This window comes from Rana temporaria, chromosome 6 (assembly GCF_905171775.1).
Source record: "Rana temporaria chromosome 6, aRanTem1.1, whole genome shotgun sequence".
Taxonomy (NCBI): Eukaryota; Metazoa; Chordata; class Amphibia; order Anura; family Ranidae; genus Rana; species Rana temporaria.
The window spans coordinates 2,624,479-2,695,986 of NC_053494.1; the positions used below are offsets into that span (position 1 = coordinate 2,624,479).

Below are 71,508 nucleotides of genomic sequence, written 5' to 3' on the forward strand. Positions count from 1 at the left end.
AACGTAAAATACGATGGCTGTTCCCTGGTCCATACCTTTGCATGAGTTGCGCCTCATAGATGGGGAATAACTTTACATTGGGCGTACGACTTACGTAAACCGTGTATATTATGCACCGGGTGTAACTACGTTTGTGAATCGATGTATCTTCCTCATTTGCATATTAGCACTGAGGCGGCCAGCGTAAATATGCGCCCACGATACGCCGGCGTAGGAAAGTTACGTCGGTCTGTGGGCACGGCGCATAGATACGACGGCGCATATTTACACTTACGAGATACGTCGGCGTAAGTGCTTTGTGAATCCGGGCCAATGTGTTTATTGAAAGTAGGTCTCCTGCTATTGTCTGAAGGTGTTCTGTGTTTATACTTATGTTAATGTGTATTGTGCCTTCTGAGCTTGAAACCGACATGTCTGACCGGCAATGAGACTTTTGAGTCCTCCAGGTGGCTAATTATTGTAATGTTTATAGTATATGTTGGTTGTTGTGATTATATTCCTGTGTGCAGTTTGTATTGTTAAGGTAATATGATCAGGAGGGGGGATGCCCCCCTGTGTATAAATTCTCTGTAAGATTTCAAATAAATAGTTCTTATTCTGGTTTACTCCAAAACTGTTGTTGCCTAGTTCTTGGGGTATCTATAGCCAGATTCACAAATCTCGTGTTCCAGGTATTGGGAAGCAGCTTCTTGGTGGAAATACCCAGTCAAGGTGTCCAGAGTACGTCACAATAACTTTCCCTTAAGCCTAGTACACACTATGGCCCGGATTCAGAAAGGACTTACGACGGCGTATCTCCAGATACGCCGTCGTAAGTCCAAATGAGCGCCGTCGTATCTATGCGCTGATTCATAAAGGCAGTTACGCCTGAATTTGGCCAAGATACGACCGACGTAAGTCTCTTACGCCGTCGTATCTTGGGTGCATATTTACGCTGGGCGCTAGGGGCGCTTCCGTAGATTTACGCGTGGAATATGCAAATGACCTAGATACGCCGATTCAGAAACGTACTTGCGCCCGTCGTATTAAGCTACTCCGTTTACGTAAGGCGTATGTCCGGAGTAAGTTTACCCCTCATAAAGCAGGGGTAAGTCATGTTAAGGTATGGACGTCGGAAACGCCGGAACAGCATCGTATTTTAAGTCATTTGCGTAAGTCGTACATGAATGGGGCTGGGCGTAGGTTACGTTCACGTCGACAAAGCATTGAGCCAACGTATCTTAGGGAGTATTTGCGATGTGATTCTGAGCATGCGCGCGCATGCGCCGTTCGATCGGACATGCAGTTACATGGGGTCACGCTTCATTACAATACAACACGCCCACTGCCTTGCTACTTTGAATTACGCTGGCTTACGCCGGCCCATTTACGATACGCCGACGTAACTTTGGGAGCAAGTGCTTTCTGAATGCAGTACTTGCCTCTCAATGTTACGTCGGCGTAGCGCATAGGAGATGTTTTACGCCCACTCAAAGATACGACAATGTATCTGAATCGTGGCCTATGAGTTTTATTCCATTCAACCCAACCCCGATCTCCCCCACTGAACTGTTGTGTTCTGACAGGGGAACGCCCCCCCCCACCAGAACACTGCAACGTACGGAAGCCGGTTAGCTGCTGGTTTTCCAGCATGCTTGTTCTACAGAAGCCAGCAAAATGGATAGCTTCTGTCAGACCGGTTTCCATACACAGGGGCTGAACGTTGGACAGTTTTTATGGAACCGACCGATGTTCCCCGGCATGCAGCCTGTGTGTACGGGGCTTTATTGTAATCAAAATGGAAAAAAAATACACTTTTGTCTATAGTTCTACTTTATTGTGCAAATACAATTGTAGAGGGTTAAGGAACGCTGGTGAAAATAAACAAAAGCCAGAGACAACCTAAAGGGGTTGTAAGGCCTCTTTCACACGATCGGACCGTTCAGGTCCGTCTGTCAGTTTTGACGGCGGACCTAAACGGCCACTCCATGCAGTCCTATGGAGCGTCAGATGTCAGCGGAGACATGTCTGCTAAAATCCAACCCGATCCGATCCACCAAAAATTATCGGATTTAATCAAAATTGAAGGCATACTGAACCAGCATGGCTACCACAGCATCTTGCAGCGGCATGCTATTCCATCCGGTTTGCGTTTAGTTGGACCATCATTTATTTTTCATCAGGACAATGACCCCAAACACACCTCCAGGCTGTGTAAGGGCTATTTGACCAAGAAGGAGAGTGATGGGGTGCTGCGCCAGGTGACTACCTCTTGAAGCTCATCAAGAGAATGCCAAGAGTGTGCCAAGCAGTAATCAAAGCAAAAGGTGGCTACTTTGAAGAACCTAGAATATGAAATATATTTTCAGTTGTTTCACACTTTTTTGTTATGTATAATTCCACATGTGTTCCTTCATAGTTTTGATGCCTTCAGTGTGACTCTACAATTTTCATAGTCATGAAAATAAAGAAAACTCTTTGAATGAGAAAGTGTGTCCAAACTTTTGGTCTGTACTGTACTGCTGGAGTGAAAAATCTAAAATTGTATTATTTATGGTATTGAGGTAAGAACATGCACTACAGACCAGTGTTCATTTTGACGTCAAATTGTATTTTCTTTGAAACTAGCTAGAGCTTGCACAGTATGCACTGGAACTTGTAGCTATCCATAAAGCCAGTATGCTAAGAGGACCTCTATGGAGCAGGAGGTTTTGTTGATGAGGGGCAAATCCACCTATCACCTGACCATGTAAGCTGGCTCACTATCATTCAATTAGACCAGTCATGAACTACCAATTGTCATGAATCTGCAGTAATACATTCATGCCCTGTCTGTCTGCTTACCTCTGGTCTGTGTATCAACCTTAGGGCCCTACACTCTCACACCTGTAAGGTTAAATAATCTTCCCTCAGCGTAGCTCCACCCTAGCCTCCAACAGGAACCACTATTTAGCACTGTATTCTCCAAGCTTGTCATGCTAAGCAATATTGTGTGTTTGGTTTGCTGTGTGCTTCTTGCCGTGTGCTCTACGTCTGTTTCTGTTTACCAATCTTGGCTTGTTCTTTGACCATCCCTGCCTGCTTGATACCCTGACCTTTGGCATGTTCTTTGTCTATCCTCGTCTGCTAGTTGCCCGACCTTTGGCTTATCTCCTGATCTCTATACTGATCCCTTGTTATCCTGGACTGCTGCTTCCTCTATATCCTTCAGTAGCCTTCAGGAGCGTGAGCTGGGAGACCCTGGGGGTCATGACCTGGAGCCCGTTGCAGCACAGTCCATCCTTTCCACTAGATGCTCTAGTGAACACCAGCTGACTCTGCACCATGGGGAATCTTATGCTTTAGTTCCCAGTGGGATTCTGGTTGGTGTTCCAGTGGACCTGCCTTTGTGAACCACCCAGAGTTCCATCCTAACCATGTGGTGCTAGCTGGTCTGGGTATCTGCAGCAAATGAAGTGCTAGAGGAGTAACGGTCTGCAGCAAGAGTTGTGCTGGAGAGAAGACTGGAGTGTATATACAAGAGTGTATATAGTAGACCCAAGCAAGTTATGTTGAATCTTCCTGGGCATGCCATAATTTCCCATTCCTATCCAAGTTATATCCCTCAATAAAACAACAAAAACAAAGCTTATGGACTGTTCTGAGTGAGTAAGAGATGGATGTCTGGCTGAGCAGGGTGATGGGTGAACCACAACACTCGGCAACCCCTACGGGGGGAATAGCTACATACATACTATCAGGCAAACAGACTGGGTGGCCAAAAAGGCTGCGGGACAGCAAACACCCCCCCTCCTCCGGACCATACCAGGCCACATGCCCTCAACATTGGGAGGGTAAATTGCAAGGGGGATTGGGAAAGCCTCCCCTCTTGTAGACAGCTTTTTCTCAGTGTTCATGGGGGCAAGGGGTGGAGTAGTTTAAAGAAAAATATGTGAGGGCCTTTGAGGTCTGGTGTGAATTTTTAGAGGGCCCTATTAAAAAAAAAAGTGTGGACCCCAAAATGCTATTCCAGACCCTTTATGTCTGATATGGTTTTTAAGGGGGGAACCCCACATAAATATTATAGAAAAGCATTAGGTAGGTCCCTACCAAAAATCCACATCAGACCCCTACCTGAATTGCTTGGCTGCCCAGGAAAGAGGGGGATGAGTGTGCAACCCCTTCCTAAAACACACCAAGTCACATTTGCAAAACATGTGGAGTTCCTTGCCAGGGGGGACATCCCTGGGAAAGCACTTTGTCCCCATACTGATGTGGACAAGGGCCTCTTCCTCACAACCCTGGTCCGATTGTTGTGGGCTTATCTGAATCTGGTAGTCCTATTTAACAATATGGGGCCACCCAGACACTTCCACCCATGTGACTGAGTTACCCTACTCATTGAAAAATTAAAAAAATAAAGACAGTTTTAACACATCTTTTGATAAAAAATACATTTTTCAAAATGAATACCCATGGGAAAGAGAACAAAGGGCCAGATTCACAAAAGGGATACGACGGCGTTTCTCCTGATACGCCGTCGTATCTCTGTTTCTATCTATGCGGCTGGTTCATAGAACCAGTTACGCATAGATAGCCATAAGATCCGACAGGTGTAATTGTTTTACACTGTCGGATCTTAAGATGCAGTACCGCGGCCGCCGCTGGGGGGAGTTTGCGTCGAAACCAGTGTCGGGTATGCAAATTAGGAGTTACGGCGATTCCCGCGTTCGCTACGTCGCCGCTAGTTTCCCATTGCAAAATTAGGCGTTTTTTTTGGTGCCTTAACTTTACACAGCAATCATATTGCTGTATAAAGTATGGCCGTTGTTCCCGCGTCGAAATGTAAAAAATAACGTTGTTTGCGTAAGCCGTCCGGGAATACGGAATTACGCTACGTGCGTCGCTGTTCGAAAAAATGACGTCACTTCGCGCAAAGCACGGCGGGAGTTTGGAAACAGAGCATGCGCGGTAGGTCTGGCATGGGAGCGCGCCTAATTTAAATGGCACACGCCCATTTGAATTGGCCCGCCTTGCTCCGGAGGCCGCCTGCTTAGGTTTTCATCGCAAGTGCTTGGTGAATCAGGCACTTGCGATGAAAAATTGCGGCGGTGTAACGTATCTACGATACGTTACGCCGCCGCTCTTCTATGTGAATCTGGCCCACAGTTCCAGAGTATTTGCCAGCATGTTATACAATGTCAAAATAACACAAGATAACAAATCCTATCCAATGGATATGAACAATATACAGTGGAACCTCGGATTACGAGTATAATTTGTTCCAGGAGAATGCTCGTAATCCAAAGCACTCGCATATCAAAGCGAGTTTCCCCATAGAAGTCAATGGAAACGAAAATAATTTTTTCTGCATTGACGTCATGTGGCCAGAGGTGGGGGGGCGCCAGGAAAGCCTTGGAAATACTCGGAACGGCTCGGGGTCAGCTTGGCTGAACTCAGAAATCCTCTGGAAGGCCTCGGGAATGGAGTGTTTCCGAGTTTTTCCAAGTATTTACGAATGGCTCCGATCAGCTCCGCTCAGCTCTGGCACCCCCGCACCTCAGGCCAAATGCGGTACTGCACACCAATGTGGCTTGAATCCTTTTTGTTTTGCGAGACAACAAATCGAGTCAGGATTTTCAAAAAAGCAGTGCTCGTATTGCGAAATGCTCGTTAGTCGCGCTACTCGCAATCCGAGGTTTCACTGTATTCTCAAAATAGCATACAACCAGCAAGGTGAAAATACATTGAAACCTAGCTTAACATTAAATAACATAATAAATGATTAATATATCCTGGCTCATTAAACCAGATCAATGACAAATTTTATAAACAAAAGGGTGGGGTCTCCCAGGTGACATCATTGACTATATATGGACCTGACAAGGGCCAATGGTGTCAGAAATTTTTGTTTAAATAGGCCCCTTTTTTGTTTTTAATAGTCAACTGAGGAACTCATTTTTTTCTTAAATTTGCTTGAAAAAGGGGCGAGAAAATAAAATGATAAAATAAAACGTATAAAATAAAGTTATTTTTAAGACAACCCTGCAAAAATACGAAAGAAAACGTGGACAGCCGCACTCCAAAAAAGTTCTTTTCATTAAAATCGATCACAAAGTAAACATGTCAAAGCAAAAAAATTGGAACAAAAGCTAACGTTTCACACTGTAGCTTCAGTGCTTAGTCATAGCTAGTACCATAGCAACCCTGCCAATAAGAAAGCCTTGCTTGTCCCTCACTAGGGATGAGCTTTGAGTTCGTCTCGAACATTGCCTGTTCGGCGAACAACGAACAATTAGGGGTGTTCGCGGCAAATTCGAAAAGCCGCGGAACACCCTGTTAAAGTCTATGGGAGAAATCTAAAGTTTTAATTTTTTTTTTATTAATAAAAGATTTTTTTTTACGGTGTCTGTGTTTTTTTTTTAAACTATTTACACTTCCTTTGTGAAATGGTAGAGGTACAGTGTACCCCATTACCAATTCACATAGGGGGGGCCAGGATCTGGGGGTCCCCTTTGTTAAAGGGGTCTTTCAGATTCTGATAAGCCCCCCGCCCGCAGACCCTCACAACCACCAGGCAAGGGTTGTGGGGATGAGGCCCTTGTCCCCATCAACATGGGGACATCCTCCCCATGTTGAGGGCATGTGGCCTGGTGCGGTTCAGGAGAGGGGGCCGCACTCTGTCCCCCCCTCTTTTCTGCGGCCGGCCAGGTTAATGTGCTCGGATAAGGGTCTGGTGTGGATCTTTGGGGGAACTCCACGCTATTTTTTTTTTTAATTTGGGGTGGAGTTCCCCTTAAAATCCACACCAGACCTGAAGGGTCTGGTATGGATATTTGGGGGGAACCCCACGTCATGTTTTTTTTAAATTGACGGCGGGGTTCCCCTTAATATCCATATCAGACCTGAAGGGCCTGTTAATGGAATTTGGGGGGACCCCCAGCTTTTTTATTTTTATTTTTTATGAATGAATCATCTCTGTAATTGCCAGAGCCGACAATTCATTAGAGCCGCAAAGCCGGTTTTAAATGCCTTTTTTTCTTTCTTTCAGAAATGACACTTTGTGCAGGGACAGTTCTATGTACGGGAAACATGCGCTTTTTCACATGCTGACTTTACACCCCCTCTAGGTACGAAATTTAAAGTAATATTACACTTTTATTATTTCACTTTTAGCATTATTAAATTCACTGCTCCTGAAAAAACTGACATTTTTAAAACTTTTTTTGCATTGATACATGTTTCCTGGGACAGGACTCGGGTCCCCAAACACTTTTTAGGACAATAACTTGCATATTAGCCTTTAAAATTAACACTTTAGATTTCAAATGTTCGAGTCCCATAGACTTTAACGGGGTTCTAAAGTTCACACGAACATTTGGTGTGTTCGCAAGTTCTGATGCGAACCGAACAGGGGGGTGTTCGGCTCATCCTTATCCCTCACTGATATACTATGGTCATAATAGTCATAGTGCTGAGCCTACATAATGATCCTTAAGGCACAAAACAGTCACCAGTCCTGAAGTAGTTAAGTACTTTGGTATAAGAGGAATGAAGATTGTATTACACGGGAAGTTCTGTACTTTACATGTCGGCATTAAAATGAAATCCATCCCGGTTATGCAAAGTCACTCATGAGACGGATGTCTGAAGGCTTTTTCCATAATTCCCACTCTAATTCTATCATTTTCTGTCTGCTATCACTGGACGTGTCCCGTCATCTCTGTCCAGAGATCACACCAAACCTCAACATGTTGTCTCCACGCTCCATCTCTTTTTTAGTCTGTTCAGTCTTGGGACTGGTCTTGGCAATCCCTTCTAACACTTGTATTGTGATGGGTAATCTGGACATCATCAGAAAGAAAGGGAAGTTGAGTCCCTCCGATGTGATCTTTCTGGGGAAGGGAATTGTGAATATTCTCCTCCAGGGTTTGATCAGTCTACAGGGAATGTTCTTTGCCTTGTGTATGGAAGTCTGTTTTGTTACAGAAGTGCGTGGGTTTATGAACATGGCAGTTTATTTCCTGACATATTACAGCTTCTGGTTGACCTTCTGGCTCTCGGCTCATTACTGTACCAGCATCACCAATCTCAGCTATGGGTTCTTCATCTGGATAAAGAGAATTGTGTCCAATTTCCTGAGTCACCTTCTATTCCTGACAGCACTTGGGATGTTCATTGTGAGTGTCCCGTGGTTCTGGGCTGTGCATGGAGGAAGTCCTCTCCAGTCACTGAAGAACAGTACAAGAGCCTTTGTTATTAGGTACGGTATTCGTCTCTCCTATTTTATGCCTGGGATCTTCCTAGGTGTCATTCTTCCATTCTGCCTTAGTCTTCTGTGTCTGGTCCTGACTTTCTCCTTTCTGCTCAGACACGTCTGGAGAGTGAAGAATAACGAAGAATAACGACTCGGGATCAACACGTCCAAATCTTCAGGCTCATGTCACGGCACTGAGAACAATCTTCTTCTTCCTTCTCGTTTTCACATTCTTCTGCATAACTAGAGTTCTTATGTTTATTCAAAGTACCCAAGAGATCACAGAAATACTGTCTGCTGTCAATTGGTGTCTACGAATATTATGCCCATCGGTGGAGGCCGCCGTCATCTTCCAGGCCAGCAACAAGCTAAGAAGCATCATTCTGAGAAGATTCTGGACCAGAAGCCGGAGGAACACAGAGACTTAAAATGTAGAGGTTTTTTGAACATCTAAAATTTTAGTTGTCACTAGAGCAGGAGAGAAGAGGAGAAATTGTCCAACGGGGACACCCGTTCTAGTGGCAACTTTCTATTAGGGGATTTTCCTCACTTAGCAAAGATTTCTTCTTATTTCATAATATGTGTTGTCACAATTAAAAAATAAGTTAGGAATAACAACTGTAGCTCAGTTATACGAAAGCGGTATAGTTAAAAAAAAAATTTAATTGTATGTGTATTGTAAATTTTCAACAAAACAAGAAAAGGCGAACACAATACAGAAAAGTATCACTCTCATCTTATACAGAAAAATAGAAGCATCTCTAAGTAAATGATATCATAATCAGAAGAAAAAGGAAAAAAGAAAATCAGGTGGGGAAGGTACACCATGGATCTTGACGCAACATATATATAGTAATAGTATATATAGTAATAATAGTATTCAGGCTAATTATTCGAACATGCAGGAACTAGTTGCCTAAGGGACCTTTGATAGTAGTTCAGGATAGCGATTCAGGATTGAAGGAGGAGTTGTCCCAAGCATCCCATATCTTTGAGAATTGAGGCAGAGAGTCGTGAATCACCGCTGTCATATGTTCCATTCTACGTATCTGTGCTATAGCCAAGATTGTGTAGGAGGGTTGGGGGATAACCAATGGGTAGGTATTACTTTCTTGGCGGCTAAGAAAATATATGAGGCTAAGAAAATATATGACATCAATTTTTTGGCATGTTTAAATATTCCAGGGACTGGGAGGCCTAACAAGTACTGGGCCGGGTCTTTTGGGAAGTCCATCGCTATCACAGACTGGAGCACTGATTGGACCGAGGACCAAAGTGGTAAAATTAACGGGCACTCCCAGAAGATATGGTAGTGCGTTCCTATATCTCGTAAGCATCTCCAGCATGTCTGGGATATAGAGGGATCATATTTATGGATAACCTCTGGGGTCCTATACCAGAACATGAGGACCTTATAAGCTGTCTCTCTCTGCTCCACGCATCTGGAAGCTTTAGATATGGAGGTCCAAATCTCCTGCCATTGAGGGAGGGATATAGGGATTGGAAGCACCTTGGCCCATCTCTGCATGTATACATGAGAGTCTAGCGTGACATATTAGAGTCATGGAGGATCTTATATATAGAAGATATGAGACCAGGTTGGTAGGGGCCGTAGGCACATAAAGCTTCAAAGGCATTGGGTTTTTCTAAGGCCGGGTACAGACGAGCAAACATGTAGGATGAAATCTGTCCGTCGGACCGTTTTCACCGTACATGTCTGCCCGGGGATTTCTGTATGGTGGCTGTACTCACCATCATACAGAAATCCGCGCGTAAACAATACGTGGGGCGTGTCCGCGCCATCGCCCCGACGATGACGCTGCGACGTGGGCGGCCCTGCCAGTTCAATGCTTCCACGCATGCGTCAAAGTCATTCAACGCATGCGAGGGATGGCGGGCGCTCGGACATGTACGGTAGGTCTGTACAGACGACCGAACATGTCCGAGCGGGCAGGATTTCAGCGGGCTGTTTTAAAACAAGTCCAGAAATATTTGCCCGCTGGGAAAAGGCCCGGCGGGCAAATGTATGCTGGAATCCTGTCCGCTCGGGCCTACACACGACCGAACATGTCTGCTGAAACTGGTCCGCGGACCAGTTTCAGCAGACATGTTTGGTCGTGTGTACGGCCCATAAGGCTAAGGCAGGCAATATAGAATAGAAGTAATGTTTAAATTGAAGATAAGAAAAAAAAGCTTTTTGGGTATATCAAATTTGTTTGGAGATCTTGGAAGGAGAATAATTTGCGAGTTACAGGATTTACTAGGTAGTGGAGCTGAAAAATGCCCGCCCGAGACCATGGATACATGGTATTGTAGGATAGGCTATCCGGAATATCCGGGAAACTTAAATTCTTTGAGGATCTAAGGGGAGAGTTCTCGTTACAATCAAACTGGTTCTATCAATTCCTCCAACTAAAGCCCTGTACACACGGACGGTTTTCCCCTCGGAAAAAAAAATTGGTTTTCCCGACGGGATTCCTGCCAAGCTTGTCTTGCGTACAGACAAAATCCTGCCGGTCCAAAGCATGGGGACGTACAACACATACGACGGCACTATAAAGGGGAAGTTTGATTTCAATGGTGCCACCCTTTGGGCTGCTTTTGTGTTTTCACATGTTAGTAAAAGTTTGGTGAGTGACGATTCGTGCTTTCAGTCTTCGTGCTTTCAGATTGTTTTCTGCTGTTCAAAATGCTGACGAATGTGATATCTCCATTACGAACCCTAGTTTTACCAGAAATATATTCATTTATTTTCTATTATAGTTATTATTTTTATTGAATACCTATAAGCGCACTCACCCATTTTTTAAATCCATGTAAAAAAAATGTAACCACTTTAAAATCTTTTTTTTAGCTAGAAAATTACTTATATATTTTTTTTCTAACACCATAGGGAATAAAATGGCGATAATTGCAATACTTTTTGTCACATCATATTTGCGCAGCGGTCTTTCAAGTGCACTTTTTTTTATTTTTATTTATTTACTTTTTTTAATTAAAAAAATAAGACAACAGTAAAGTTAGCCCATTTTTTTTTTATGTTGTGAAAGATAATATTACACCAAGTAAATGAATTACAATAAGTATTCCCGCTCTACGCGCACTAAACAATGTAAGATGTTTGGTTGCAGCACACAACGTCCGGGTCAACCACCACCCAACAAATATAATACAAAGAAAACCAGTACAGTAAAAACTAGGACTGCGGGCATAATTAGTTCCAGAAACATGCTTGTAATCCAAAGCACTTGTTTATCAAAGCAAATTTCCCCATAAGAAATAATGGAAACTCAGATGATTTGTTCCACAACCATTTATTCATAGGTCCTTCAGTTTATAGTCCATATAAAAAGATTATAGTGATGTGATTGGTTGTGTGACCACAAAAAGTTCAACCACCAATGGAAGCCTCCACAAGGGGATTAGACTTTCCGCGGACATGTCCGACCGTGTGTAGGGCCTAGCGGACAGTTTTCCGGCCGAGCAGACAGGTTTCCAGCGGACAAAAGTTTCTTAGCATGCTGAGAAACTTGCCAGCTGGAAAGCTGTCCGTCGGACATGTCCGATGGTTAGTATGACTCATCGGACATGTCCGCTGGTTATGACGTCTAACCAGCGGACCGAAATCCCGCGCATGCGTCGAATTGATTCGACACATGCGTGGAAGCATTGTACTTCCGTGTTAGAGAATGTCGGTGTCGTATACGTCACCGTGTTCTCTGTCCGCGGGGATTTTGGTCTGATGGTGTGTACACACATCAGACCAAATGCTCCCAGCAGACATGTCCAATGAAAACGGTCCGCGGACCGTTTTCATTGGACATGTCTGGTCGTGTGTACAAGGCCTTAGAAGCAAAATCCAGAAGGAGCTCCAGAGTATAAAAGAGTATAATGCCGGGTACACACGATCGGAAATTCTGACAAGTAAAGTTCGATGTGAGCTTTTGGTCGGATGTGTAGGCTCCATCGGTGCATCGGACTTTTACTGTCGGAATTTCCGACAGCAAAAATTTGAGAGCTGGTTCTCAATTTTTCCGACAAGAAAAGTTCTTGTCGGAAATTGCAATCGTTTGTATGCAGTTCCGATGCGCAAAAAAAAAACATGCTCGGAATCAAGCAGAAGAGCCGCGCACTGCTTATTGAACTTAATTTTTCTCGGCTTGTCGTTGTGCTGTACGTCACCGTGTTCTTGACTGTCGGAATTTCAGACAACATTTGTGCGACCGTGTGTAGGCAACACAAGTTTGAGCCAAGATTTTGTCTGAAAAAAATCCACGGTTTTGTTGTCGGAATTTCCGATCGTGTGTACGCGGCATAAGTGTAGCAATATGTTGCTGAATGTTGTACCTTCAGTAAATGTAACCATATTGCTACACTTAGAGGTGTATACTTCTCTTTTATACTCGGTCGTGACGTGACGCTACTTGTATATCAAGACATTGCTTGTATATCATGTCAAAATGCATTAAAACAATGCTCTCAAACCAAGTTACTCTCAAACCAAGGTTTTGCTGTACTCAAGTGCAAAAATGATAACTACACCCTGTTCCAAATGATTATGCCAATGATATTTTTCTCATTTACCTAAATAATTGATGTAAACAACAGTCAGCATAATTCTCATGTTATCAACTATTAAGAGTAAATTTCAAATTGTATTGAACAAACCTCCTAATGATTTTTTTTTTCAAAAGAAAAAACATACAACGCACTGTACCAAATTATTACGCACTTGAGGCCAGATCCAGAGAGAGAGTACGCCGGCGTATCTACTGATACGCCGGCATACTTTCAAATTTCCCGCGTCATATCTTTAGTTTGAATCCTCAAACCAAGATACGACGGCATCTGGGTTCGATCCGACAGGCGTATGGCTTTGTACGCCTTCGGATCGTAGGTGCAATACTTCGGCGCCCGCTGGGTGGAGTTTGCGTAGTTTTCCGCCTTGGGTATGCTAATTAGCTATTTCCGACGATCCACGAACGTACGCGCGGCCGTCGCATTCTCTTACGTCGTCTCTAGTCGGCTTTTTCCGGCGTATAGTTAAAGCTGCTATTTTGCGGCGTATAGATAGACTTGCCATGTTAAGTATGGACGTCGTTCCCGCGTCGAAATTTGAATTTTTTTGGCGTAAGTCGTCCGTGAATAGGGATGGACGGAATTCACGTCTAAGTTAAAAAAGTTACGTTGTTGCGACGTCATTTAGCGCAATGCACAGCGGGAAATTTCTAAACGGAGCATGCGCAGTACATTCGGCGCGGGGACGCGCTTCATTTAAATGAATCACGCCCCCCTAATTTGAATTATGCGCCGAGTGATACACTACGCCGCCGTAACTTACGGCGCGAATTCTTTGTGGATTCAAAGAATGAAAAAGTAAGTTACAGCGGCGTAGCGTATCTCTGATACGCTGCACCTATCTAAATGTATGTGAATCTGGCCCAGTAAGTTTTAAAACACCTTATATGTTGTAAAGAACTGAAAACTGTCATTTGTTGTGTTTGCAGCAGATTTACTGAAATCTAAAGCTATTTCAATCAAACTTTGAACAACATTTTTTTAACTTTTTAAACATTTTAACAGGTCACGTTCCATTATAACATAGGACTCCTTATTTGATATCAGCTTTTGTTTGCAAGATGTCAGAATCGCCTCCCAGAGCTGCTGTTTGGATGTAAACTGCCCCCCACCCTCATAGATCTTTTGCTTGAGGATGCTCCAAAGGTTCTCAATAGGATTGAGGTCAGGGGAGGATGAAGGTCACATCCATCATTAACAGGTGAGTCACTGTGGAGAGATAGGAGCCGGCAATTAGCCCACAGCTGAGCGGCCAGCTCAGATAAGGAAGGGCTGAGCCAATCCCTGAGACCCCTTTCACACTGGGTCGGTTTGCAGGTGCTACAGCGCTAAAAATAGCGCCTGAAAACCGACCTGAAACATCCGCTGCTGTGTCTCCACACTGGAGCAGTGCGCTATCAGGACAGTAAAAAAAGTATTTGGAGCGGTAAAAGAGCGGTGCGCTCCTCCACCACTCCTTCCCATTGAAATCAATAGGACACCGCGACTATACCGCTGGCTATATCTGCAGAGGCGCTTTGCAGTGTTTTTTAACACTTTCTCAACCGCTAGTGGCCGAATAACGCAGCAAAATTGGTGGTAAAGTGCCCCTAAAAATAGTGGCGCTTTACCACCGACGCCGCCCCCGCCCCAATGTGAAAGAGGTCTGACAGTATATCAGATGCAGCCAACGTGCATTGCAGTGGTGGTGAGGAGTATATAACATGCAGCCCAGTATACCGAGTGCGGTGGTAAGGAGTATATAAGATGCAGCCAACATACAGAGTGCAGTGGTGAGCTGAAGTGGTTAAATCTCATTGACATTAAACCCAATAAATAAACCTTACTATTAAAATTTTATTTTCAAGGCTGGATCCCAATTCCAGATTTTCTCTTTGGCCTCGTACACACGACGGGACATGTCCGATGAAAACGGTCCGCTGGACTATTTTCATCGGACATGTCCACTGCCGGATTTTGGTCTGATGGTTGTACACACCATCAAACCAAAATGCCTGCGTACAGGATACGCGGTGACGTGGCCGCGCCGTCGCCGCGACGATGACTCGGCGACGTGCGCGACCCTGAAAGGTCAATGCTTCCACGCATGCGTCGAATCACTTTGACGCATGCAAGGGCTTTCGGCCGAGCGGACATGTCCGGTAAGTCGTACAGATGACCGAACATGTCCGACGGACAGGCTTCCAGCGGACATGTTTCTTAGTATGCTAAGAAACATTTGTCCGCCGGAAACCTGTCCGATCTGCCAGAAAATTGTCCGGTCGGACGTACAGACGACCGAACATGTCCGCTGAAACTGGTCTGCGGACCACTTTCAGCAGACATGTTCGGTCGTGTGTACGAGGCCTTTGAGTCATCTCTTTTACATCTGTCACATGCTGATCATTTCTAGACGTCAATCTTACTCTCCAATTTTTGCATTTGAATGTCAATCTTGGTAACTGAGAAGTTATTTGCATCTTCTCAAATGCGAGCCATCGATCCCGCACACGACATTCTCCTTTAGTCACTCATCCTCGCTGGAAGACACAGGCTGGATCCAGGGAAATGTTGTCTCCTGAGTGGATTGTTATCATAGTCTTCACTCTTCTGGAAACTTTGATGGCATTTATATTAAACATCGGGATTGTCCTGGCAGACAGTAAGAGCTGGAGACAAGGACAGAAATGGAACCCTTCTGATCTCATCCATCTCATCATAGGACTGGTAAATATCGTTCTACAATCCTCGCTGACTGGGCAGGGTATTGTCTTTGTGTTTTTTCTTCCTGCCTTCGTTCTTAAGGAAGTCTACTTACCAGCAATATTTCTTACAATGTCTTTGATATATTGTAGCTATTGGCTTTCCGCCTGGCTCTGTGTGTACTATTGTATCAGCATCACCAACCTCCCTCACCAAGTCTTTGTTTGGTTAAAGAAGACGTTCTCGAGTTATCTTCCTCATCTCCTGTTGCTATCAATGGTTGCGTCCATCCTCATAACTCTTCCAACTATCTGGACTGTTGAGGTTAAAGTGATAAAAGAATCTCTTGGAAATGGTTCCCATGATTCTGCAACGATCAGCGCAGCATTTTCCTTCAGTTTCGCCTACATCCAGACGGCCAACGTTTTGGGTTGCTTCTTACCATTTCTATTGATCTTGGTCTCCATAGTGGTGACCGTGTCCTCTCTTCTAAAGCACATGTGGAAGGTGAAGCAGAACGACTCTGGTTTTGGTGGATCGAAGTTCCGGGCTCACATCAATGCTATAAAAACAATGATCCTCTTCCTTATACTTTTCATAATCTTCTTTATTGATGTCAATGTGTTCTTTATGATGGGAATCAACACTAACAACCCGGTGACCATTGCCGCCTGGGTGATATTCATATCCTTCCCACTAGCTGAGTCCATCATCATTATCCAGGCCAGTGCCAAGCTGAGGAAGTTTTTGTTTGGAAAAATTCTCAATGGAAACCGATGGGGCACCCACAATTGATTAGACAGGAAGCAGGTAGAGACAAAAAAAAAATAACATGAGTAAAATATGGTCCCCAATATCCCCCCCCCTGTTTTCGCGGCTGCGGTGCTTTGGGAACGCACATTCATGTATTTTGGGATTGTACAGTAGCAGAATATGTTTGGAAGGAAATTATACTTTTACTTTCTAAAATATTTAAAATATCTATTGCTCCTTCCCCCAATGCCCCAATTTGTCTCAATCCTAGCCTTTCCCACTTCTATAAGCTATTGGATCCCTTCGCATTGGTCGAAGTATGGCATCAAACTTGTCTCGCACATTGTTTCACAGAACACATTGATACCATTTGCGGAGCTATCTTCCACATTTAACTTGCCCCACCATTATCACTTCAGATACCACCAGCTGTTGCATGCTTTCACAGCACAGTTCCCGCTGTCGTCTTGCATCGTGGCCCAGTCGTCGTTGGAGAGAACACTTAGGTTTTACTGTGAAGTAAAACCTACCTCGCATTTGTACTCATACCTTCTCTTTGTGTCTCTTCCCCCCTCTTGACAGGCTGCGTTCCAGATGGCAAGGTGACATCCCTACATTAGACGCGGACGACTGGGATGACGTCTGGGTTCTCCCTTTTCGCTCACTTGTCTCCATTCGAGACAGGTTGGTACAATATAAGATAGTTAACAGGGCATACTTTACCCCGCACATGCTTTACAAGATGAACCCCGCACATTCCCCGGAGTGTTGGAGGTGTGGCGCCTTCCCCATGGCGACTTCTCCCATTTTCTGGCGGTGCCCTGAGGTGACACAGTACTGGGAGTTGGTGCTGAATACGATTAATAAAGTTGCAGTGATCCAGCTGCCACTGGAGATGGAGGTGTGCCTCTTGGGAATAATTGAGAACATTGTCCCGAATTCCGCAAAACGCACTTTGATCAGCTTATTGCTTTTTTATGCACGCAAAAATATTGCTATGCCCTGGAAGAAACCCACACCCCCCTCTCTGGTGCAGTGGAGGCGCTTGGTAAACACCAGCCTTCCCCCTGTACAGAGACACATATGTCAACCGTGGCTGCCCACTGAAGTACGACAAGGTTTGGTGTGCTTGGCTGGCGGAATCAGAGACTGCTGGCTGAAATGGAATGTTTAGAGAGGCTGAACTGGTCCCTGTGAGCGGTATTGGCTGAGCTGCTGTATGAGCCCATTTGGGTTATAGCTAGAATGAGATTAGATGCACCCTCACCCCAACCTACCGTCTTTCATTATTACATGTTGCCATGGCTTACTGTACCGGATATTTCGCTGTGTGTACTGTATGCAATTGAGCTATATGTGCTTTGTTTTATATGTGCCTTGTTTTATTTGTTTTGTTTTTTGTATTATGAGAAATACCTTAATAAAAACAACTTTTAAAAAAATATATATATATCTATTGCTTCTGATCCAACTACAGCACTTTTAAATTTAAAACCAGCTCTATTTCCAATGCTCAATTTAAACTCCTGTTACAGATCACCACTGCCGCAACAGACCATCAGGGCCGCCATCAGGGGGGTACGGGCATTACACCTGTAAGGGGCCTGATGGTCCACAGCCCCCCCCCCTTACAGCGCCGGCTGGGCCCCCTCCTGATTTTTTTAAATTAATAAGATTTTTTTTTGCATTACACCTGTAAGGGGCCCAAGGGTCCACAGGGTCCCCTTACAAGCCCGGCCGGCCCCCCTCCCGTTTCTTTTTTTCTTTTTCATTTTTTGCATTACACTACACCACCTGTAAGGGGCCCGATGGTCCCCAGGACCCCCCCAATTATTATCTTGCGTCAGGAGAGAAGAGATCATACTTTGCTTTCTTTTTATCTATAGATACCCCGGAGAGTCTGCCCTTTTTATTTAGATTTTATTTTTATTTTTTTTACCATCTGACTTATTTTTGTTTTTATCCTGTATCTAGAAATTTTTAAACGTCATCTATAAGAGATTTTTGAGGGTCAAAGTCTGTCGCCATTCCACGGGCGGGCGTAATTTTAAAGCGTGACATGTTGGGTATCAATTTACTCGGCGCAACATTATCTTTCACAATATGAAAAAAAATTGGGCTATCTTTACTGTTGTCTTATTTTTTTATTAAAAAGTTTATTTTTCCCCCAAAAAATTGCACTTGTAAGAGCGTTGCGTATATATGGCGACCGCTATTTAATTCTCTTGGGTGTCTGAAAAAATATATAATGTTTGGGGGTTCCGAATAATTTTCGAGCAAATAAAAATGATTTAACAAGTCTGAAAAATAGGCCTGGTCCTTAAATAGAACTCCATCCAAAGGGGGAAGCTCCAGATGTTTGCACCCTCCCCTCCTCCACTGCCACATTTGCCACTTTTTTTTTTGGGGGGGGATAGGTACCTGGTTTTGACAGATGCCAACTCCCACTTCCTGGCAAGATCGCTGTGGCGATCTCCAAGTATTTTCGGCCCCTCCTCCTTTTGCCGCTGCCTTCTGGGTCACACACAGGTCCCAGAAGATGGCAGGACCATTCAGAAAAAATGCAGCATGACTGATGCATGCTCAGTAGAGGTGCACCAGATTTTGAACTCTCCAGTTTTAGTAAATCAACCCCCAAGGTGTTTTAGACTGACTCCACACCTACTGTATGGTGGTATATTTTAATGTGTGTTGATTTGTATTGCATGTGCATTTTGAGAGACTTTGGGGCAGATCCTCAAAGAAATTACGCCGGCATATCTCTTCATACGCCGCGTAATTTCAAATTTTGCGTGTCATATCTTTGTTTTGTATCCACAAAACAAGATACGACGGCATCTGTGTTAGATCCGACAGGCGTACGCCTTAGTACGTCATCGGATATAAGATGCAATTTTCCGGCGGCCGCTGGGTGGCGTTCACGTCGTAATCCACGTTGAGTATGCAAATTAGCTTTTTCCGACGATCCACGAACGTACGAGCGGCCGTCGCATTCTTTTACGTCGTTTCCGTTCGGCTTTAAAGCTGCTATCTGGTGGCGTACTCAATGTTAAGTATGGCCGTCGTTCCCGCGTATAATTTTGAAAATTTTACGTTGTTTGCGTAAGTCGTCCGTGAATGGGGCTGGACGCCATTTACGTTCACGACGAAAACAATGACGTCCTTGCAACGTCATTTGGAGCAATGCACCCTGGGAGTTTTGACGGACGGAGCATGCGCAGTTCGTTTGGCGCGGGGACGCGCTTAATTTAAATGAAACACGCCCCCTACTCGCCACATTTGAATTCCGTGCCGTTACGCCGCGAGAAATACACTACGCCGCCGTAACTTACAGAGCAAATTCTTTCTGGATTCAAACCAAAGCCAGGTAAGTTACGGCGGCGTAGCGTATCTCAGATACGCTGCGCCGGTGCAGATCTTTGAGGATCTGCCCCTTTCTTTCTATTGATCCTCAAAGACAATTTGCCCAAAAAATAAAAAAAGAGCCGCTTGCAGAACAGCTGTCGTCGTTATAATTTGGCGGGTTGGCACGCCTGCGCAAATTGCTGTAGGTGTATGTTGGCGGCTGTTATGCCCCATACACATGAGTGGAATTTCTGCCTGCAAAAGTCTGATGTGAGCTTTTCATCAGAAATTCTGACCATGTGTAGGCTCCATCAGACTTTTGCTGTCGGAATTTCCTCCAGCAAATGTTTGAGAGATGGTTCTCATTTTTTCGTTGTCTGTATGCAACTCTAACAGGAAAAAAAATCACGCATGCTCGGAAACAATTCGCCGCATGCTCGGAAGCATTGAACTGAATTTTCTCGGCTAGTCGTGGTGTTGTACGTCACCGCGTTCTTGACGCTCGAAAGTTCTGAGAACTTTTGTGTGACCGTGTGCATGCAAGCCAAGCTTGAGCGGAATTCTGTTGGAAAAAAACATCCAACTTCCACTCGTGTCTACAGGGCATAAGAGTTGCGCGGTGCGACGTCGGAGTCGGTGCGCGTGGCCGGCGGCCGCGATGTCTGCCGGCCAGCCGTAATCACACCTCAGGGAGCCAGAACGGGGATCTGTCAATGTGAACAAGCAGATCTCCATTCCCAGGGAACACATTTAACCCCTATAGTTAACCCCTTCCCTGCCAGTGACATTTATACAGTAATCAGTGGCTACTTTCAGCACTGATCGCTGTATAAATGTCACTGGTCCCAAAAAGGTGTGTTTCATTATATTTATTTATATTTATTTTACTTTGTTTCTTTGGTAATAATCTCCATAACAACAATATTAATTATTGTATATTATATCTGTGTGACGTGTGATAAAAAAAAAAAAGAACAAAAAATTTGTAAAACAAAATTAAGAAGAAAACAACACATAAAAAAAAAAGATAAAGTATAGAATGTAAGTAAAACAAAGTTATGGTAATACATTGATTGCAGTAGCTCAGGTGAATTTGTTGGCTTGATGTGCTTCTTTATATTTATTTTATTAGTTTTCTTGGTAATAATTTCCATGACAACAATATTAGCTATCATACATTGGGGTAGATCCACGTACAGCGGCGCATTTATCCGCCGGGCGTAGCGTATCTAAGATACACTACGCCGCCGTAACTTACTTTTTTTTTTCAAATACACAAAGAATCCGCATTCATATCTCTGTGATGGGGGCGTGTTTTATGTAAATACGTTGTGACCCGAAGTAAACAACGTTTTTTTTTTAACTGCCCATGCGCCGTCCGTGGGGGTATCCCAGTGCGCATGCTCAAAATTAACCCGGAACAAGCCAATGCTCACGACGGTGACGTCATTGTACGCAAATCCCTTTACGCGAACGACTTACGCAAACAACGTAAAAAATTCAAAATGCGAGGTGGGAACGACGGCCATACTTTACATTGAGTACGCCTCATAACAGTAGCTTTAACTATACGCGGAAAAAGCCGAACGCAAAAAAAATGCGCCGGCCGGACGTACGTTCGTGGATCACCGTAACTAGCTAATTTGCATACTCGACGCGGAATTCGACGGAAACGACACCTAGCGGCCGCCAAAAAATTACAGCTTAGATCCGATGGCGTACTAGGACGTACGCCTGTCGGATCTAGCCGAGATGCCGTCGTATCTTGTTTTGAAGATACAAAACAAAGATACGATGCGCAAAATTTGAAATTACGCCGGCGTATCAAGAGATACGCCGGCGTAATACTTTTGTGGATCTGCCCCTAGGTGTTTCAGACTTACTCCACAGCTATGGTTGGGTATTTTAATATATGTTGATTTGCATGTTGCATTTCTATTGGGCCCCAAACACAATGTGACAAACAAAAAGTTTAGAAAAATTATAAAAAAAGATAAATATAAGTAAAAAAAGTTATGGTAATGCAATAATTACAGTAACTCAACATACAGCATGATAATTTGTTTACTTTGTGTGTTTTTTTATATTTATTTTACTTAGTTTACTTGGTTTACTTGGTAATAATCTCCATAACAACAATATTAATTATTATATAGTATTATTGTTGTTGGAGGCTGTGTGTTGATATGCATTTTGGGAGATATCATTAATATTGGACCTCAAAGAATGTGTGGGAAAAAAAACAATGAGTAAAAAAAAAAAAATAAGAAGAAAACAACAAATAAAAAAAAATAAAGTACAGAATAAAAGTAAAACAAATATATACTGGGCAAGATTCAGGTAGCTGTTACGGCGGCGTATCTCCAGATACGCCGCCGTAATTTCAAATCTGCGCCGGCGTATCGTTCCGCCGATTCTCAAAGGCAGATACGTTAAAAAAAAAAGGTTTCCTCCGCCAACGTAACTTGAATACGGCGGCGTATAATTGTCTGCAATATTACGCTGGCCGCTAGGGGCGATTCCGTTGTTTTCAGCGTAGAAAATGCAAATGACCTAGATACGCCGATTCACAAACGTACGTACGCCCGGCGCAATTTATTTACGTTGTTTACGTTAGGCTTTTTCGGCGTAACATTGCTCCTGCTATTAGGTGGCGCAGCCAATGTTAAGTATGGACGTTGTTCCCGCTTTGAAATTTGAATTTATTACGTCGTTTGCGTAAGTCGTTCGTGAATAGGGCTGGACGTAATTTACATTCACGTTGAAAGCAATGACGATTTGCGCCGGAATTTCAAGCATGCGCACTTGGATGCGCCGTTCGTAAAAAACGTAAAATACGCGGGGTCAACCTTAATTTAAATAAAACACGCCCCCTCATCATCATTTGAATGACGCGCGCTTACACCGTCCCCATTTACGCTATGCCGCCGTAAGTTAGGAGGCAAGTGCTTTGTGAATACAGCACTTGCCTCTCAAACTTACGGTGGCGCAGCGTAAATACGATACACTGCGCCGCAGTAATACTGGGCGCATCTACATGAATCTAGCCCATTGTACATTATATATGTGTGACATATGTGACAAAAAAAGTACAAAAAATAAAGCAAAAATTTGAAAAAAAAGAAATAAGACGAAAACAACAAATTAAAAAAAAATATATAAAGTATAGAATATAAGTAAAACAAAGTATTGATAATACATTGATTGCAGTAGCTCAGGTGAATTTGTTGGCTTGATGTGCTTCTTTATATTTATTTTAATTAGTTTCCTTGGTAATATTTTCCATGACAACAATATTACGTATCATACATTGTGTTTCAGACTTACTCCACAGCTACTGTGTGGTTGTGTATTTTGTTGATTTGCAACGTTGCATTTCTTTTGGGCCCCAAACACAATTTGACAAAAAGAGGATCAAAAACACAATATTTGAAAAAAGGTAGATAAAGAAATAAATAAATAAAACATAGACATAAAAGTAAAAGTAAACGCAAGGCCAATGCATTGAGTGTAGAACAACATACAAAAGGCAACATTTTTTTTTACTTTATGTGCTTTTTAAATTAGTTTCCTTGGTATTTGTAGATAATGTCTGAATCCTTTGGGCCAGATTCACAGAAGAAATACGCCGGCGTATCTACTGATACGCCGGCGTATTTTCAAATTTTCCGCGTCATATCTTTAGTTTGAATCCTCAAAACAAGATACGACGGCATCTGGGTTCGATCCGACAGGCGTACGGCGTCGTACGCCTTCGGATTGTAGGTGCAATACTTGGGCGCCCGCTGGGTGGAGTTAGCGTTGTTTTCCGCGTCGGGTATGCTAATTAGCTTTTTCCGGCGATCCACGAAGGTACGCGCGGCCGTCGCATTCTCTTACGTCGTCGCTAGTCGGCTTTTCCCGGCGTATAGTTAAAGCTGCTATTTCTTGGCCTATATTTAGACTAGCCATGTTAAAGTATGGCCGTCGTTCCCGCGTCGAATTTTAATTTATTTATTTTTTTGCGTAAGTCGTCCGTGAATAGGAAAGGACGTAACTCACATCGAAGTTCAAAAAATTACGTCGGTGCGACGTCATTTCACGCAAAGCGCGGCGGGAAATTTCAAAACGGAGCATGCGCAGTACGTTCGGCGCGGGAACGCACCTAATTTAAATGATCCACGCCCCATTTGAATTAGGAGGGCTTGCGCCGGAGGGATTTACGCTACGCCGCCGCAACTTTACAGGCAAGTGCTTTGTGAATCAAGCACTTGCCCGTAAAACTTGCGGCGGTGTAACATAAATGCGATACGTTACGCCGCCGCACATGTCTGTGAATCTGGCCCTTTGATTTTAGAAGTTGATACAAATCTATATATATGTGTTTAGTTGTAGGAAACTGATATGAACTGCATGTGTGTATTTTGTGTGTATTTTGTGTGTATTTTGTGTGTATTTTGTGTGTATTTTGAAAACTTTTAATAAAGAGACAAGAAGGAAACGCTGTGCTATGTTTTTTTTTTTTTTATAATATTTTTACTGAAATTTTCAAATAAATAAATGTTTACAAAGTTTACTTTTACAATATTACAGTTCTTATGTAGCAACAATACAGATGGACAACAAGAATTATAAAAAAAAATTAAAATGTATGGTTAAATGTAAAAATTAAGGGTAACAAATGGGGGAGGGGTGGGTCCAAGATGTGGAAAAATTAAAACCAAAACGTAATTGAAGATTTTAAATCCAGGGGTCCCAAAAAAAATCCAACTCGATTAATTTTTCATTGTATTCTCTCTGCTTTTTTGGGTCCCTCGTAATCACGGGCAATGGCAGCCCAGAGGATTTGTAAGGCATAGCTCACATTTATGCCCAGAACCCTCTTCCCCTCTATACCATATCCCAGTATCATATTTTTCTTTTGGCAAAGGCCCCCAGAACTACACATCCCAAGAGCGGTAAAGCATGGTGTCATCCCCCTCCCCCAATATTTTTTTCCCCATATATATCCCAGTCACCAGGCAGGCTACTTTAATGCCGCGTACAGACGGTCGTTTTTTGTGATGAAAAAAAACAACGTTTTAAAAAACGTCATTTAAAATGATCGTGTGTGGGCAAAACGTTGTTTTATGTCTTCAAAAAAACGACCAAAAAAAAATTCGAACATGCTCGAATTTTTTGTGTCGTTTTTCAAAACGTCGTTTTTTGTTTCACAGAAATTGACCGTGTGTACCAAAAAACGACGTTTAAAACGACGTTTTTAAACCCGCGCATGCCCAGAAGCTAGTTATGAAGTGAGCTTCAATGGAAAAAAGTGGTGAAACGTAACCTCGCTTTGCTAGAGCATTGTGAAAAAACGATGGTGTGTAGGCAACATCGTTTTTGAAAATGATGTTTCAAAAACGTCGTTTTATTTCATGATTTAAAACATCGTTTTTTTTCATCACAAAAAACGACCGTCTGTATGCGGCATTAGGCCGGCGGCACACTGTCATGGTGTTCACCCCAAGCCGACCCCTGTAAATGATGCAGTCAGCACCAGCATGCGGGTCATAAATGAGGGTGACACCAGCGCGGCCGGAAATAGGGCGATCTTTAATAGTGATTGGTCCCTGCCAAAACATTTTCTTGGGCCCACCCACCAAAGTAATTTTGCACTTCCCCACAACATTCAAAAAAGAAAACACACACATAGACCTATCTCAAATAACTTAAAAAAATGTAAAAAGGAAAAAACTGGTCCGCACAAACCAATTAGTTCAGGCTCACTGATTGGTCGCTAGAGGTTACTGCATATCATTGCCACTCACCCATTGGCTGCTAGAGGTTACTGTACATCATTACCGCTCACTTATTGGTTGCTAGAGGTTACTACACATCATTACTACACATCATTATCACTGACTGAATGGTTGCTAGAGGTTACTGCACATAATTACCTCTCATTCATTGGCTGCTAGAGGTTACTGCTCATCATTACCGCTCACTTATTGGTTGCCAGAGGTTACTGCGCATCATTATCACTGACTGATTGCTTTCTAGAGGTTACTGCACATCATTACCACTCATTCATCGGCTGCTAGAGGTTATTGAACATCATTACCACTAGAAAAGAAAAAACAAAAGACAAAAGAGGGAGGGCGCACCGAGTGCATTATTATAAGAGATTTTTATTTTAGTAAAAACAAGTGATTTATACTTACAAACGAGAGTTTGAATACAGCTTTGTCAATTAATCAGACCAGTCTTCTTGGTCCCTTCCAGCAAGACTTGATGATACCGAGGATTCAATGGTACCCTTTAGCGGCGGAACGGCTAACGTTTCTGGGGCGCACCCCTTTCCTCAGAGCCTGAGAGGTCTGTTATCATTCACATCATTACCACTCACTGATTGGTTGCTAGAGGTTACTGCACATCATTAACACTCACTTATTGGTTGCTAGAGGTTACTATACATCATTATCCCTCACTGATTGGTTGCTAGAGGTTACTGAAAAATCATTGCTGCTCGTGGATTGGTTGCTAAAGGTTACTTCACATCATTACCACTCACCAATTGGTTTCTAGAGGTTACTACACATCATTACTGTTCACCCATTGGTTGCTAGAGGTTACTGCACACTATTACTGCTTACCCATTGGTTGCAAGATGTTACTACACATCATTACTGCTCACCAATTGGTTGCTAGAGGTTACTGCATATTATTACTGCTTACTTATTGCCTGCAACTCAATGTCCCCCTCTGCAAACTGTTCGGTCCTGCTGCTGCTGCTGCTTTAGTAACCCCTCCTCCATTGTTGACAGGTGAAGGGTGAGTTCGAAGAATCCACACTCAGCCCCCTCTGTGTGTCTCTGATCTCCTTGCTGCTGAGAAGTTTCTTGAGATTTCAGTGCAGCAGAGTTGGAGGGGTTGATTGACTAAAGGCAAATAGACTTTTCATTTTGCAAGGGGATTTCCCCCAGAGCTTAGTGAATGAGGTGATGCCCTGCTGACTTCCATCGTCCAATCAGGTAAAGGATTTTTTTTCCTTACATGTTAGGCCTCGTACACACGACGGGACATGTCCGATGAAAACGGTCCGCGGACCGTTTTCATCGGACATGTCCGCTGCCGGATTTTGGTCTGATGGCTGTACACACCATCAGACCAAATTTCCCGCGGACAGCGAACGCGGTGACGTGGCCGCGCCGTCGCCGCGACGATGACGCGGCGACGTGCGTGACCCTGAAAGGTCAATGCTTCCACGCATGCGTCGAATCACTTTGACGCATGCGAGGGCTTTCGGCCGAGCGGACATGTCCGGTGAGTCGTACAGACGACCGAACATGTCTGACGGACAGGCTTCCAGCGGACATGTTTCTTAGCATGCTAAGAAAAATTTGTCTGCTGGAAACCTGTCCGATCCGCCGGAAAATTGTCCGGTCGGCCATACACACGACCGAATATGTCCGTGGAAACTGGTCCGACGGGCCAGTTTCAGCAGACATGTTCGGTCGTGTGTACGAGGCCTTAGGCCCCTTTCACATTGAGGCGTTTTTCATGCGGTACAGCGCTAAAAATAGCGCTGCTATACCGCATGAAAAAACCTGCCCTGTAGTGTTCAATGTGAAAGCCCGAAGGCTTTCACATTAAAGCGGTGCGCTAGCAGGAGCGCTCCAAAAGTCCTGCTAGTCGCATATTTACCGCGATATAGGAGCGGTGTGTTCACCGCTCCTATACCGCGCCTTCCCATTGAAATCAATGGGAAAGCGCGGTATTAACCCTTTTTCGCCCACTAGCGGGGGTTAAAACCTCACCAGTAGCGCCCGAATATCGCAGTAAATACGACGGTATAGCCGCGCTACAAATAGCACGGCTATACCGTCACCGCGGCTGCACGCCTCAATGTGAAACCAGCCTTAGAGTATTCTTTACAAAGTGAATTGTCTCCTCATTACTACTTCCTTAACAACGGATGAGCCATCAGCTATCAGTTGGCTCCTTTGTTGACAGCTGAATGAAGAAGAATAGAATATTAGCCAGAAAAAGAAAAAAAATGCATGGGATTCACCCCCCCCCCCCCACAATCCATACCAGGCCCTTTGGATCTGTTACTGATTCAAAATTAAGAAAAATGAATGGTGTGGGGCCTCAAAATCTATACCAGACCCTTATTCGAGCATGCAGTCTGGTGCATTCTGGGTCGGTGACATATCAAGGGGGGGCCTGCCAGGTTGTGTGCTCGAATAAGGGTCTGGTAAGGATTTTGGGGGGTCCTCTTAAAATCCCCTATTTTGGCATGGAGTTCCCCTATTTCTAAGGCTTTGGTGGGTAAATAATGTGGTAGGGGGAGCACTGGTAAGATAAGTATCAGTAACAGAGGGGGGGGATCACTATTAGATTTCCCTTCATTGGAAACTTATGGGGTTTGACTTTCCACATTTATAGCCTTTCTTTGAGCTTTTTCCAAATTTCCATTCATAGTCAGATCAAGATAATTACAAAGACTAGTCACAAATATTAATCAGTATTTGAGACTAGTCCTTATAATCAGGGCCTCCATCAGGAATTTTGGGGCCCCTTACACATCTTCAGCCATGGCCCCCCTGGAACAGAGAACCGGAGGTGTGAGGCTTGCGGTGTGCCGCGAAAATGTACAATGTCATCTCACCTCCTCTCCCTTCTTCTCATGCAGCTAGTTGAGAACCGTGGGGGGGGGGAGGGGTGCTGCCGCAAGATTAAAATGGCATCTCACCTCCTCTTCTCCCCTTCCTTCTTCTCATGCAGCGAATTGAGAAGGGGGATTGCTGCCGTGAAAGTAAAGTGAAAATTACATATTTTCTGCAGCACCGCCGCAAGCTGAGAAGGGGGGGTGCCGCCGTGATAGTAAAGTGACATATTTCCTTTCCAGCATCACCAAAACCAGACAGAGAGAACCGGGGGGGGGGGTGCCGCTGTGAAAGTGAAATATTTTCATCTCTTCTCTCTAGCCGGGCCTCTGGGGAGCTTTGGGCCCCTTACTTGTGTGATGCCTGTACCCCCTGATGGCGGCCCTGCTTGTTCTATTGATCTGACTATAAATGGAAATTAGGAAGATGCCATTCCCATGGACCATCTCCATACAATAATCAGATAAACAATGCATACAATATAATGGAGGATTCAGTCAGCTGGCCCTACTGATGCGGAATGTATCTAAGAGTGAATAACTGTCTCCAGGCTTCTCGGAGTTTGGGATTGCCAATCATCAAAAGAACGGACTGGACTAAAGCAAAAGAGAAGAGGATTATCATGCACACCCAGTACCCCCAACTCATATTAGGGAATATTTCCATCCCATGAATGATCAACACCAGGTAAATGACTGCATAGAGGATGACCAGACGGACCATAGTCTGCACAGCGCTCTGATAATCTCTAACCTTGGTGGAGCCGAATGTCCCAGCACTTCTCTGCACCTTTAGGAACCACACACTGGAAAACGTTGACATTATCCCAACCAGGAAAGCCAAAGAGTGCATTATGAGGGATGTACGAAACAGTATCTCCGTTTGCTCAAAGTTCACATCGAAGACGTACTTGGTCGAGTTTTTAGGCAATTCTTGACCAGAAACAAGTAATGATAAGAACCCACCAGACACAGAGAGGAACACTGCAGTTACTATCAGCCAAGGGACTATTTTATCAATCTTCATCTTCACCCAGGCAAGGATTCCGGGCTGAAATTGTTGGATTTTTATAAAGTAGAAGAAGCACAAGCTGGCGGTAAGCCAAGAGCTGGAGGTCATTCCACATAAGGTCATGTAATAGAGGATATAAAATGCATTGGAGGTCCTGAGCAATGACGGCCAAACATAGCTAATCAGCAAGTTTGTAGATGTGATAATGGTGCAGCACACATTGGATACACTGAGCGATATCAGGATACAGTCACAGGATGCCAAATGTCTCTCCTTGATGCTGGTAAGAATGAGGGAGAATATGTTAAAAGAATTAGAACATAAGCCACTGATGGCCTCAAGAGCTATGACTATAATACAGGTCTGTGTATTTGGGTCGATCATTTCGGAAACGGACGAATCACAACTTCAAAGGACCTGGTGCTGGATTTTCTCTACGGGAGGCAGGAGAGATCAATGTCTTTCTACAAGTCCCATCTGAAGGTTTCCACTTCTATAGGAGATAATTATTCGCACTCCAGAATCACTTTCACGCCTTGTAAGCTCCTCCCTTTAATGCAAACACGGACGTAGGAGTTTACAAATAATACAGGTAATGGAGCCGCATGCAAAATTTGAATGTTACATGACTACATGCAAATGCACAATGCAAACTCCATAGGCAGATGTATGACAATTGCACCCCGCATAGAAAATATTTTCAAAGTTCCTTTTTTGTTTGACTCACAATAAATGCTTAGGGGCCCCCATCCAGGCTAACAAGACTTTATGAAATTGATGACGTTAACTAGCGAGGGTGCAAGCTGAGGAAAGCTTGTCCATCCCCAAAGCACGCTATAGAAATAGGAAGAGATACCCCGGCCATTGCACACCTCGCCTGGCTCGAGTGGTTATCAGATAAACTCATGTCGGGTGCATGGCTTAGATCAAGGGTCTCCAAACTTTCTAAACAAAGGGCCAGGTTTCTGTCCTTTATACTTTAGGGGGGCCACAGAGCGAGGCCAATGGAAGTAGAAAATGTCCCAGCATCAGTATGAGTAAACAATGTCCCATATTTGATATTAGGGGTATTATTAGTGCCCCATCATTGATGTCAGTGGAAGGACTAGTTCTGTATTAGTGGAAAGAACAGTGCCCCCACAGTGTCTGTGGGAGGAATTGTCCCCAATTGTTGATGTCAGTGTAGGAATTATGGCCCTATTGTTGGTGTCAGTGGAAGGAATAGTGCATCAAGGGCCAGATAAAGGTAAGAAAAGGTCCACATCTGCCCCCCGGGTCACAGTTTGGAGACCACTGGCTTAGATAAATCGAGCTGAGGCTGTTTTCACCTGCTAACCACTTGGCCCAGGCAGTGGCTGGGCTATTTCTTCCTATTTCTCAACTGTTTGTTGAGGTTTGGTTATGAGTTTATTTCTTATTGTTGGGTTTACCTAAATAATTTATCATGGTGGAGACATTTGTTTGATCCCAGTGGAAAGTTCTTCCAATCTATGGGTTTATATGCACAACTGAAATACAAGGTCAATGTTCTGCAAGTGTTTCCAAACGCATGAGCTTCATTCTTAGAACATTCTGCAATAGCACCAATGGGAGTTTTTACTTTACCAGCTTGTCCAGTGGGATGTTCATGCTAGACTACACATGGATGTGTCCCAAACATGGAGGTTTTCCTTGACTTCCTTTCTCAGTGACACATTATGTGTCAGAATATTGTGATTCTGGGAATTATTAGCTCAGTGATAGTAGCAATTTTAGATCCTGCTAGGAAGAAATGCATTTTAGGGCTAGTCACCCCACTTTTATTAAACACTCAAGTATAAAATCAAAAGTAAAATTGTCTGTAGTTACAGTAACCTGCTGCAAGGGCCCACTCTTGGCCTCTCCATAGGGGATATCCTGGCGCCCCATGATCTCTGACTCCTCAGACATCTTCAGATTCCCTCAGTCCCCTGGATTCACCTAGTTATCCCAGCTCTCACAGTTTCATGGACTCGCTTAACCACCTCAAACTTTTCAGTCCTCTGGGTAAGGTATCTCTACTCCAGCAAGGGTTGCTCTCTCTTGAGTGTAGCATTCCAGTCTCCCAACAAGACACCTGAACTATGCCCAGGTCCTTCATTATAAGGGCTGTGTTTACCTTCACTCACAGCCTGCTGGTCTCCTGCAAGGCCTGGACACTGAGTTGGAAGTTGGAAGACACAGAGTGCATCGTTCTGCAATTGCTCTCTTTTGCCCCACTGATCCTCCAGCTGTCTGGGCCCCCTTTGTGCCCGGGCCTCCAACCGCAGTACTGGTGGTACCCCACCCTGATAGAGGTTCTGATTGCCAGGTAAAGTAGCACTGTGCTGAATAGCAAAAAAAAAATGGCCTGGTCACGAAGGGGGCAAAACCTTCTGGAGGACAAGTGGTTAGAGAAACATTCTAACAGGGACATGAATCCTCTTCTATAGAATCCTGTGATGTGCATCATAGAACTTCATCATAGAATGTGTGCATTATCTACCCTGAGCGTTCACAAATCAGGTGGGAAGAAGCCAACCATTGGATTGATCTGAAAATAGTTACAAATCCCTTTGTTCAGACCACACACAGAAGGAATATTTAGTCGATGAAAAGGTGAAGATTTTTCTCAAAGTTTCTTTGAGTTTGGGGTTACCAATGATATGGAGACCGGACTGAACCACAGAAAAAGCTGAAAGTATGACCACACAGATCCAGTACCCCAAACTTAGATCTTCAAAGTCAGAGACACAGTGAGTTACATTATTGGTATAAATATCTGCTACATGAAACTATGTTAATATTTTCTCACATTCTAATGTCTACACCTACCGCAAACCGATATCTATTCAGTATTCTCTTTGCATATTTTTTTTCTTCTTTTGTAAAAACTTTTCTCTATCCAGTAACATATCGTTACCCATTGTCTATTGTAAATGCTGCTTATTTAGGTTCCTCTGGTAGCATCATCTGCTGCTGATACATACCCCCCACATGCTCTCCACTGCCCTGTTTTCATACCTTTGAAATTCTTATGCCGCGTAAACACACAATCGGAATTTCGCACAACAAAACCGTGAGGTTTTTTTTCTGACGGATGTTTGCTCAAACTTGTCTTGCATAGAAAATTCAGACCATCAAGAACGCGGTGACGTACAACACTACGACGAGCCGAGAAAAATGAAGTTCAATGATTCCGAGCATACGTCAAATTGATTACGAGCATGCGTAGGATTTTTGTGCATCGGAATTGGATACACACGTTTTGCTGTCGAAAAAATGGAGAAACAGCTCTCAAACATTTGTTGTCGGAAATTCCGACAGCAAATGTTCGATGGGGCCTACACACGGTCGGAATTTCCGCGAAAAGCTCCCATTGAACAATTGTTGTCAGAAATTCCGACCTTGCGTGTACGCGGCATTAGTCCTTCTTGGTCTAAGGAAATGGGCAAGTCTTCCCCTTTCTTACCAAAATGAAGGGCTGGGTACTGAAGTAGCCAATCACTAACCCCATCCACTGCCATATGGAAGTGGTGGGATGGAGAAGCTCCAACACAGACCCACTTAGAGCTTACACAAGCCTATTTCTAAGGCTTTGGTGGGTAAATAAAGTGGTAGGGGACCACCAGTAAGATAAGTATCAGTAACAGAGGGGGATCATTATTAGATTGCCGTTCATAGGAAACGGTGCTTACAGTATAATGGAGGATTTAGTCAGTTGGCCCACTGATGCAGAATTTATTTAAGTGTGAACAACTGTGTCCAGGCTTCTCGGAGTTTGGGATTGCCGTAGATCAGGAGACCAGACTGGACTAAAGCAAAAGAGAAGAGGGTTATCATGCACACCCAGTACCCCCAACTCATATTAGGGAATATTTCCAGCCCATGAATGATCAAGACCAGGTAAAAGACTGCATAGAAGATGACCAGACGGACCATAGTCTGCACAGCGCTCTGATAATCTCTAACCTTGGTGGAGCCAAATGTCCCAGCACTTCTCTGCACCTTTAAGAACCACACACTGGAAGACGTTGAGATTATCCCAACCAAGAAAGCCAAAGAGTTTATTATTAGAGTTGTATTGATCAGTGTCAGCTTAGATTTCTTTTGCTCAAAGTTCATCTCAAAGATGGAATTGGTTGAGTTTTTAGGTAATTCTTTCCTGGAAATCAGTAATGATAAGAACCCACCAGACACAGAGATGAACTCTGCAGTTACTATCAACCAAGGAACTATTTTATCAATCTTCATCCTCACCCAGGCAAGGATTCCCGCCTGAAAATGTCGGATTTTTATAAAGTAGAAGAAGCACAGGCTGGCAGTAAGCCATGAGCTGGAGGTCATTCCACACAGGGTCATGTAATAGAGGATATGAAACCCACTCGGGGTCCTGAGCAATGACGGCCAAACATAGTTGATCAGGAAGTTGACAGATGAGATAATGGAGAAGTACGCATTGGATATACTGAGAGATATCAGGAGACAGTTGTAGGATGCCATTCTTCTCTCCATGATGCTGGTAAGAATGAGAGAGCGTATTATAAAAACATTAGAACATAAGCCAATGATGACCTCAAGGACTATGATAACAATACATGTCTGGGTATTTGGGTCAATCATTTTGAAAAAGGACGAATCAGAACTTCTAAGGAGCTGTTGCTAGATGTTCTCTACGGGAGGCAGGAGAGATCAATTTCTTTCTACAAGTCCCATCTGAAGGTTTCCACTTCTATAGGAGATAAATATCCTCACTCCTGAATCACTTTCAGGCCTTGTAAGCTCCTCCCTTTAATGCAAACACAGATGTAGGAGTTTACAAATAATACAGGTAATGGAGCCACATGCAAAATGTGAACGTTACATGACTACATTCAAATGTACAATGCAAACTCCATAGGTAGATGTATGACAATTCCACGCGGCATGGAAAATATTTTCAAAGTTCCTTTTTTGGTTGACTCACAATAAATGCTTAGGGGCCCCCAATCAGGCTAACAAGGCTTTCTGAAATCCATCCCACTCACCAAAGGAAAACTCTATTTGTGTGAATTAATGATATTAATTTCATTTGGGTACAGTGTTGCATGACCGAGCATTTACCAGTTAAAGTAGCAAGCCGGCAGAAGGGAGAGGGGGAGAAACCGGCTTTCAGATGCTGGAGGGAGAGACACACAGAGCCTTGTTCTGCAATTGCTCTCTTCTGCCCTCCTGCTATCTGGGTCCCCTTTTGTGCCCAGGCCCCCTACCGGAGTACTGGTGGTACAGTACCCCCCTGCAATGCTGTATCGTGGCCTAGGCCAACAAGGCCCAGGCCTAGGGCAGCACTTTGCAGGGGGGGAGCATGGAAAGAGTCCTCGCCGGCTTGCGCTACACTATTAGTGTAGCACCAGTCTTATGGGGCGGTCTGGGCTGAGAGGCAATTTAGTCTAGCGCCCCCATAAAACGGGCGCACTGCTTCAGGTACTGGGGAGGCTGGCATTCCGCAACTGTGGGGGGGGGGGGGTGCTGCTTCTAATTTTGACTGTCCTATCATGCTGGACCACAAACCTTCCTCACTGTGCTATATGTTTTCTGCTGCACCATTGGCATGGTTATATCTGCTTAGTCCTCTCCATAAAATTATCAGATTAAATTACAGGCAACATTTTTTTTTCATTTTGGATAGAGTAAGGGGGGTTATAGCCCTTGTCAGTTTATTTTTTACCATCCCTGTCCCATTGCAGAGATTTCCCTTCACTTCCTTCCCCATAGCCAAACAGTAAGTGAGAGGAAATCTATGCAAATTAAGGGAATCCATTCCCCCCCAGGCCCTCAGAACTAGTGTCCCCACTCGAAAATTTCAGGGCAGGTCTTAAACATAAAGGGGTGTGGCCTTAACAGGAAGGGTGTGTCATATTTAAATTAGGGGGTGCGTGAGATTAGTCAGGCCTAGGGCAGCTCAAAACCTAAATACACTACTGCCCCCCTGATGGTTTCCCTGATTGCCAGTCAAAGTAGAACAGTGCCGAATAGCAAAAAATGGCCTAGTCATGAAGGAGGCAAAACCTTCTGGAGGACAAGTGGTTAGAGAAACATTCTAACAGGGACATGAATCCTCTTCTATAGAATCCTGTGATGTGCATCATAGAACTTCATCATCGAACGTGTGCATTATCTACCCTGCGCGTTCACAAATCAGGTGGGAAGAAGCCAACCATTGGATTGATCTGAAAATAGTTACAAATCCCTTTGTTCAGACCACACACAGAAGGAATATTTAGTCGATGCAAAGGTTTATGAAAAGATGAAGATTTTTCTCAAAGTTTCTTTGAGTTTGGGGTTTCCAATGATATGGAGACCGGACTGAACCACAGAAAAAGCTGAAAGTATGACCACACAGATCCAGTACCCCAAACTTAGATCTTCAAATATTTTTTGGCTATATAAGATCATAACAAAGTAAATCAAGGCATAAAAAACGACAAGGCCTGCCATGGTCTGAACCGCACTTTGGTAATCCCTCACTTTGGTTTGGCCCATGTTTGTTTTCATCCGATCGTTGTGCAGCTTCAGGGACACGGCACTGGCAGCTGTTGTAAATATAGAAATCAGGAATGGTGGGGAAGTCACCGTCAGGACAGCACCCATGAATTTCATCCTCAGTGTGTTTTGTTCTGAGGCCACCTCGGTGGCGGTGATGGTTGAGTTTTTGGATAAATCCTGATTGAAAATATATAATGCAGTGAAACTCTCGAACAGACCAAGAATTTCCACAATTATTATCAGCATAGGCATTCTTCTGTCCATCATCGTCTTCAGCCACACAAGGAATCTGGACTGGAACTGAACAATTTTTATAAAATAGAAGGAACATAGACCAGCAGTGAGCCAGGAGTTGGAAGCAATGCTGCTAAATATCAAATAGTTCAAAACACTTGAGGTGTGAGTTAAACCCAACGATGGCCAAAGAAAGTACATCAGAAATTGGACAGACGTGAAAACGGTGAAGCACATGTTGGAAATGTTTAAAGCAATAAGAAGGTTGTTGTAGGGTGCAATACTTTTCCCTTGGAACCTAGAAAGGGTCAGAGAAGATATTATAAAGGCATTTGAACAGAAGCCAACGATGACCTCCAATGCAATGACACCTAAAGAAACCTCTGTAACCAGGCTGGGCATTTTCATCTGGTGAAGAAGGAGCCGTAGGGCCACCTCAAGACTTTGTGAGTGAAGGAGAAGATAACTCGTGTGTTTAGTGTTGTCTCTCTCACTGAGACTTTCCATCTACTTAAAACACGCGGATCCTTGTGTTCTCAATCTTCTCCTGACCATGTAAATTGATCCTAAAGAATTAACCAATCAACAACACGTATCCAAGCTTCCTGCGTGTGCATGACTCCATTATCATTTGTGTCATGGCTTTCAAATAACCACCTTTTATTAGAATGAGTTTGAATGCATGCAAAGCATAATCGCTGAGCCCAGAGAGATCGATCGTCTAAATTCAAATATATTATGCAGAGAGATGGGAGCTAAATGTAATTCTAGAAGTGGCCAAGTAATAAAAAACAAGGAAAGACACGCACACACCTGAGGCTTTCAATACATTTCTTCTATTTTTTTTTCAGTGCGTATTTATAGACCCTTATGCCTTGTACACATTTCCAATCAAAAAAGTCAGACAGAATTTTTTCATTGGATATTCCGACCGCGTGTGGGCCCCTTCAGACTTTTTTTTCGGTCGGAGTTTAGAAATAGAACATGTTTTATTTTTTTTTCTGGTGGAAATGCCGATCGTCTGTGTGGAACTCCGACAGAGAAAAAAACACGCATGCTCAGAATCAAGTCGATGCATGCTCGGAAGCATTGAACTTCATGTTTCTCGGCTCGTCGTAGTGTTTTACGTCACTGCGTTTTGGACGGTCTGAATTTGGTCTGACAGTGTGTATGCATGACAGCTTGAACGGAATTACAAATAAAAATTCCATCGGATTTTATCCCATCAGAAATTACGATCGTGTGTATAGGGCATTAGGCCCCTTTCACACTGAGGCATTTTGCAGGCGCTATAGCGTTAAAAATAGCGCCTGCAAAGTGCCCTAAAACAGTTTCTCCATTCACTGGAGTGGTGTGCTGGCAGGGCGTCAGAAAAAGTTCTGCCAGCAGCTTCTCTAGAGCGCATTAGGAGCAGTGGACTCACCGCTCCAAATGCGCTCCTGCCCGTTGAAATCAATGAGCAACGCCGCCATGCCGCAGGCAAAACTCTGCGGTAGCGGTGCTTTGAGGGCAGTTTTAACACTTTTTCGGCCACTAGTGGGGGTTAAAAGCACCTCGCAGCAGCCGAAAAGCGCTGCAAATCTGACGGTAAAGCGCAGCGGTTTACCGCCGACCCTCGGGGCGGCTTGGTGTGAACGGGTTCTTACAGCCAGGTAATGAAGAGGTCGCTGAGTCTTTCAGTTTTGATGAGATGTGCTGCCAACAATCTTGTTCTCCAAGTTTAGGAGGGAATTTTAAGGAAAAAAACTTTTAGGAGGGAAGTTTAAGGATAAAAACTTAAATTTTAATGCCCATCAATGCAGCCTTATCAGTGTCCATCTGCAGCCTTGTCCATCGTTGCAGAATAATCAGTGTCAGTGTCCATCTGCAGCCCTGCCCAGTGTCCATGCAACCTTGCCCAGTGTCCATGCAGCCTTGCCCAGTGTCCATGCAGCCTTGCCCAGTGTCCATGCAGCCTTGCCCAGTGTCCATGCAGCCTTGCCCAGTGTCTTTGCAGCCTTGCCCAGTGTCCTTGCACCTTGAACGTTTAAAATTACTGCCGCGGCGTAGAGATAGACAGAACCGGATGTCCTGTGTACTCGGCTGTACTCGGCTCCTCTCGCAGTCCTGGCCTTTGCCCAGGCTCCTATGATGGACATAACACAGGTCCAATGGTGGGACTGGGCGTGACTGCGAGCGGAGCCGAGCCTACCCGAGTACACAGTACACTCGGCTATGTGTATATCGGCGGCGCTCGCTCCTCTTCCCCTCACAGACAGCGGGGATCAGCACCCAGAATTTCCCCCTGATTTTAAGGTGAAACAAGTGCGTGTTATACGCCGATAAATACGGTAATTGCACTCCGGAGCAAAAAAATATGCATTAAAAGTTACATGCTAGTGGAAGAACCTTTGGGGAAATCAAGGATGGAAAAGGATGTGAGTAGATCATAGACTCAGCAATAGAGATGGGCCGAACACCCCCTCCCCCCTGTTTGGTTCACAGCAGAACTCCTGAACAGGGGAAATGTTCTATCCTGAATGGCAAACTCCTTTGGAGCAGAAAAAATCAAAAGTGCCCATTTCGAATTGGCCATAAAAGGGGTATGGGCGCCCGGGTACTGCCCTGGGGGGACTTGTATCAATGCAATATTTTTTTAGAGCAATTTGTATATACCGTATTTTTCGCTCCATAAGACACACCCAGGTTTTGGAGGAGGAAAACAAGAAAAAAAATATTCTGAACCAAATGATGTACTAAAATATTTAATATTATATTACTACTTTACTACTATAGGTGGGTGGTGGACACAGTAATACCAGCTCCCCTATCAAATCAGCTCAGCTACAGCAACCCTCCCCTCCCAGATCAGCTCAGGGTGGCAGGGCAGCCACAAACACCCCTTCAGCCTCTTCTATAACAACAGCTCAGGTGAAGGACAGTGGATACCATGCCAGCCCACACCTCCCACCCCCCTTATCACCAGCTCACCTCAGGCAGTGGAGGACACTGCCATTACAATGCACATCCCCTCTGGCTGGCTCTCAGCATCAGATACACCCGGGCAGCAGCTAAAAAGGAGGACTGAGGACATAGTTTGTAGCAGCAGTTAAAGACTATGGGCATTCCATTCTGTCATTCTATTTAGTATGTCCCGCAGCCAGTGAAGAGAGACAGGAAGTGAGACTGGACCAGACCACAGCGCCGGGGGTGTTCCAGCAGAAAAAAAGCCAGCCAGGGCTCTTGTCGCTTGTGGGATGGTGTCACATCTTGTGGGTGTCAACTCACCTGGGTGCGGAGCTCACCATTATAGCAACGCCACTGACACCCCCATGTTTTGACACCTGGGGCAGACCGCCTCCCCCGCTCCACTTGGTATGCCCCTGCACGGACCTGCCTCACATCCTGTCCTCTCTCTCTTCCACAGAGAAGCCGAGTGTCTGTATTCTGACACGGCATCGGCGACGGGGGGCAGAGTCTGCACAGTATTCGCTCCATAAGACGCAGGGACACTTTTCCCTATCTTTTGGGGGGGGGAAGTGTGTCTTATGGTGCGAAAAATACGGTATATACAAGTAACACAAAACAATAATCTAGTGTGAAAAATGAACAGGTGTACTGTTAATGTCAATCACATAGGACACAGGTACTCTTGTTTTAATAAGCTCAGACCAAGATGATGTCGGCTGACTTTTTTTATTCTTTAGCATGTTGAACAACAGAGCAGCATGAGAGAAGCTTCGAAGGATAATTTCTCTCCAGACAATGGCTTTGAGGCCGTACATTTATACAAGAGCATGATTTACATGATACACAGTTCTTTACATGGTGAGCAAACAGCAATCTATATCAGAAACAAATTGGTCTCTTGGTATTGAAATGATATCTGCCAGGTCAAGGATCCCTCCTTGGCTTAACAGAGGGGTCTAAGATTGGTTCTTGAGGTCCTACAACTCAACGTAGACACTTACATAAAATTAGGGTTAGGGTTAGGGTTTAGGGTTATGGTTGGGGTTAGGGTTTAGGGTTGGGGTTAGGGTTTAGGGTTTAGGGTTTATGGTTTAGGATTTAGGGTTAGGTTTGGGTTTAGGGTTAGGGTTTAGGGTTAGGGTTGGGGTTTAGGGTTTAGGGTTGGAGTTTAGGGTTTAAGGTTAGGGTGGGGGTTTAAGGTTAGGGTTTAGGGTTAGGGTTAGGATTAGGGTTTAGGGTTAGGGTTTAGGGTTAGGGTTTAGGTTTAGGGTTGGGGTTTGGGTTTAGGGTTTAGGGTTAGGTTTGGGTTTAGTGTTTAGGGTTAGGGTTAGGATTAGGGTTTAGGGTTAAGGTTAGGGTTTAGGGTAAATTAAGGTTAGGGCAAATACAAAGGGACATACAGGTTTGTCCCTTTGCTCAGATGTGCCATTCGGCCAATGTAAATGTACATGCAGTGGTCGGCAAGTGGTTAATATGGAGTTTACAGGTTAATATATGTTGTCTTTAGATTAGTTACACAATCAAATCTTAATATTATAACCAATGTCAGAAGAACTACAACTTCTAGCAATTCCAAAAAACATACCACTTTTTTTTATATTACCTGCAATGTCTCCCCTGTTGCTAAAGTCATGACATACAATGGTGGACCATTAGTTATGAATGGTCCTGCATTGTTCATGATGAGGTTAGAGTGTCCTTCACGTTTAGGGCAAAAGTTAAGAATATGTTTAAGTTTTCGATCAAAGCATATGGTGGGTGGCGGAGAAGACACCCATTGGATAGAGGCAGGAGAACTTATTTTCCTGTTTCAGTGGTGGAACATTTTATAAAACGCTTCTTTGAGTTTGGGATTACCATTAATAAGGAGACCGGATTGAACCATTGAAAAAGACGTAAGTATCATCAAACACATCCAGTACCCCCAGGTTTGATCTTCAAAGAGTTCTTGCCCATATAAAATTATGACAAGGCCAGTCAAGGCATAGAAAACTACGAGACAAGCCATGGTCTGAACTGCACCTTGGTAGTCTTTCCCGTTAGTGTGACCCGTGTTGGCTTCCATGCGATGACTGTGGAGCTTCAGAGACACGGCACTGGCAGTTGTTGTCAATATAGCAATCAGGAATGGCGGGGAAGTCATCGTCATGACAATGCTCATGAATTTCAGCCTCATTCTGTAATGTTCTGAGGTCACCTCGGTGACAGCAATGGTTGAGTTTTTGGGTAAGTCCTGATTGAAAATATAAGATGCTATGAAACTCTCCAACAGAGAAAGGATTTCAACAATTAATATCAACAAAGGTATCATTCTGTCAATCTTCATCTTCATCCATGAGAGGAATCTGGACTGGAAATTAAGGATTTTTATAAAATAGAAGAGGCACAGATCAGCCGTGAGCCAGGAGCTGGAGGTGATGCTGATAATAGTCAGATAGTTCAGAACACTCGAGGCATAAGTAAAATTAAACGATGGTCCGTATAAGTACACCAGAAGGTTTAGAGATATTGAAATTGTGTAGCACATGGTGGAAACATTCAAGGCAATAAGGATGTAGTTGCACGGAGCAATATTTGTCCTTCTGAAGCCAGAAAAGGTGAGAGAAAATATGATGAAGGCATTAGAACACAAGCCAACGATGGCCTCCAATGCTATGACACCGAGGCAAACCACAGAACCCAGGATGTCCATTGTCTTCCGATAAAGATCCTGTGTCCTCAAGATGTCTCAGTGTGAACAAATGTTTCTCCTTCAGAGGAATGTTCCACCTGACTTGTAGATCCTCATGCTATTTACTCTTCATTGTCCATGTAAATTACTCTCGAAGAATCCACCCATCACAAACAGGTGTCAAAGCTTACTGGCCAACATTAACATTTTCATCACCGTTGTAAAAGATAATCACTTTCAATAAACTGATTTTGAATAAATGCAAATCACTGAACACTGAGCTGGAGAGTACTGATGGATGAATTCAAATACGATATACAGAGAGAGCGCTGAGCTGGGCGGATGTAATTCTATATGTGGCGATGAAATGCAGAAGGTAAGACCATCCATGTCTATCTATGAATTTTATAGATTTGCTTTTTGTTTAATTCTTTTCATTTAATAAATCCTAAACGATGAAAAATTAAGTACCGTATATACTCGAATATAAGCCAAAGCACATCATTTTACCACAAAAAAATGGGAAAACATATTGACTCGAGTATAAGCCCAAGGTGTCCATCTGCATGCCTCACTTTGCCTCACTTTGCCTCACTGTGTCCATGCCTCACTGTGTCCATGTGCATACCTCACTGTGCCCATGCCTCACTATGCCCATGCCTCACTGTGTCCATGTGTATGCCTCTCTGTGTCCATGTCTCACTGTGTCCATGCCTCACTGTGTCCATGCCTCACTATGCCCATGCCTCACTGTGTCCATGCCTCACTGTGTCTATGCCTCACTGTGTCCATACCTCACTGTGTCTATGCCTCACTGTGTCCATGCCTCACTGAGTCCATGCCTCACTGTGTCCATGACTAGACTGACGTTTAACATGGTAGTCTATTGAAGAGCTGCCCAGCTTTGAAAAATTGTTGCTCCCCAGACAACAAACATTTCACACTTGTAGAGGAGAAATGGGGCTACATGTGTGCCAAGTTCCGAGTCCAGGGGACTTACGACTGGCCGGTACCGGGTCCCCAAAGTTCGGGAGATCAGGCACAAAACGGTGACTCGAGTATAAGCCAAGGGGGACATTTTCAGCACAAAAAAATGTGCTGAAAAACTCGGCTTATACTCGAGTATATATGGTACTAGAAAAATGTGCTACAATACATTAGTATAGTATTTTATGCTGTAGCAATACAGTAAAACCTTGGTTTGAGAGTAACTTGGTTTGAGAATGTTTTGCAAGACATAAAATGAATTTTTACTTGATATACAAGCAATGTCTTGATATACAAGTAGTGTCATGTGACAACTGAGTATAAAAGAGAAGAGAGGCGCCTCTAAGTGTAGCTATATGGTTACATTTAATGAAGGTACAACATTTAAAAATACATTGCTACACTTAGAGGCGCCTCTCTTCTCTTTTATACTCTGGAGCTCCTGCTGGATTTTGCTTCTAATCCCCTTGGGGAGGTCACCATTTGTGGATGGACATTTTATGGTCACACAACCAATCACATCGCTATAATCTTTTTATATGGACTATAAACTGAAGGTCCTTAAATGGTTGTGGAACAAATCATTTGGGTTTCCACTATTTCTTATGGGGAAATTTGCTTTGATATACAAGTGCTTTGGATTACAAGCATTTTTCTGGAACAAATTATGCTCACAATCCAAGTTTTCACTGTATAGAGAATACACAGAGCTTGTGTACTAATTGTGCTCAAAACTTTAGGATTTATACAATTTATTATTTTTACAAATTTAAAATTCAGCAATTACTGTATGTTAAGTAATACATTATACAATCATTACTGGATACTTGAATTCTAGAATGCATTTCCCCAAATGTGTAACAGAAAAAGAAAGTAAGTAGACCCTTAACACAAAAACACAACTATTTAAAAAAGAAAAAAAAAACACCACATGGAATTGATCATTTTGTAATTTAATCCACAGGTCTTCATACAAAATAGCACCAATATTGTGTGAAGACCAACAAATTACAAAACGATCAATTCCACGTGGTGTTGGGACTGTTTATGTGATACACGCACTATTATTATTTATATATTTTTTATTTTAAATAGTTGTGTTTTTGTGTTAAATGCCGTACTTTCTTTTTCTGTTACACATTTGGGGAAATGCATTCTAGAATTCAAGAATTCAGTAATAATTCTAAAATGCATTACTAAACATACAGTAATTGCTGAATTGTAAATTTGTCAAAATAATAAAATGTATAAATCCTAAAGTTTTGTCTACAAACAGTAGAAGATTTAAGAAGATACATGGACATTTGTTTACACACTTTAATTATTATAATTATTATTATTTTGGTTTTCCTTACTTTCTTTTCTTTTCTTTTCCGATTCACAAATCAACTCTGGCTTATTATTATTTTTATTTATTTTTTATATTTTGTTTTTTGTGTTAAGCACCTTACTTTGTTTTTCTGTTATTTTTTTTTTTTTTTTTTTTGACGGTGTGATTAGGGGCAGCTTCACATTTGTATTATTAAAATGTTTTAAAGGAAAGGCAACTTTGGTTATATAATCTCCAAATATGGAAACATCATAAAGTTGAAAAACTCAGGTTCAAAAAAATAAAATAAAAAGAACATGTAGCAAAAGCAATTCTGGTTTAATATTATTATTTATTTATTTTTAAATTTGGGTTTTTGTGCTAAGCGCCTTACTTTCTTACACATTTGGAGAAATGCATTCTAAAATTCAAGAATTAAGAAATGATTCTAAAATGTATTACTAAATATACAGTAATTGCTGAATTGTAAATTTGTCAAAATAATAAAATGTATAAATCCTAAAGTTTTGTCTGCAAACAGTAGAAGATCTTAGAAGATACATCATGGACATTTGTTTACACACTTTAATTATTACTTCTATTATTATTTTTATATATATATATATATATATATATATATATATATATATATATATATATATATATATATATATATATATATATATATATATATATATTGTAATGTTTGGGGGACCAGCTTGATCGCAGGACACAGGCTTTTTAAATCAAAACTAAGGTTTATTAAACTTAAATGGCTTAGCAGCAGCAAAAACAAAGGAAATAACAGTCTCACCGACTTGTACAGCTCAGAACTGCTATCGCAGTTAAAGAGTCCTTGCAGGTAAGTCCTTCAGTAGCAGGCTTTCAGGCAACACACTGCCAAGTCCTTTCACAGCTTTTCATAGCTTTTCATAGCTTCCACAGCTTTCCTTGTCCACCATTCACCATGCATAGACTCTCCTACACTCCTTCACTCTCACCTGCACTTCCTGTCTGCTTTAAACTACTTCCTTGGACAGGTGCATTAACCCTTTCCGTTCCCTTAAAGGCACCACAGTCCAAACAGAGGGGAAATATAACGTCCTTCCAGGACCCAGCCATGGCGTCCTGTACATATCCCCCCCCTGTGCCCCAACGCCAAGGAGGTGGAGGCAACAGTGGAGCTCAAACAATGGACTCGGGAGAGGGCATCTGCATTTTGATGCAGTCTCCCGGGCCTATGCTCCACTATAAACTTAAACTCTTGGAGCGCCAGGAACCACCTGGTAATCCTGGCATTAGTCCCTTTACCTTGCCTCAGCCATGTTAAAGGGGCATGATCAGAAATTAACCTAAATTTCCTCCCCAAGAGGTAATATCTGAGGGACTCCAGAGCCCACTTAATGGCCAGACACTCTCTTTCAATAATAGCGTAGTTTTTCTCCGCTGGTGTCAACTTCCTACTGAGGAAGACTACTGGGTGCTCCTCACCATGAACAACCTGTGATAATACAGCTCCCAATCCTACATCGGAAGCATCAGTTTGGACAATGAACTCTTCAGAAAAATTGGGCGCTATCAAGACAGGGTGTTGGCACAGTGCTGACTTGAGCTCCAAAAAAGCCTTCTCAGCGTTTGCATTCCACTCCACCATGACCGATTTCCGGCCCTTAGTCAGATCGGTCAATGGAGCCGCCAATGTGGCAAAGTTGGGTACGAACCTCCTGTAGTATCCCACCATGCCCAGGAATGCACGTACCTGCTTTTTTGTGAGGGGGCGGGGCCAACTCTTTATAGCCTCTACCTTGCTGACCTGAGGTTTCACCACCCCTCTACCCACAATATAGCCCAGGTATTTCACCTCCTCCATTCCCAAAGCACATTTTTCAGGATTTATTGTAAACCCCTCTTTCCAGAGAGAGTCCAGTACTGCCTGGACTTTGGGCAAGTGTGACTCCCAGTCTCTGCTAAAAATGACTATGTCGTCCAAGTACACTGAGGCATACTCCCGATGAGGTCGTAAAATCCTATCCATTGCTCGCTGGAACGTGGCTGGAGCAGTTTGCAGTCCAAAAGGCATTCTTTTGTACTGAAAACTCCCCTCTGGAGTAGAAAAAGCAGTTTTCTTTTTAGCAGCCTTAGTTAATGGGATTTGCCAATACCCCTTGGTAAGGTCTAACGTTGTGATATACCTAGCTGGACCTAGTCTCTCAATAAGTTCATCTACCCGGGGCATGGGGTAGGCATCAAACCGTGAAACTTCATTAAGCTTCCGGAAATCATTGCAGAATCGCAGAGTCCCGTTGGGCTTTGGTACCAACACAATCGGGCTCGACCACTCACTCTGCGATTCCTCAATGATCTCCAGGTCCAGCATCTTCTTTACTTCCTCTGAAACGGCCTTCCTTTGAGCCTCTGGGATGCGGTAGGGCCTGACAAAAACTTTGACTCCAGGTTCCGTGATAATATCATGCTCTATGATACTAGTTAGCCCTGGCAAGTCTGAAAACTTCTCTTTATTTCTCTGCAAGAACTCCTTTGCCTGCTGACTTTGGTATTTAGATAGGGTATTTGCTACTTGGACACTCTCCACCCCAACCTGTGGCTCAAGCCTTGCACTAGCCAGGGAGGTCACCGGTTCCCTGTCTGTCCAGGGCTTTAACAAGTTGACATGATATATCTGATACGGTTTCCTCTTGCCTGGCTGGTGGACTCTATAATTGACCTCTCCCACTTTTTCCACAACTTCAAAGGGTCCTTGCCACCTGGCTAAGAACTTACTTTCCACAGTGGGAATTAGCACCGCTACTCGATCCCCCACTTGGAAGTGCCTTATTTTAGCAGCCCTGTTATAGACCTGTCGTTGAGCCTCCTGGGCTTTTTGCAAATGCTCTTTGACTAGCGGCATCACGGTTTGGATCCTTTCCTGCATTTGGGAGACATATTCCAGGACACTCTTATGCTGAACAGGTTCACTTTCCCACTCCTCTTTAACCACGTCAAGAAGTCCGCGAGGTCTCCGCCCATATACCAACTCAAAGGGCGAAAAACCCGTGGAGGCCTGGGGCACTTCCCGGATAGCAAACAGGAGAGCTGGTAACAGGCAGTCCCAATCTTTCCCATCCCTTTGTACCACTTTCTTGAGCATAGATTTAAGGGTCTTATTAAAGCGTTCCACCAACCCGTCCGTTTGGGGATGGTAGACCGATGTGCGTAGCTGTTTAATCCGGAACAGCTTACACACATCGGCCATAACCCTTGACATAAACGGGGTACCCTGGTCTGTGAGTATTTCCTTGGGGAAACCAGTCCGTGTAAACATCTGGAATAATTCCCGGGCAATGGCCTTTGAGGAGGTATTCCGCAGGGGTAGCGCCTCAGGATATCGGGTGGCATAGTCAAGAATCACCAATATGTAGGAGTGACCTCGAGCTGACTTTACCAAGGGACCCACTATATCCATGGCTATCCTCTCGAATGGGACCTCAATTATGGGCAGAGGGACCAAAGGGCTCCGAAAATGAGTCACCGGAGCGGTCAACTGACAGGTCGGACAAGAGGTACAGTATCTCTTTACCTCTGCTTTCAGACCTGGCCAGTAAAACCGGTCGGTGATCCGTGCCTCCGTTTTTTCAACTCCCAGGTGTCCCCCTAACACATCGTTATGGGCCAGGTCCAGAACCTTTCGTCTATATTGTTGGGGTACCAACAATTGCTCTACCACATTTTCTCTCTCCTTGGTAACCCGATACAGCAATTCATTATATATTGCAAAGTGTGGCCACCTCTCATTCGCACCTGGCTCTTGGGGAACCCCATTTACTACTACAACTTGTTCCCGTGCATGGGCCAAAGTGGGGTCCTGCATCTGAGCAGTCCCAAATGCCCCCTGGGGAACACCCAAATCCGGCAGCGCAGGGGTAGAGGCCACTTCCTCATCCTCTTCCCCCAGCATTGCCCGAAGTGGGGAAGGCTCCTCCCCCTTAGGGTTTTGATAGGTCTGTGGACCACATATCTTGACATTCTCAATAGTATCAACACTACTTTCATCACCATTAACCCAATCATTAGCATTTTCCTCATCTGGGTCCACATTAACATTTGGCAGTTCAGGGTTATCCCTCTCAGCAGCAGGAACAGGGGGGCTAGTTTCTCCCCAGTCTCTGAACTGTTCTCCTTGTTCCCACAGTTTTGTAAACAATGGACAGTCTCGTCCTATTATAACATCATGCACCAAGTTCTTTACCACCCCCACCTCTTGAGTAACAGTGCCACATGCTGAGGCGATAGACAACGTGATGAGCGGGTACTCTCTAGTGTCCCCGTGAATGCATACCACCCGTAAAGTTTTTCTTACCGGACCGATCTTCCCAATCACTCTAGGATGAACCAGGGTTACCATGCTTCCAGAGTCCAACAAAGCCCGGGCAGGGAGGTGGTTCACTTGGACTTCACACTCAAACTTTTCCTCATCCCGGTCGAGGTGTGTGGTGCACACTTTATGGGCACAAAAAGACCCCCTCCGAAGAACCCCGCATTCCATGGGCTCCTCTTGCAGTGGGCAGTGTGTCCGGGTATGACCCCAGGAATGACATCGCCAACATTGTACATCCCCTCCTCTCCGAACAGGAACAGAACGCTGAGGAGGTACCGGGAGTGACTCTTGGCCTTCCGGGGTGTTTGTCCCAGGGCTCCTTGGAACATCCTTTCGAAGGGCAGCAGTTGGTCGAACAGGCCGTGGCAGACTGGGCCCTATGCGCTTGGTAGGTCCGAGCAGGTCCTCCACCACTGTATATCGTTCCACCATCTCAACAAGGAGGTTTGCTGTTTTGGGGTCTCCATGGCTGACCCACCGTTGAAGGTCATCTGGCAGGGACCTCAGGTATCGGTCCAGCACGACCAGCTCCACGATTTGGGGGCCAGACAACACCTCAGGCTGCAGCCATTTTTTTACTAGTTGCACTAGGTCGTGCATTTGAGACCGGGGTGGCCGATCTGGATGATATTTCCATTGGTGTACACGTTGGGCCCGAACGGCCGTAGTCACCCCCAGACGAGCCAGAATTTCTGCCTTTAACTTTTGATAGTCTTTAGCATCATCTGGTGGCAGGTCAAAGTAGGCTTTTTGAGGATCTCCAGTGAGAAAAGGAGCAATGAGGCCGGCCCACTGGTCCTGAGACCATCCTTCTCTCTCCGCTGTCCTCTCAAATGTAGCAAGAAATGCCTCTACATCATCGCTCAGGGATAATTTCTGTAGAAAATGGCTTGCCCTCACAGTCACCTGGTTGCCAGGGGCAACAGCCGCTTGTTCCCGAACCTGAGCCAGCTGCTGCACTGCTTCCTTTAAAGCCGTCACCTGAGCCTGCATAACCCCTTGCTGCGTCGCTTGCTGGGCCGCCAACAGGCGAGTATTTTCTTGCTGCAGAGCCAGCGCCTCTTTGTGGTAAGTTTGTTGTGCTTCCAGCTGGGCTGCTAAGCGCTGATTAGCTTCCTCATTGCGAGTCTGCGCTTGCATGTTAGCCAAGGTCAGCTGTTTAATTAGCTCCTCCATTGCTTCAATTTTCAATGTTTGTGCAGCTTTAACCCAGGACATAAATTCAATGTACTGTCTCTTTAAATGTCAGTTCAATATAAAGTCCAATGCAAAAAGAAAAAAAGTTTTTTTTTTTTTTTCTCTTCTTATGCCTGTTATTCTGTCCTGCCCGCATTCGAACACCAGTGTAATGTTTGGGGGACCAGCTTGATCGCAGGACACAGGCTTTTTAAATCAAAACTAAGGTTTATTAAACTTAAATGGCTTAGCAGCAGCAAAAACAAAGGAAATAACAGTCTCACCGACTTGTACAGCTCAGAACTGCTATCGCAGTTAAAGAGTCCTTGCAGGTAAGTCCTTCAGTAGCAGGCTTTCAGGCAACACACTGCCAAGTCCTTTCACAGCTTTTCATAGCTTTTCATAGCTTCCACAGCTTTCCTTGTCCACCATTCACCATGCATAGACTCTCCTACACTCCTTCACTCTCACCTGCACTTCCTGTCTGCTTTAAACTACTTCCTTGGACAGGTGCATTAACCCTTTCCGTTCCCTTAAAGGCACCACAGTCCAAACAGAGGGGAAATATAACGTCCTTCCAGGACCCAGCCATGGCGTCCTGTACAATATATATATATATATATATATATATATATATATATATATATAAAATATTTTTTTTTGTGTTAAGCACCTTACTTTCTTTTTCTGTTATTTTTTTTTTTGACGGTGTGATTAGGAGCAGCTTCACATTTGTATTATTACATTTTTTTAAAGTAAAGGCAACTTTGGTTATATAATCTCCAAATGTGTAAACATCATAAAATTGAAAGATTCAGGTGCACAAATAAAAAAAGAACATTTAGCAAAAGCTGACTGATTGCAATAAACTCAATTAACCCGACTCACAAATCAATTCTGGTTTATTCTTATTTTTTTATTTTATTTTTAGATTTGGGTTTTTGTGTTAAGCGCCTTACTTTCTTTTTTCTGTTGAAGGTGTGATTAGGAGCAGCTTCACATTTATGTTATTAACTTATTTTAAAAGGAAGGCGACTTTGGTTATATAATCTTTTGACAAATTTACAATTCAGCAATTACTGTATGTTTAGTAATACATTTTACAATCATTACTGAATTCTTGAAATCTAGAATGCATTTCCCCAAATGTGTAACATAAAAAGAAAGTAAGGCGCTTAACACAAAAACACAACTATTTAAAAAAAAAAAATATTATTATTATTATTATTTTTTTATATTTTGGTTTTTGTGTTAAGCACCTTACTTTCTTTTTCTGTTATTTTTTTTTTTTTGACGGTGTGATTAGGAGCAGCTTCACATTTATATTATCAACATTTTTTAACAGAAAGGCAACTTTGGCTATATAATCTCCAAGGGCCAGATCCACGTACTTTAGCGCATCTATCCGTCCGGCGTATCGTATCTCTGATACACTACGCCGTAACTTACATCGTATTTTCTGTATCCTGAAAGAATTTGCGCCGTAAGTTATGGTGGCGTAGTGTAACTTTGTCGGCGTAAGGGCGCGCAATTCAAATGGATGTGATGGGGGCGTGTTTTATGTTAATACGTCTTGACCCGACGTGAATGACATTTTTTTTTTAACGGCGCATGCGCCGTCCGTGGGGGTATCCCAGTGCGCATGCTCCAAATTAACCCGCAACAAGCCAATGCTTTCGACGTGAACGTAATTCTACGCAAAGCCCTATTCGCGAACGACTTACGCAAACGACGTAAAATTTTCAAAATTCAACGCGGGAACAACGTTCATACTTAACATTGGATACGCCTCATATAGCAGGGGTAACTTTACGATGAAAAAAGCCTAACGGAAACGACGTAAAAAAATGCGCCGGCTGGACGTACATTTGTGGATTTGCGTATCTAGCTAATTTGCATACTCGACACGGAAATCTACGGAAGCGCCACCTAGCGGCCAACGTAAATATGCATCTTAGATCCGACGGCGTACTAAGAGGTACGCCAGTCGGATCTAGCCCAGCTTCAGGCGTATCTTGTTTTGTGGATACAAAACAAAGATACGCCGGAGCAACCTAGCAGTTACGCAGCGTATCAATAGATACGCCAGAGTAACTGCTTCGTGGATCTGGCCCCAAATGTGTAAACATTATAAAATTGAAGAATTCAGGTGCAAAAAAAAAAAAGAACATGTAGCAAAAGCTGACTGATGGAGATGGAGATGACTTAATTCTGCAATGTACGAACCCTTCTGCACATACACATAGTATGTCGGATGTCCTCCTTATATCTCGGGTTGCCAATAATCAGAAGAACAGACTGGACCGGGGTGAAGGCGAACTTCACAACTTGAAAGAAATCTTCATAGTGTGATATGGAATCCTTTAAGCAATAAGCAGCAATCACTAAGAAATACAGCAAAAAATAAAATGCCAAAAGCTGGACCATTGTCTCCACCACTCTTTGTACTTTCATGTCGGCGGTGCTGCCGGAGGGGGTGACGTTCCTTCCTTTCCTACAGATATGAAGGATGAGGGACATGGCCGTTTGAGCTGTGATGACCACTGAAATCAGCAATGACACAAACGCACCGATATATGAAATAGTCCTTCCCGGGTGAGAAATATCTTCTAATATGTTGAATGAATAGGCGGATGAGACGTTGGCTGATTCTTGGGGAGGGACATTCGTCATTTCGCTGAGGAAGCTGCCACCGAGACACACGGCTTCAATGACCAGAATCATCCATGGGATTAGGACTTCGATCTTCTTCCTCAACAGGGACAGGATGGAAGACTTTAACTGGGTGATTTTAATGAAATAAAAGAAGCACAAGCACGTGGTCAACCAGGAGCAAGAAGTCATTCCATAAAACACCAAGGCGTTGATGGTGACCATGATGTAGATGTCCAGTTTGAGGGAAAAATATGATGCGGAAGTCAAAGTAAACACCATTGCTGATACACAGATATTGGAGCAGCTCAGAGAGAATATTATCTTATCTCCGGTTCTCATACTTTGTCCTTTAAAGACATCTTTTAGGATTGTAAATACAATGTGGAGACTAGCAAATATCCCAATACATACTTCTAAGATGATTAAAGTGAAAACAATCCCAGCCCCCGGATCCATGGCGAGGTGATGACCTTTCTTTAGAAGTTCTTCAAACCAAAGAGATCTTTTTACTGATGATCCTCCAGAGCGTCTCTCTCCTCTATGGTATCCTCAGACCTTCACTGAAGGGACCGGCTATCCCTCTGACACCACTGAAGACTGAGAAACTGCATCTATCTAATACTTTCCATATATTCAAACTCTTGGTATTTGCTCAGCTGTTTTACAGGCAAATAACATATTCAGTGTGCATTGTCAGTGTTAGAGCTGTTTCTAAACATTGTATTCTTCTACTGATCCTCACTTTACATACAATGTGCCATTCATAGGTGTGCACAGCCTATTGCATTAGGGTGTGCACCTCAAACATATATGTGGGTGTGCATGTGTCAGTAGGACAGTAGACGGTCTCAGTAGGGCAGTGGACAGTCTCAGTAGGGCAGAGGATGGTCTCAGTAGGGCAGTGGACAGTGTCAGTAGAGCAGTGGATAGTGTCAGTAGGGCAGTGGACGGTGTCAGTAGAGCAGTGGACAGTCTCAGTAGGGCAGTGGACGGTCTTAGTAGGGCAGTGAACGGTGTCATTAGGGCAGTGGATGGTCTCAGTAGGGCAGAAGACAATCTCAGTAGGGCAGTGGACAGTCTCAGTAGGGCAGTGGATGGTCTCAGTAGGGCAGTGGACGGTCTCAGTAGGCCAGTGGATGGTGTCAGTAGGGCAGAGGACAGTCTCAGTAGGGCAGTGGACAGTCTCAGTAGGGCAGTGGATTGTCTCAGTAGGGCAAAAGATAGTCTCAGTAGGGCAGTGGATGGTGTCAGTAGGGCAGAGGATGGTCTCAGTAGGGCAGAGGACGGTCTCAGTAGGCCAGTGGACGGTCTTAGTAGGGCAGTGAACGGTGTCAGTAGGGCAGTGGGCGGTCTCAGTAGGGCAGAAGACAGTCTCAGTAGGGCAGTGGATGGTGTCAGTAGGGCAGAGGACGGTCTCAGTAGGGCAGTGGACAGTCTCAGTAGGGCAGTGGATGGTCTCAGTAGGGCAAAAGACAGTCTCAGTAAGGCAGTGGATGGTGTCAGTAGGGCAGAGGATGGTCTCAGTAGGGCAGAGGACGGTCTCAGTAGGGCAGTGGACAGTCTCAGTAGGGCAGTGGATGGTCTCAGTAGGGCAGAAGACAGTCTCAGTAGGGCAGTGGATGGTGTCAGTAGGGCAGAGGATGGTCTCAGTAGGGCAGAGGACGGTCTCATTAGGGCAGTGGACAGTCTCAGTAGGGCAGTGGATGGTCTCAGTAGGGCAGTGGACGGTCTCAGTAGGGCAGGGGATGGTCTCAGTAGGGCAGTGGACGGTCTCAGTAGGGCAGAGGATGGTCTCAGTAGGGCAGTGGATGGTCTCAGTAGGGCAGTGGATGGTCTCAGTAGGGCAGTGGATGGTGTCAGTAGGGCAGTGGACGGTCTCAGTAGGGCAGTGGACAGTCTCAGTAGGGCAGAGGATGGTCTCAGTAGAGCAGAGGATGGTGTCAGTAGAGCAGTGGATGGTCTCAGTAGGGCAGTGGACAGGGGGAGGGGGGGCAATGGGGGAGAAAAGAAGGGAACCCAAAAAAGGGGGGTGATAAGAAAGGTAAAGGAGGGGGGAGAAGAAAGGAAAAGGGGGGAGGGGGGAGAAAGAAAAGGGGGGGAGGAGAGGAAGGAGGGGGGAGGTTGGGAGGAAAGGGGAACAAGGGGATTAAAAGGTAGAGAGGGGGAAGGAAAGAAAGTGGAGACACCTAAACCAACACCCATAGGCCAAAATAACCTATGCTCTTAACACCAGATAGTGAGATAGGGAATGGTGATATTACATAAGGAGGTTAAGAATTCTTACCAAGGCTGATAACAGCTCTTGATTGGGGCATAAAAAAATTGCACCAATTGCCATTTTATTAACTAGGGTGTCTGCTAAAAAAAAATATATATATATAATGTTTTGAGGATTATAAATAATTTCTAGCAAACATTACTGACTTGTAAACAAAACGTGCCTGAAAAAGCCTGGTCTTCAAGTTGGTAATATCAACAAAGGTATCATCCTGTCAATCTTCATCTTCCTCCATAAGTGGAATCTGGACTGGAATTTAAGGGTTTTTATAAAATAGATGAAGCACAGAGCAGCTGTGAGCCAAGAGCCGCACTACAGTCATGCTGCTAATAGCCAGATAGCTTAAAACACTTGAGATGGGAGGAGTGGCGGTGCGTCCATAAAGGGAGAACGGGCGCCGCCCCTCTCTCTCACCAATAGATAGATTCATACATTGCATTAATAGATCTATGGTCGCTGCTGACACCCCCTATTCAGGTGCCTGCCCCTTTTCGGGTCCCCGGGGCTCCTGAATTACAGCGGGGGGGGGGTATTTTTTGGAAGCACCTGATTAGAGCCGTAGGCTCTAATAGGAGTCCAAAAAGGTGAACAGCGGGCGACATGCTGTGCGTTCGCTGTTCACTCAGGGTTGTGAATGAATCTCTTTCCTAACACTGTACCGCCTCTCAGCCATTCAGGTGCTCGGGTCTGATACCTGTCACCTGATTGGCTGAAATGACAGGCACTGTGATTGGATGCCGCCTATCAGGCGTCCAATCATAGCAGAGGATGGGAGAAGACTTTGAGGAGCGAGGAGTGTGGAGGACCATGACCCGCTGCCCCACCGAGACAGGTAAGAGCCGGGCAGGCGGGGATGCACACTGCCGGCAATTGATGGGCACAGTGTCAGCAAATGATGGGCACAGTAGTGGCAATTGATGGGCACACTGCCGGGAATTGATAGGCACAGTGTCAGCAAATGATGGGCACAGTAGCAGCAATTGATGGGAACACTGGCAGCATTTGATGGGCACAGTAGCAGCAATTGGTGGGCACAGTAGCGGCAATTGGTGGGCACAGTAGCGGCAATTGATGAGCACACTGGCAGCAATTAATGGGCACAGAGTCAGCAATTGATGGGCACAGTGTCAGAAATTGATTGTCACGCTGGCAGCAATTGATGGGCACAGTAGCGGCAATTGATGGGCACAGTAGCAGCATTTGATGGGCACAGTAGTGACAATTGATGGGCACAGTATCTGCATTTGATGGCACAGTGGCGGCAATTGATGGGCACAGTAGCAGCATTTGATGGGCACAGTAGTGACAATTGATGGGCACAGTATCTGCATTTGATGGCACAGTGGCTGCAATTGTTTGTTTGTTTTTTCTGTTTGTTTGCACCCCCCTTAAAATTTTGAGCACCAGCCACCACTGGATGGGAGTTACATTGAACGATGGCCAAAATACTCATATCAGAAGGTGTACAGACAGGGAAATTGTGTAGCGCAGGGTGAAAACATTCAAAGCAATAAGGATAATGTTGCATGTTGCCATATTTGTTTACAAAAAAAACAAGAGGCCTGTTTTTTGTCCATCAGACTTTGTGGGAAGTAGACTGTGGCCAGCAGGAGTGGAAATTTTCCTATCATCAGTGGGAATGAACATCACATTGGGTATTGGGTGGAGGAACAGTGCCCCATCTTGGTGTCAGTTAGAGGAACAGTGCCCCATCATTGGTATAAATGGGAGGTATAGTGCCCCATCATTGGTATCAGTGGGAGGAATAGTGCCCCATTGTAACTGGCAATAGGAGAAATAATGCCCCATTGTCAGTTGGCAGAATAGTGCCTCACATCAGTAGGAGGAATAGAGCTCTAAGGGCCATATGAAGGCAAACAAAGGGCCACATACACCCCCCCCCACCCAGAGTATGGAGACTACTGCATTAAAGCCAGGAAAGGTGAGAGAAAATCATATAAAAGGTATTACAACACAAGCCAACAATGGCCTCCAATGCCAGGACACTGTAAAAAAAACACAAACTCGAATGTCTTTGAGGTGTCTCAGAATTTTGTGTGATTTTTGTGTATCCTTCAAAGAGAGTAGAGGAAGAGGTGCTCATGGATCCAATAACTGTGGTGTTGGCCACATCCCTGGGCAACATATAACAAAAGATAGTATACCCCCTGGGTGGGACTACAACGCCATAGTCCCCCCCCCCCCGGGACTCCTCTGAATGCTTTAGGTCCATTGAGACCGTAAAGGGGAATTGATTTATGACAAGTTCTTGGAATTGGGCAGGACGCTACTCGGCTGGATAAATACCAGCAGGTCCTGGGCACCTCTAATTTCCGCTCCTCTGGCAGTGAGGGTTGTTTTGACGCTACTCCACCCTCATATAACTTTTGGACTGAACCTGAACTAATCTAAGGGGACCCACACCCAGTCCACTACATGGTTTGAATTACAACTTGCACTACTCTGCTCCCGTGGCCCCTGATGACGGTTTGTTAACCAGAAACGCGTCGGGCATATCTACATCACCCACAAGGAGAGTGCTTTTGTGTTTTGTTTTTGTTTTGTTTTTTTGGCACATTTATTGTTCTGGTGGTATTGTTTTTGTATTTTGTACATTTGTTGCTTTTATATGCACCCAGGTGCGTACTGTGGGGCAGATCCACATACATCTGCATGGGCGCAGCGTATGTGAGATACGCTACGCCGCTGTAACTTACTTTTCTTTTCTTTGAATCCTGAAAGAATTTGCACCGTAAGTTACGGCGGCGTAGTGTATCTCTCGTGGCGTAAGGGCGCGGAATTCAAATTGGGCGGGTAGGGGGCGTGGTTCATTTAAATGAAGCGCGTCCCCGCTCCGAACGAACTGCGCATGCCCCGTCTGTCAAAACTCCCAGGGTGCATTGCTCCAAATGACGTCGCTAGGAGGTCATTGTTTTCGACGTGTACGTAAATGGCGTCCAGCCCCATTCACGGACGACTTACGCAAACGACGTAAAAAATTCAAAATTGTACGCGGGAACAACGGCCATACTTAACATTGAGTATGCCACCAGATAGCAGCTTTAACTATACGCCGGAAAAAGACAAACGGAAACAACGTAAAAAAATGCGACAGCCGCTCGTACGTTCGTGGATCGTCGGAAATAGCTAATTTGCATACTCAACGCGGATTACGACGGGAACGCCACCTAGCGGATGCCGAAAAATTGCATCTAAGATCCGAAGGCATACGAAGACGTCCGCCTGTCGGATCTAACCCAGATGCCGTCGTATCTTGTTTTGAGGATTCAAAACAAAGATACGACGTGGGAATTTTGAAATTACGCCGGCGTATCAATAGATACGCCGGCGTACTTTCTTTGCGGATCTGTCTATGTGTGTCTTCACCAAGTGCCAACATGTATATCTTGTTCCAATAAAGATCACTGTGTTTGCTAGTAAAGTCCCACCCAGGGGGTATACTCTCTTTTGTTCCTTCAAAGAGATGTTCCACCGGACTCCTCATAGATCTTCATGTTATGAACTCATCCCTCACCATGAAAATGACCCCCGAAGAAATAACCCATTAATAACAGGTGTCAAGGCTTACTGGCAAACATCACTCACTGCCTTACAATAATCACTTCCAATGGCCTGAGTTTGAATAAATGTCGATCACTGAACACTGAGCTGTGGAGATACAATGACTGTATTCAAATACAGAGAGAGCTGAGAGGCTGGAATTCCGTATGTGCCAATGAGATGGAGAAGACGAGACAAACCGACCGGTTTGTGGATTAACTTCATATTTATTTTCAGTCTTAGAAAATGGAAAATTACAAACGTAGAGAAGACTACAGTACATTATTAGTACCGCGGAACCTCGGATTGCGAGCATAATCCATTCCAGGAGAATGCTAGTCCAAGGCACTCGCATATCAAAGCGAGTTTCCCCATAGAAGTCAATGAAAACAAAGATAATTTGTTCCACATTGACTTTTATGGCATGCAATACCGCATATGGCCAGAGGTTGGGGAGGCGGAGAGCCTCGAAAATACTCGGGGACAGTTCAGCTGATCTCGGAAACACTAGGGAACGGAATATTTCTGTGTGTTTCCGAGTATTTTCCCGAGTGATTCAGAGAAATTTCCGAATGGCTCCGAACCGTTCCGAGTGTCACTGGCGCCCCCTCACCTCTGGCCAAATGCGGTACTGCACACCCCATAAGCTTGAATTCTGCTCTTTGCAAGACAACACTCACAAACCGAGTCAGAATAAAAAAAAAAAAGTTGCTCATCTTTCAAAACGCTCGTTAACCGCGTTACTCGTAAACCGAGGTTCCACTGTATATTAGTGTGTGCTGTAACAATATCGGAAATGCAGAGCGCTCCTGGACAGAATGTAGTAAAAAAAAAACGTATACAGATAATTTACTATTTTAAACAATTTGGAAATCAGCATAAACCCTAAAGAGAAAAGCAATAATTAAAAACAAATCTTAAAAGTTACTTTTAGTGAGGGATAAAAACACAGGGCCAGATTCACAGAAGAAGTACGCTGGTGTATCTACTGAAACGCCGGCGTACTTTCAAATTTGCCGCGTCGTATCTTTAGTTTGAATCCTCAAACTAAGATACGACGGCTTCTGCCTTCGAACCGACAGGCGTACGCCTTCGGATCGTAGGTGTAATACTTCGGCGCCCGCTGGGTGGAGTTTGCGTCGTTTTCCGCGTCGGGTATGCTAATTAGCTGTTTACGGCGATCCACAAATCGCTAGTCGGCTTTTCCCGGCTTAAAGTTACAGCTGCTATTTTGTGGCTTATATTTAGACTGCCCATGTTAAAGTATGGCCGTCGTTCCCGCGTCGAATTAAAAATTTTTTTTTTTGCGTAAGTCGTCCGTGAATAGGAAAGGATGCAACGCACGTCGCCGTTCAAAAGATTACGTCGGTGCGACGTCATTTCGCGCAAAGCGCGGCGGGAAATTTCAAAACAGAACATGCGCAGTACGTTCGGAGCGGGAACGCGCCTAATTTAAATGATACACGCCCCATTTGAATTAGGCAGGCTTGCGCCGGATGGATTTACGCTACGCCGCCGCAAGTTTACTAGTAAGTGCTTTGTGAATCAAGCACTTGCGCTTAAAACTTGCGGCTGTGTAACGTAAATGGGATACGTTACGCCGCCGCAATTGTATGTGAATCTGGCCCGCAACGTCTTGACTGAGAAGACTATGTGGATCCCAGTATTCATTATTAAACAAAAAAAATGTAAATAAAAAATTAAGCCATAAATCCTGAAGAGAAAGACAGTAATAAAAAAAAAAAAATATTAACAACAACAAAAAAACCTCAGCCATAAATCCTGAAGAGAAACTCAATAATAGAAAAAATAAAATAAAATGTACTTCTAGTGAGGGATAAAAACTTAACATCTTGATTGAGAAGACTATGTGGATCCCAGTATTTATTATTAAACAAAAAAATAAAAATAAAAAATTAAGCCATAAATCCCGAAGACAAAGACAATAATAAAAAAAATTAAAATAAAGTAAAATGTTCTTCCAGTGAGGGATAAAAACTTAACATCTTGATTGAGAAGACTATGTGGATCCCAGTATTTATTATTAAACAAAAAAATAAAAATAAAAAATTAAGCCATAAATCCCGAAGACAAAGACAATAATAAAAAAAATTAAAATAAAATAAAATGTTCTTCCAGTAAGGGATAAAAACTTAACATCTTGATTGAGAAGACTATGTGGATCCCAGTATTCATTATTAAACAAATAAAAAAATAAAAACATTAAGCCATAAATCCTGAAGGGAAAGACAATAATAAAAAAAAATATTAACAACAACAAAAAAAAAACCCAGCCATAAATCCTGAAGAAAAAGACAATAATAGAAATAAAAAATGAATGTACTTCTAGTGAGGGATAATAACGTGTTGTTTGAGAAGAACACGTGGATCCCAGAAATAATTGATTCATTTTAATTTAAAAGATACAATTTGAACAGAAGGTAATTTGGTCTAAAATGAATATTACAATATTTTGCCAATTCTGGAACATTTGACCAGTCAATAATTTATAGGAATAAAAGTGATATTTTTTTTTTTTAAAGTGTCAATTTTTTTTTTTTTTAAGTAAAAAAATAAATAAGTGCCCCTGTCCCCGTGTGCTCGCATGCAGAAGCAAACGCATACGTAAGTCCCGCCCACATATGGAAACCGTGTTCAAACCACACATGTGAGGTGTCGCCGCGAACGTTAGAGTGAGAGCAATAATTCTAGCCCTAGACCTCCTCTGTAACTAAAAACATGTAATTAGTAAAAAAAATTAAAGTCTCTCCTATGGAGATTTTTAAGTACCGAAGATTGGCGCCATTCCACGAGCGTGTGCAATTGTGAAGCGTGACATGTTTGGTATCTTTTTACTCAGTGTAACTTTATCTTTCACATTATGCAAAAAAATTGGGCTAACTTTACTGTTTTGTTTTTTTAAAAGCATGAAAATGTGTTTTCCCCCCAACAAAACGCATTTGAAAAATTGCTGTGTAAATACCATGCGAGATAAAAAGTTGCAATGACTGCCATTGTATTCTCTACGGTCTCTGCTGAAAAAAACATATATAGTGTTTGTGGGTTCTGTGTAATTTTCTAGCAAAAAAAATATGATTTTTACAAGTAGGAGCGAAGTGTCAGAATTGGCCTGAGCTTGAAGTGGTTAATATCTATATGTAATATGTTTGAATTCTCAATGGAACTTTTTCTATGAATATGTGTAAAATAATTTTTTTTTTTTTTTCAAAAATACTTTTTTCATTGACTTGAAAATCCCACAAGAGGTTTTTAAAAAAAATGTTCATGTTATAAGGGAGGATGGCAATTACATGCCCAATCACATAAGTCGTCCTTTGTCAGGCTCTTATCGCTGTCTGTGTCAACGTTGGAATATCCCCCTTACTTCTTGCAAGGTGATCAGCAGGACCGCCATCAGGAATTATGGGGCCCCTTACACATCTTCAAACATGGGCCCCCTGGAGCAGAGAACCAGGGGGGTGCCGCGGCTAATTGAGAAGCGGGGGAGCCGAGAAGTGAGAAGCGGGGGGAGCTGCTGCCGCAAATTTAGGTTGGGGGGGCTTTGGGTGCTGACGAACAACAAATACAATAAAAGGGGGGGTTGCCCTGGGGAACTCTGGGCCCCTTACAAAAAAAAAAAACCCTTTAATAAAAAAAAAATATAAAATATATATATATATATATATATATATATATATATATATATATATATTTTTTTTTTTTTATAAAAAAAATAAATAAAACAAATGGGGGGTTGCCGTCTGGGGCCTAGGGGCCTGGCCCCTGGGCCCTTTAATATTTTATTTTTTTATGAAAAAAAAATATTTTTTTTAAAAAAAGGGGGGTTGCCATCCGGGGCCCTGAGGACCTCCGGGCCCCTGGGGACCCATTGGGCCCTTTAATAAAAAAAGGAAATTAATAAAAAAAATATATAAAAAAATTGAAAAAAGGGGTTGCCATCCGGGCCCCTGGGGACCTCCGGCCCCCTTACAGGTGTACTGCCTGTACCCCCCTGATGGCAGCCCTGGTGATCAGGATAAGAAGTGTTGGACAATCTCCCTAAGTGGAGGACACCTATGAAAACCTGACACATGTTCTCATTCTTCTCCATGCCAAAAAAATAAATAAAAAAAATAAGATAAAAAGATAATACATACATTTACAGTTATGGAGATGAAGATGAATTAACTTCACACGTAGAAACCCTTCTGCACATACACATAGTATGACGGATGTCCTCCTTATATCTCGGGTTACCAAGAATGAGAAGAACAGACTGGACCGGGGTGAAGATGAACTGTGCGACTTGAAAGAAATGTTGACTCTGTGACACTAAACCCTGTAAGCAATAACCAGCAATCACTATCGAATAAAATACAAAATAAAGGACCAAAAGCTGGACCATTGTCTTCCCCACTCTTCGTACTTTGACGTCGGTGGTGCTGCCGGAGGGGGTGACGTTCCTGCCTGTCCTAAATATGTGAAGGATGAGGGACACGGCCGTACGAGCTGTGATGACCACTGAAATCAGCAATGACATGAACATACTCATATATAAAACAATCCTTCCCGGGTGGGAATCATCTCCTAGCGTGTTGAATGAATAGGCGGATGAGACGTTGGCTGATTCTTGGGGAGGGACATTCGTCATTTCACTGAGGAAGCTGCCGCCGAGACACACGGTTTCAATGACCAGGATCATCCATGGGATTAGGACTTCGATCTTCTTCTTCAACAGGGATAGGATGGAAGACTTCAACTGGGTGATTTTAATGAAATAGAAGAAGCACAAGCACGTGGTCAACCAGGAGCAAGACATCTTTCCGTAAAACACCAAGGCGTTGATGGTGACCATGACATAGATGTTGGGGGTGAAGGAAAAAAACGATGCTGAAGTCGAGGTAAACATCATTATTGACGCACACATATTGTTGCAGCTCAGAGAGAATACTATCTTATCTCCGGTACTCCTACTTTGTCCTTTAAAGACGTCTTTTAAGATTGTAAATACAATGTGTAGACTAGAAAATATCCCAATACATACTTCTAAGATGATTAAAGTGAAAACAATCCCAGCCCCCGGATCCATGGCGAGGTGATGACCTTTCTTTAGAGGTTCCTCAAACCAAAGAGATCTTATTATTGATGGATCCCCTTGTGATTCTCTGTCCTCTATGGAGCTATTCTCTGGTATCTTCAGACCATGGAAGGGAACGGCTATCCCGCAGCAACAACTGAAGGAACTGCTTCCATCCAGATAGCAGATGTCCTGCAAATACCTGACTTTCCGTAGATTCAAATTCTAGTCATTTACTCGCCCGATTTACATGCAAATCATGTATACAGTGTACATTGCTAATGTTAGAGCTTTTTCTAAACATTTTATTCTTCCATCAAACCTCATTTTACACTCAATGGCCCGTATTCACAAAGCACTTACGCCGACGTATCTCGAGATACGCCGCATAAGTGTAAATATGCGCCGTCGTATCCATGTGCCGTGCCCACAAACTGAGATACGCCTAAAAATAGGCTTCATCCGACCGACGTAACTTGCCTACGCCGTCGTATCGTGGGCGCATATTTACGTTGGGTGCATTTGCCGCTCCCATTGATTTTCTATGCACATATGCAAATGAGGGAGATACGCCGATTCACGAATGTACTTGCGCCCGGCGCATAATATACGCAGTTTGCGTAAGTCGTACGTCCGGCGTAAAGTTATTCCCCATATATGAGGCGCAACTCATGCTAAGGTATGGACCAGGGAACACAGCCATTGTATTTTACGTTGTTTTTACGTAGTACGTGAATAGGGCTGGGCTAAGGTTACGTTCACGTCGTAGGCAGCGATCCGATCTTAGGGAGTAGTTTCGAAGTGATTCTGAGCATGCGCACTGAGATACGTCCACGGGACGGCGCATGCGCCGTTTGTTTTAAGTACTTGTATGGCACTCGGCCCATCATTTGCATGGGGTCACGCCTCATTAGCATGGCTCACGCCCACTTCCACCTATGACGGCTTACGCCGAGGGAACCCAGCGCAGTTTGGGAGGCAAGTGCTTTGTGAATTTGGTGCTTGCCTCTCTGCGCTACGTCGGCGTAGCGTATATTAGATACGCTACGCCGGCATTAAATATGCGCCAATGTATGTGAATCCAGGCCAATGTGCTTTCACTTTACAATGACCTTTATGATAGGCATTAAGGATGAGCCGAACACCCCCCCCCCCCCCGGTTCGGTTTGCACCAGAACTTGCGAACAGGCAAAAAATGTGTTCGAACACTCAAACATCATTAAAGTCTATGGGACACGAACATGAAAAACCAAAAGTGCTAATTTTAAAGGCTTATATGCAAGTTATTGTCCTAAAAAGTGTTTGGGGACCCGGGTCCTGCCCCTGGGGATATGTATCAATGCAACAAAAAAAGTTTAAAAACAACCATTTTGTTTGAAGCAGTGATTTTAATAATGCTAAAAGTGAAACAATAAAAGTGAAATATTCCTTTAAATCTCATACCTGGGGGGTGTCTATAGTATGCCCGTAAAGTGGTACATTTTTGCCGTGTTTAGGACTGTCCCTGCACAAAATTAAATTTCTAAAGGAAAAAAAGTCATTTAAAACTAATCGTGTCTATTCATGAATTGTCGGGTCTTGGCCAACATAAATCCCCTCCTCCCAGTACCAATCTGACCCCCTGCTGAAATCCCCTCTCCTAGCATAAATATTTTTGCCCCCATCCTCCAAATTTTCCAAACACAAATGCCCCCCTAAAAAAAAGTGTCCTCTTCCCCCACTCCAACCAAATCCCCTTCCCAGGACCCCCCCTAAAGAAAGTGTCCTCTTTCCCCACTCCAAATCCCCTTCCCAGGACCCCCCCCCCCGCTCTAAAGAAAGTGTCCTCTTCCCCCACTCCAAATCCCCTTCCAAGGACCCCCCCCCCCCGCTCTAAAGAAAGTGTCCTCTTCCCCCACTCCAAATCCCCTTCCCAGGACCCCCCCTAAAAAACATCAGCACACCCTTGACAAATCCCCCCTAAAAAGCCCAGTCCCAGCACAAATACCCCCCAATCATCCCTACTAACCCAAATCAACCCCCCCCTCCAATAAAAAAAAAAAACATTTCCCTTTCTAGAACAATTCCCCCCTCAACCATCTCACTTCTTCTAGCACAAATCCCTCCTCCTAGCACACATTCCTCCTCCTAGCACAAATCCCTCCTCCTAGCACAAATCCCTCCTCCTAGCACACATTCCTCCTCCTAGCACAAATCCCTCCTCCTAGCACAAATCCCTCCTCCTAGCACACATTCCTCCTCCTAGCACAAATCCCTCCATCCCTCCTCCTAGCATGAATCCCTTCTCCTAGTACAAATCCCTCCTCCTAGTACAAATCCCTCCTCCTAGCACAAATCCCTCCTCCTAGTACAAATCCCTCCTCCTAGCACAAATCCTCTTCCCCCATCCTAACATAACCCCCCCTCCCCCTAAATCCCCACTCTTAGCACACTCCCACATTCCCCTTCCCAATATAAATCCCCTCCCCCAATCACCTCATGGCGCCCCCCCACACCACAGTGCCAAGGGCAGCCTGCCCTCCTGCCCACCCCTTGTCCCGGCCTTGGTGACTAGAGACCCGCTGCAACAATTACCATAATAAATTAAATCTGAACTCCAGACAGATATAAAAATAAAAATGAATGCAGCACTGTAACCATCAACACATACAGTACTTGCACCAACCATCCAAGTGTACAGCAGGGCTGGAGGGTGAGAGGAAGGAGCAAAAGGATCCAATCAGTTCATGTGCTGACAAGAATCATGCTGATAGGAGGAGAAAGCAGAGGGACAGAGAGGTGAGCTCATCACTGTGCTGCTTCTCCTCTCACTGTCCAATCACAGACTGGGTTCAGGTCCAGAATGACCTAAGCTTAGGGGAATTGGTTGAATGATGCTGCCATAAGGAAATCAAGCTTCCTAAGTGCTGCACATCCAACAAACCCCAGTGGTGTCTTTAGTAAAAGCATCCTCTGCCCAGACTCTGTCCAGGCCCCACCCCTGAGGTGTTTTGTCCCACCCATGGGGATTAGTCACGGAGGTGGAGAGTTCACGTGGGAGGGGAGAATAAATACATCTTCAGCTGCTGGGAATAAGAATGCTTCTGGCCATCAGACTGAGGACATCTAGTGGCAGATACAGTGCCATGAAAAAGTATTCATACCCCTTGAAATTCCCCACACTTTCTCATGTTACAACCAAAAACGTAAATGTATTTTATTGGGATTTTATGTGAGAGACACAAAGTGTCACATAATTGTGAAGTGGAAGGAACATGATAAATGATACAAATAAATCTGTGAAAAGTGTGGGGGGTACATTTGTATGGCGCCCCCCAGAGTCAATACTTTGTAGAACCCCCTTTTTTCTAACAGTCTTTTTGGGGGTGTCTCTACCAGCTTTGCCCATCTAGAGAGGGACATTTCTGCCCATTCTTCTTCTCTGTAAAATATCTCAAGCTCTGTCAGATTGGATGGAGAGCGTCTGTGATCAGCAATTTTCAAGTCTTGTCACAGATTCTCAATGGGATTTAGGTCTGGACTGTGACTGGGCCATTCTAACACATGAATAGGCTTTGATCTAAACCATTCCATTGTAGCTCTGGCTGTACTTTAGGGTCGTTGTCCTGCTGGAAGGTGAACCTCCCCCAGTCTCAAGTCTTTTGCAGACTCTAACAGGTTTTATTCTAAGATTGTCCTGTATTTGTCTCCATCCATCTTCCCATCAACTCTGACCAGCTTCCCTGTCCCTGCGGAAGAAAAGCATCTCCACCACATGATGCTGCCACCACCATGTTTCACAGTGGGGATGGTGTGTTCAGGGTGATGTGCAGTGTTAGTTTTCCACCACACATAGCATTTTGTTTTTAGGCAACAAAGTTAAATTTTGGTGTCATGTGACCAGAGCACCTTCTTCCACATGTTTTCTGTGCCCCCCTGTGTTGATGAGGACAAGGGCCTGGCCCGGTGGTTGTGGGGGTCTGTGAGTGGGCGGCTTATGGAAGCTCCCAGATTCCACCCCCCTATGTGAATAGGTATCGGGTACATTGTACCCCTACCCATTCACCAAAAAAGTGTCAAAAAGTAAAAACCACAATAGACAGTTTTTGAAAATTCCTTTACTAAAAAAAAAAAAGAAAAAGTGTCAAGCGATGTACATCCATCTTCAATCACTGCGCCTGACGGACCCAAAAAATAGTAAAAAAGAAGAAAAAACTCTGCCTTCATGGGGCAGCGTGATTGAAGATGGATGGATATCTTTCTATTTTAATAAAGGAATTGTCAAAAACTGTCTATTGTGGTTTTTATTTTTTGACCCTTTTTTATGGTGAATGGATAGGGGTACGATTTACCCAAAACCCATTCACATGTGGGGGTGGTATCTGGGGGCCCCCCTTGTTAAAGTGGGCTTCCAGATTCCGATAAGCCCCCCAACTGTAGTCCCCCACAACCACCGGGCCAGGGTTGCGGGGACGAGGCCCTTGCCCCATCAACATGGGAGCAAGGTTCTTTGGGGGGACCCCAAAGCACCCTCCCCATGTTGAGGGCATGGGGCCTGCTATGGTCCAGGATGAGGGAGGGGTGATTGCTCGCCACCCCTATCCTGTCCTCCAGGATGCTTGCTCATATAAGGGTCTGGTATGGATTTTGGGGTGGGATCCCAAAGCACCCTCCCCATGTTGAGGGCATGTGGTGTGGTATGGTTCAGGATGAGGGAGGGGGTGCTTGCTCACCTCCCCATCCTGTCCTCCAGGCTGCTTGCTCGGATAAGGGTCTGGTATGGATTTTGGGGGGGACCCCAAAGCACCCTCCCCATGTTGAGGGCATGTGGCCTGGTATGGTCCAGGATGAGGGAGGGGTGATTGCTCGCCACCCCTATCCTGTCCTCCAGGATGCTTGCTCAGATAAGGGTCTGGTATGGATTTTGGGGGGGGGACACCAAAGCACCCTCCCCATGTTGAGGGCATGTGGCATGGTATGGTTCAGGATGAGGGAGGGGTGCTTGCTCACCCCCCCATCCTGTCCTCCAGGATGTTTGCTCGGATAAGGGACTGGTATGGATTTTGGGGTTGGGATCCCAAAGCACCCTCCCCATGTTGAGGGCATGTAGCGTGGTATGGTTCAGGATGAGGGAGGGGGTGCTTGCTCACCTCCCCATCCTGTCCTCCAGGCTGCTTGCTCGGATAAGGGTCTGGTATAAATTTGGGGGGGGACCCCAAAGCACCCTCCCCATGTTGAGGGCATGTGGCCTGGTACGGTCCAGGATGAGGGAGGGGTGATTGCTCGCCACCCCTATCCTGTCCTCCAGGATGCTTGCTCGGATAAGGGTCTGGTATGGATTTTGGAGGGACCCACACCAATGTTCTTTTAATTTGGGGGGTGCGCAGGCAGCACATGCACGGGAGGACATTTAATGACCCCCCCCCCGGCAATTAAGGCCAGCGCCTTTCGGATATAGTGTGGGCGGGAAGCGGTTACATTTCCAGCAAATTACATTTATTGCCAGCTTATTTTTTAAAAGTTCCAAGAAGCTGTCAAGAAATGTTATTTGTAGGCAAATTTAAATAGTTTTTTCTTTTGTAACTGTCAGAACCGTTGCAGCTTTCTCTACATCACAGAGATGCCCATTTACAGGCAGGATTAGGACCCCCCCTCCCCAGGAAAGGAACAGGCTATTTTGTTATGTTTCACTTTAAGCATTTAAAAAAAAATCACTGCTTCTGACCGAATAGAATTAAAAAATATATGTTTTTTTTTGCATTTGTACATGTCCCAATGATGGTGCCCACCCCCTTGCTATTGTTTTGACAACTTATTTTCTATTATCCCAGAAAATTTTAATTTAGAATTTGATATATTTGGGGCCAAATCCTCAAAATTCCTGCCTAACTTAACTTTTTCCATTTAAGTTACACTGACTTAAAATTTCTACCTAAGTGCCCGATCCACAAAGCACTTACCTAGAAATTTCAGGCCGTGTAACTTAAATGTCTCCGGCGCAAGGCGGTCCTCTTCTGCAGTGGGCGATGACAATTTAAATGAGGCGCGCTCCCGCGCCGGCCGTACTGCGCATGCTTGTGACGTCATTTTCCCGACGGGCAGCGCGCGAAATTACGTTACGTCGGGCTTTGTGGATTCCGACGGGACAATAAAGTTGCGTCGGGTAAAAAAAAAGTAACGCGCCGGGAAAAAAAATTTAAAATTTAAAAAAAAACGCGGCAATCGAAAAAAAGGTCTGTTTTTACAAGGTGTTACTAGTTTACACTTTGTAAAAGCAGAACTAATTTTACGTATGCAAACGTAAACTTACGCAGAAAACACAAAGCTGAAAAGCTTTGTGGATCTCCGTAAGTCCTCATTTGCATACGCAAAGCGGCATTTCGACTCGAAATGCCCCCAGCGGCGGATGCGGTACTGCATCCTAAGATGCGACAGTGTAAGTGTCTTACAGATGTCAGATCTTCTGCCTATCTTTGGAAAAATCCTTCTGAGGATCAGTTCCATAGAGAGGCACAGGGATACGCAGGCTGAACAGCAGTTCCGCCTGCGTATCCCTTTTGAGGATTTGGCCCTTGGATCTTATTCATTTCAATGAAGCGTCTGAACGTCTTTGAACCTTGCTCAAAGTGAACCCAGGGCATTTCATCGCTAATTCTCAGATGTTCCAATTTCTAATTTTCTTTCAATATGGTGAAAATTATGAAAAAAAAAAAAACAGTATATAACTGTATATGTACCAACTCAATATTGAACCCTACAGACGAAGACTGGGAGGCCATTAAAGTTCATGTGTGTGTAAAGGCGGGTGTCCCAATACTTTTGACAGTATAGGCTATCTCTAGATGTATGTGTCAAAATGAGGGTGAATTCACAACATTAAGTTTTGTCTTCTTCAAAAGAACTCAAAATAAAATAACACCTTAAAATGTCTAATAATGTATAATACAATGTAACAACCTAATTATAAAAAAAATATTTATTATAATGCTGAAACGCCTAAATGTCTTATCAGCTTTAACATTGCTGTAATTGCATAAACAGGTACATTTATTATTATTATTATTATTATTATTATTATTATTATTATTATTAGTAGTAGTAGTAGTAGTATTATTATTAGTATTATTATTAGTATTATTATTATTTATTTTTTTCTTTAAAAAATGCAATCAGTAAAGACATAAATATTAAAGATCTTTTACATAAATGTTTTTGTAATACAAACTATAAGTACACACAGAACTATGGAAAAAAGAAATGATCCTGGACTACCGCACTCTGATTTATTGAAACAAAATAAACAAAGGATAAAATCCAAAGCTGTATGACATCCAAAAATTCATGCAACACTGCAATCAATAGTAGGACGTGGACACAGGGGACTAAAGGCTAATCAGCTTTAACATTGCTATAATTGCATAAACAGGTACATTTATTCTTCTTCTTCCTTTTCTTCTTCTTCTTCCTTTTCTTCTTCTTCTTCTTCTTCTTCTTCTTCTTCTTCTTTTTCTTCTTCTTTTTCTTCTTCTTCTTCTTCTTTTTCTTCTTCTTTTTCTTCTTCTTCTTCTTCTTCTTCTTCTTCCTTTTCTTCTTCTTCTTCTTCTTCTTCTTCTTCTTCTTCTTTTTCTTCTTCTTTTTCTTCTTCTTCTTCGTCTTCTTCTTCTTCTTCTTCTTCTTCTTCTTCTTCTTCTTCTTCTTCTTCTTCTTCTTCTTCTTCTTTTTCTTCTTCTTTTTCTTCTTCTTCTTCTTCTTCTTATTATTATTATTATTATTATTATTATTATTATTATTATTATTATTAATCTTCTTCTTCTTCTTATTATTATTATTATTATTATTATTTATGTATTTTTTTTTTAACACAGCAATCAGTAAAGATATCAATATTAAAGATCTTTTACATAAACTTTTTGTAAGACAAACTATAAGTACACACAGAGCTACACCAAAGATCTAAAATATTTTATAACCAGATAAAAAAAAATGTCATTATAGCACATAGGCTTTTATCCATTCTGCACACACATCCTACGACAACAACATAGAGAATTACAAAGTATCTTCTTGTATCTCGGGTTTCCTAGAATCAGCAGAAGAGACTGGAATGGGCTGTATGAGAATTTTACAGTTAAATAGAAGATCAGAACCACCCATGACTTGACCTGAAAACATTCAGACAGAAGCGATATTACAAAAAATAAAAAATAGAAAACCAAAAGACAAGTCATTGTCCGTAAAACTCTTTGAGGTTTCCCATTGGCATTGTCGGAGGAGCCGAGAGTTTTACTCATCTGATGAAGGTGCAGCTTGAGGGACACCAAGATACCGGCAATGAAGGGGATCGTCATGATAAGGGAGCCAAAAGTACTTACAAATTTAATAATGTCCAACCTATTTTCCTGTGAATTAATTTCTGTTGTGTTATTTATTTCTGTTGTGTTGAGTGATGACAAATCGACACTATTGGAAGATATTTGGGGGGAAATGTTTGTGATTATATTTATGAAGCCATTACTAAGAG

At 43.8% G+C, this 71,508-nt stretch overlaps 7 protein-coding genes across 7 annotated transcripts; 2 read left to right on the plus strand and 5 right to left on the minus strand.

The window, feature by feature from the left end:
- The first annotated feature begins 7,592 nt into the window (after positions 1 to 7,592).
- LOC120942797 (taste receptor type 2 member 41-like) lies at positions 7,593 to 8,363 on the plus strand. Its single transcript, XM_040355723.1, has one exon. The coding sequence runs from the start codon at positions 7,593 to 7,595 to the stop codon at positions 8,361 to 8,363; it is 771 nt and encodes a 256-aa protein (XP_040211657.1).
- Positions 8,364 to 15,289: 6,926 nt separating this feature from the next.
- On the plus strand, positions 15,290 to 16,270 carry LOC120942798 (taste receptor type 2 member 4-like). Its single transcript, XM_040355724.1, has one exon. It carries the CDS (start codon positions 15,341 to 15,343, stop codon positions 16,268 to 16,270), a length of 930 nt encoding a protein of 309 aa, XP_040211658.1. The 5' UTR covers positions 15,290 to 15,340.
- A 12,440-nt stretch (positions 16,271 to 28,710) lies between these two features.
- LOC120942799 (taste receptor type 2 member 40-like) lies at positions 28,711 to 29,598 on the minus strand. Its single transcript, XM_040355725.1, has one exon. It carries the CDS (start codon positions 29,596 to 29,598, stop codon positions 28,711 to 28,713), a length of 888 nt encoding a protein of 295 aa, XP_040211659.1.
- Positions 29,599 to 32,952: 3,354 nt separating this feature from the next.
- Positions 32,953 to 33,834, minus strand: LOC120942801 (taste receptor type 2 member 40-like). The gene has a single exon (XM_040355726.1). It carries the CDS (start codon positions 33,832 to 33,834, stop codon positions 32,953 to 32,955), a length of 882 nt encoding a protein of 293 aa, XP_040211660.1.
- A 1,653-nt stretch (positions 33,835 to 35,487) lies between these two features.
- On the minus strand, positions 35,488 to 40,600 carry LOC120942802 (taste receptor type 2 member 40-like). Its single transcript, XM_040355727.1, has 3 exons — positions 40,523 to 40,600; positions 37,577 to 37,716; positions 35,488 to 36,268 (listed from the first exon to the last, which is right to left on the minus strand). Exons 1-3 carry the CDS (start codon positions 40,598 to 40,600, stop codon positions 35,488 to 35,490), a joined length of 999 nt encoding a protein of 332 aa, XP_040211661.1.
- Positions 40,601 to 40,729: 129 nt separating this feature from the next.
- Positions 40,730 to 41,611, minus strand: LOC120942803 (taste receptor type 2 member 9-like). Its single transcript, XM_040355728.1, has one exon. The coding sequence runs from the start codon at positions 41,609 to 41,611 to the stop codon at positions 40,730 to 40,732; it is 882 nt and encodes a 293-aa protein (XP_040211662.1).
- A 10,031-nt stretch (positions 41,612 to 51,642) lies between these two features.
- On the minus strand, positions 51,643 to 52,548 carry LOC120942804 (taste receptor type 2 member 40-like). Its single transcript, XM_040355730.1, has one exon. It carries the CDS (start codon positions 52,546 to 52,548, stop codon positions 51,643 to 51,645), a length of 906 nt encoding a protein of 301 aa, XP_040211664.1.
- Between the last annotated feature and the right edge of the window lie 18,960 nt (positions 52,549 to 71,508).

What these genes read in the sequence shown, in the direction of transcription:
- LOC120942804 (XM_040355730.1), bottom strand. Translation starts at nt 52,548, where the DNA reads ATGGATCCGGGGGCTGGGATTGTTTTCACTTTAATCATCTTAGAAGTA.
- LOC120942803 (XM_040355728.1), bottom strand. Translation starts at nt 41,611, where the DNA reads ATGGACATCCTGGGTTCTGTGGTTTGCCTCGGTGTCATAGCATTGGAG.
- LOC120942799 (XM_040355725.1), bottom strand. Translation starts at nt 29,598, where the DNA reads ATGATCGACCCAAATACACAGACCTGTATTATAGTCATAGCTCTTGAG.
- LOC120942801 (XM_040355726.1), bottom strand. Translation starts at nt 33,834, where the DNA reads ATGATTGACCCAAATACCCAGACATGTATTGTTATCATAGTCCTTGAG.
- LOC120942802 (XM_040355727.1), bottom strand. Translation starts at nt 40,600, where the DNA reads ATGAACAATGCAGGACCATTCATAACTAATGGTCCACCATTGTATGTC. An exon ending in CAACAGGGGAGACATTGCAG is followed by an intron (nt 37,717 to 40,522) that starts GTAATATAAAAA and finishes CCCTCCTAAAAG; the next exon opens with TTTTTTTCCTTAAAATTCCC. An exon ending in AGCCGCCCCGAGGGTCGGCG is followed by an intron (nt 36,269 to 37,576) that starts GTAAACCGCTGC and finishes GACCCTTTCTAG; the next exon opens with GTTCCAAGGGAAAAGTATTG.
- LOC120942798 (XM_040355724.1), top strand. Translation starts at nt 15,341, where the DNA reads ATGTTGTCTCCTGAGTGGATTGTTATCATAGTCTTCACTCTTCTGGAA.
- LOC120942797 (XM_040355723.1), top strand. Translation starts at nt 7,593, where the DNA reads ATGAGACGGATGTCTGAAGGCTTTTTCCATAATTCCCACTCTAATTCT.